Source organism: Oreochromis aureus, linkage group 18 (assembly GCF_013358895.1).
Source record: "Oreochromis aureus strain Israel breed Guangdong linkage group 18, ZZ_aureus, whole genome shotgun sequence".
Lineage (NCBI taxonomy): Eukaryota > Metazoa > Chordata > Actinopteri > Cichliformes > Cichlidae > Oreochromis > Oreochromis aureus.
Genome location: NC_052959.1, coordinates 16,025,840 through 16,076,518, shown reverse-complemented (window position 1 = coordinate 16,076,518; position 50,679 = coordinate 16,025,840). Strand labels below are relative to the sequence as shown.

Genomic DNA, 50,679 nt, shown 5'->3' with positions numbered 1-50,679 from the left:
GAGGCTGTGGGGTGTATATAGCCGGTTCCAAGTCCAGATAAATGGAGAGGGTTGCATCAGGATAGGTGCCCATCATAAAATCCTTGCCATATCAAACATGCAGATCAAGACTAAAATGGTAAATACCAAGAAGGCCACACATTTTGGTTAGGTTCTGACAACAAAACCATTTGTTTCGATTTAGGGAAAGGTCACACTTTGGGTTCTGGTCACAGGCAGGATAAAAGGTGGATGTAGCTACCATGATGCCACCCATTGGTTTCTTAAGTCCCATTTTGAGCAACAATGCCATTTTGGTTGCAAAAAAACCCCCAGATGTGATGAGGAAAGGGCGGGTCTGACTGTGAAACCATCTCTCTCCTGGAGTCATGACTTGTCATTTGCAAGTCGTTAGCTAATGACTTTGCAGTTTCATATCACTGTTAATCCTCCATTTTAAAACTAAGAATGACCACAATTTAAAATGAAACTTAAGCTTTTATTCAGTATTATCCAAAATGAGTGACTGAGCTCACAAAAGTCTTCATTTTTCCCGACCCGGGAGCTATGCCCATGTTTTATACTGTCTATATTTTTTATATATCCTTTCAAGAGCTTTAACCAAGTCTTCAGGAGCATGTCTGAATCAATAACAGGTACCTCTTGTTATCTCTCACAGCATAAACCAAGCCAAACCTAAAACTGAAAGTATTACAAGAGAAATTAAACTTTTCTGATTTAAAGCACCAAAGCCACACTTCTTATAGTAGCTAGATTAGCTCATAATGCAAATTAGCTAGTAGTCTGTGTTGCGTAATTCTAAACTTAAAGGAATATTTACCTAAAATTGCAATGTGGTGCAGTGGATTTGTAATGTTGTAGGCCAGTCATGCAGCCTTACAGGCCTACTGCTACTCAAATCAAACATCAGCATGCTAGCACATTATATTTGTGAGCAGATGTGGATGCACATTTAGCTTTGAGCAAATATTACTCTTGTCTTTACTATGACAACAACTGATTCTGTTAAGAAAAAACCACACACCATGTAGATTTTATCATTTGTCCAACTCAGTCAAAGTAAAAAAAAAAAAAAAAAAAAAAAAGCCCATTATGATAGAGAGGGGTAAGCAGCCTATCAGAGTAAACCCCACAGTCATTTTAGGAAAATATCTTGCCACTGTGAGTGCTGCTGCTTCTTTCTTCAGATGTTTACACATAAATAGAGTTCCAGCAGACGTGCTGAGCAGGTTCACGTTGCTTTGATTTTAAACAGCTATAATGCATATTTGAACACATGCATGATGTGTGGCACAGTCAGGAAGTGGTGATGAAACAACAAAGGCTGAAAAGCAGAAGTGCGTCTGGCACAGCGCAGACAGTCAGACACACTGAAACTTGACTGGCAAGAGGTAAGAACACAGCTAGATTTCACATTTTCCACTACATGTTAGCCGATCGTAAAAGAGCGCCAGGTTAGATGTTAAAGGTCCTGCAGTTACATGTTGATGATGAGTCAAACGTGAGTAACTTAAATTACAAGACATATTTCATTTGTTTATTTATTTACTTAATTATTTACTTCTAATGAATGCTTAAGTTAAAAGTCAGGTTTCATTGTACATAAAATCCTTTTTTTATCTTCATGCAAATTCTTTTTGATCTAAGTGCAAAGGGCCCTCAGCTTGCTCGCTGTAATGAGCGACTTCTGCAGCCAGCGACACGTCGTACACGGGGTCAAAACCTGCCTGGTTATTTAATATTAGGTTTATTTCAGTAGAGTGTCATCTCGATGCACAGACACTCATGTCAAAGATATATTTTGGGTTTTCCTGTAAAACCATGGCTTCGCTCAGAATAGCAACAGGTTTCAGATTTGTCCATCACAACCTGACACCAACGCAGTGCAGAGTAGAACGTGAGACGAACCACCTGCTCATTTGTTTTCAACTGATATTAAATCAGTAAACACTCAGAGGTAAATGGGAATATTGTTAGTGTCTAAACAAATAACCTCAAATAGAGAACCGCTTGACTGTGCTGTTGTAGATTGCAAAACTGATACAATAACAGAAACAAGTTATTTCCTTTGAAATCTTGGTCATTTATATTCACTTTTTTTTAAAGGTCAAAGTAAAACAAAAGTTACTCTGGTCTGTACTTTACTAAGATTACCATTGCTGCTACTGTCATTAGAATCAGGAGGCTAAAGGTTAATAATGTTCACAATGCTCTTATGTTTGCTATGCTGTTTATACCAGAAACAAAGAAAACAAGTTCACAGTTCCTGTACCCACACAGCTGAGAGGTTTCTAGTGGCTTGGTATAGTGGCGTATCATACAGCCGTTTCTGTGTGGGAACGAGTAACAAAAACAGGAAAGACAACTTAAACTGTTCTTTGAAATCCTGGCAGAGATGTTGAGATAAAATTGAATCCAACTGTTATATTGCAGTGACATCATGACCAACAACATGACAGACAGCTGCACTGAAGACTTCAAACATGTGGACGGAGTGATGAAAGTTTTGGAGCTGGTCTTCTATATTCCTATATTTGTCGTCGGTCTGATTCTCAATATTGCAGCGCTGGTGGTGTTCTGCGGCCTTCTGCGAAAAAAGACTGAATCTACTATCTACATGATAAACTTGGCTTTGATGGACTTGATTCTCCTGTTAATTCTTCCCTTCAAAATGCATGCCACTAATCACGAGTGGCCCGCCAGCTTCCATGAACTGTGTTCAATTTTGGAAGGGCTTTATTTTTATGGGATATATGGAAGCATATACATCATTATGTGTATAGCTGTAGACAGATGGGTGGCTATCTGTCACCCGTTCAAAGCCAAGCAGCTGCGTTCACCCAGAGTAACTATGGTAATTTGTGTGGTCGTGTGGATGCTGGTGTCTGGATCAGTCATTCCAGTCATCTGGAACTTCAGGAACACCAAGAACGGCACATTTCATTGTTTCCATCAGTTTTCAGCAGAAGGCTGGAAACCTCCGATCATCATCAGTGTGCAGGTGTTTGGGTTCGTTTTGCCTGCACTGGTGGTGGTTTTGTGTTCAGTTCAGATCATCTGGACACTTCAGCAGTCTGGCCAGCACAGCCCACAGAGCCGGGCCTGTGTGAAGATCATCTACAGCGGCCTGTGCGCATTCCTGGTGCCTTTCACTCCGAGCCACCTGGCCATCTTCCTGCAATTTCTGGTGAGAAACTCAAAGCTCATTTTATGCTGATTTTAAATGTAAACAAACTGAAACAACAGTCCAAAGCATATCACCTTAGGGTCCATTTAGTAGCTGTTCTTTATCACATTTATTTTCAGCAGACAAACACTGAAATATTTGATGTTCAAATTTATATATGTATGTTAGTCAGGATAATATGGCTGCAGTATAATTAATAGCAAAAATAAGTACTCTAAGTTTACAAGCAATAGAGTAAACAAGTACAATATATTCATTTAAGTGCCAGAAAAGCTTACGACAGGGCCCAATAACACACAAACACGAGCTTATTAATATTCAGTGAAAAACATTTAACTTTCTGCAGGTCATTTACAATCACTTTTAATTAATTCAGTGATACAGCTTCTTTATTTTGATTTGAGATTTATGTTGAATATTCAGAAAAATTCAGGGGGAGAGGACGCTGCAAATTTTATGACTCAGCAGCGCTTTTTATGTCAGTAGCACATATGGTACGACGAAACAAGGCTAGATGGTTGTAACCACTGGGGTTCTCGTTGAGGTGCGCTTTTGTATAATTTTACTTGCGGATAAAATTTTTCTTCAAAAGCTGAAGTTACTAGAATGAATTTTCAAACTGGAGAGTCTAGCAAGTGCAGTAGCATGCGTAAGCACTGCAGATGTGCACAGAGCCAATCTTCATAGGAAAATTCACAGATAGGACCTGCGCTTCACACTGCAATGCTACCTTTGCTAAAAACCAAAACTGTCATACATGTTTCTTTGATGGTAAACTAACGTTTCTTTGACACATATAATTGCAGGTGCATCAAGGAGCATTTCAGGACTGTGGCACCAAGGCCAATCTCAGCCTGTTCATACAGATTGCTATGTGCCTGTCAAACATCACCTGCTGTCTGGACGCCATGTGCTACTACTTTATTGCCCATGAAGTGAGGAACACCAGACACAGCTTCAGGATGTCAATAATGAGCCAAAGAAGACCCACCAACAGCACTTCTGAACGGGAGAGAGGCGAGTCAAGTTGAGACAAAAACTGTCCCTAGAGGATCACTGATGTTATGTTAATATAACAAAACTAAGGCTAAAGCCTTATTTTGTATCAGAGCAGTAAAGCTGGAGACAAGTCAATAGGGGACCCAGTAGCTGATAAGCATAGTGTCACGCACTAAAAGTAATTAACCTGCTCGTAAGGAAGCAGGTCAGAGTGTAATCTAAATTAACCACACAGCTGAATGCAAGGCTGTATGATCTGATCCAGCAGCAGGAAGCCAGTAGGCACCTCTCTAACCTCAAAGCGCTCTAATGCGTTAAATGAAGGCTGCAAAACAACCCATGAACTAAAAAGCCACAGTCTGACATGCTTTAAAAAATCATTAAAAGCATGAAAAGGTCACTCAAACCTGCAAACCAACAATGAGTGAAAAAGTGACAGGGACAGGCAGCATGACTCATTTTAAAGAACTAAAAACTGATACTGGCGGGCAGTTCAAGAACGTCTTTGTGATATTATCTAGGACTGAAATCAAACATGCACAAAAAAGGCTCTTATGACTCAGAATTCTCATCAAAGACCAAATCCACTATTTTATGGTAAAATGGTAAATGGCCTGTATTTGTATAGCGCTTTACTAGTCCCTAAGGACCCCAAAGCGCTTTACACATCCAGTCATCCACCCATTCACGCACACATTCACACACTGGTGATGGCAAGCTACGTTGTAGCCACAGCCAATCTAATTATTTTAGATTAACTGTTTCAGACTAAACGAATTTAACAGATGCATAATTATTTTTTTTTATTCAAAAAAGTTAACTAACTGTAATAATAAGCATATTTTAGTAGTGAATCTCTAATCTATGAAATGCAGATTTACATAAAAAGTCAACAAAACTAATTTAGGCCAATATATCTAATAAATTACGATTCAAATATGCATATTTCCTTGACAGGTACACAGATGATTCATGGTTTATCGATCACATCCACAGGCATAGCTTTAAACATATGAAACTAAAAACGAAACATTAGCAACAATTTCAGTGGTTCATTTCATTTTTTTTAAAACATTAAATAATACAATAGATCCTAAATGGTTGTAAAAAATTCTCACTGCAAAATAAGTAACAATATTATCTATATTTATTAAATAATAATTAAATGTAAATATTTCATCAGAAATACATCAACAGTCAAACATAGAAATAAACACGGCCTGAGGAAGAGTGGAGAGGATTTTTTTTGTGCGTTGTAAATAGATTTTACAATCATTTTCTGTCTTCTAAATCTTATAAATGATAATAAAAAATACAATATAAAAAAACAAATAATATTAAAAGTGACATTATAATGGAGGATTAAAGTATTTATGATTATTGCATTAAGTTGTCCGTTTACAGTTTTGCAGATGAAAACTGACTGCCTATGCTTTTTTTGCTTTGTTTATAAACTGATATCGTTAGCCGTAGCATTTCATATTTAGCTCTACTGAACTTTGTATTTTATTTTTTGAATTGCAACCTTAGGTGCCTAACATAATAGTTTTATTGAAATGTTTAAAAGCCGTAGGTATGTAGCCCCGGCCATGCGTGCATCACTGCTGAAAGAACTGTTTTCATATTACTGTTTGGGTTTATGTGCATGCTGTCACATGAAAAGTCAAATGGAAAGTTGCTTATGAAGCACACGGAGCTGTCACTGACCGTATATTGCCAATGTTGAGCGGTCATCTTGTGGTCATCTTGTGGCGACAGCGGATCATGTTTTATGACAGCGTGCCTCACTGGTGGCTTAACTGTACCATAATATTGTATTTAATGTATATATCTTTCATAAAAACGTGTGAAAAGCTCTCTTTGAAACCGTCATATGCTGGTTTCATTGCATTACCTGCATATTGAGACTTTAATTTTTTTATTTTATTTTAATTTAAGTTTCTGCATTTTGTACTCAGTTTTATTTTTACTTGTAAAATATTTTTGTGATCCCTGCATCTTGAGCCAACCCACGGAGTTTGTCGGTCTGGGCTTTTTTCCTTTTCTTCATAAGTTTAAAGTCAAAATAAAGACAATGTGAAGACAAAAACAAAAAGGATTTATGAGTGAATATTATGAATATTTATCCTAAATATTTAATTAATGAAATGCAGCCGGAAACTAAACTTTTACCTAAATATTGTATTTTTGTAACTATAGTAACTTCTGAATTTTTAAAAATGTACACTATTAAATGAGACATTGTAAAGTAGGCCGATGAAATCACAAGCGTCTCTTACTCGTCAGTTTTGAAGGGAAATAACCTGAACAGAATATGTTTAATTGATAACAAAGCTGCGGATGAAAACTTTCAGATATTATCACTGTATTTTTGTTCCATTTAGTTGAGAATGCCACAAAATACAGTGTAATGCTGTGTTCTTTCTCCTGCTCTTTTATCAGTGCTGTTCAGGCAATCTCCAATTGATCTAACCCACAGCCTACACAGTGATTATGAGCCACCGAAACTGTTGGTGAAGAATATTCAAAACATGACCAAGAAAGTTTGATCATTTATTCTTAAAGCAGCAAGATTTTACAAGAAAAATTGACTGTACAGCGAAATACAGTACCCAAGACAGTGAAATATGATAACAGATCACAGATCTCTCTCTCTCAACAGAATCAGATTTACTCCAACTTATACATCAGAAAGACAGCCCAAAATCTTTTCCTTTTTTAAGCTGGGACAAACAAACATCAGGGAACATTATAATGCCAAGATAGGAAAGACTGGGAAATGGCAAGAGCTGAAGACAACAGGCAAATCTGAGTGAAGAGGAGGAAGAGCAAGACAACGTGAGTTTTTAGCCTTTGATATAATCTACAGTAAGTGATCTAGACTATAAAGCGTTCTTTATAAATAATTCATATGTCCTTAAAACCAAGCTTGTAGCATCCCTGACTGCAGACTTTGGTTCCTTCTGTCCTTCTACAGCACTGCTACTAATTACAGTCTAAAGCCGTTTATATCCAAGGAGTAGGAAAGTGTGAGAAGAACAAAACTAAAAGGCAAACAAGAAAGAAATGATCATCCACAAAACAAGTTGATCTCAGATAAAAATCTATGCATGTAACAATATGAAATTAAGAAGAAAATCAATGTACAGTATATATTGCTTAGGAACAATCAAAGTTATATACACCACTCATTATGATATCAACCAGCAAAGTAATATCTTAACTACATGAGGTATGTTTCGCCATCTTCCGACATTCAAAACAACAACAAAAAAAGAGGTAACTAAAAAATACGAGGACAAGTATAAAAATGAAATGAAATCAAGTCCATTGATGTAAATGTCACAAACTTACATACACAGGTTGACACGTTCTGCACGACATGACAAGCTACAGATATATCTAAACAAATCTATAACATCATCCAGGAATCTGTTTAAATTAAAAAGACATTAACATAGTACACGGACGTTTCAAAAAAATAAAAGCATAAACAAAAACATTCCAACTGGAACTGAAACTAAAACTACGAGACAAACGCTTGCTCTTAAAGTGCAGTTTAACGCTTAAGGAATTCAAGAGGTATGGTTTAAATTGGCTTCAGTGTTGGATGGCTGTGATTTCCACCTCAGATTTAGAACCGGTCGCAGATCACAGTCTCGACCACAAAAGTGTTCTCAAAGTGGCGGATGCTGTGACAATTCTTGGTCTCACGCCTCTCAATACCTGGAAGAGAAAAACACGACACATTTAGAAAATCTGTTCAGAATCGAAAGCGGACATTTGTTCACGTGGTTTCTCAAGCTACTCTGCCTACAACGTCCATTTTGAATCAGCAGAAGCCATCCCCACAAATCACGTCCATATATGTACGCAGGGGGAAGTTTGTTGCATCATTTCTGAAGCTCTAAACCCAATCAAAGGCAGCAACGACACAGATATCACTCATCCGAATCACAAACACCTCCACAGAGTGTGTGGATGTGTCCACTGCACTACAAGTGACTCACATAGCAGGAAGTTCCCAGGCTGAGCCCACACAAACACAAACACACACACACACAATAATAATCAGGCTCACAAGCTGGTACAGCAGCATGTTACACTGCAGACGCACTGTCTCAAGTGTTCAAAGGAAGACCCTATATGGTCCTCGTTGTATTTGCTTTTCTGTCACCCTCTCTTTACTCCTACACACCAACTCTGGACACTGGATTCCCTGTGACTCAGTGGAGGAACATCTTCCTCCTCAGGTACAAAGTTTACAGCAAACCAGCACACGTCACTTGACTCAACATCTCACATGAGCTGGTGTGAAAAAGAGGGTGACGAAAAGCGGAAGCAATCCTGCACATGTCACTACATTATTTAACATTTCATATAGCCCAAACAGACTGGAAAAGGAAGTGAATGTGTCAACTCACGTTGGCGCTGGCTGCGGCGTCTGAGGCGGTAAGTTTCTCTGCCGTAACAGAGCCTGTGAATGAAAGGGCCCAGCTGCCTCATGTTCCTCACCCTCCCCGTCACCATCATCTCCTCCTGGATGATGTACGTCTGAGGAAGGTACGTCCCTCTCTGTGGCAAAGAGACAAAAATGAATCACTCGACTGATCGGTCTGTGGGAGGAATGCTGCCAACAGGAAAGTGGGAACACACTGTCCTTAACTCTCAGACAGCCATTTATCTCTTACAACCCTTTTACAACCACAAGTGGCATTAACAGCTAATCCACTGCGTGTCTCACCTTGACATTGACGAGCAGCTCCCACAGGTTGCGTGGCGGCATCACTAAGGTTGTGTTCAGCTCGGTGATGTAGCATTTGTCCAGTGTGATGTCGTGATAAGCTGTAAGGCCCTGGAACGGAGAAAGAGAAAAATCGTGTTATGCCTTAATCAAATGCTTACAAACAAGTGTAATGAGAGGAAAAAAAACACGCGAAGACAAACACCTACCCTCTGAAAGTCGTGGATGATATCGGCAGGATCGCTGCCACCAAAACGTGGCACGGGTACGCTGATCTGCTCGTAGTTGTCTTCAAGGTAGATGCCGACATTTTCCTCGAGTTCTTGTCGCCCCCTCAGAGGAGCATACACAGAGTCCTCGAAGATAACCCGACAATGGAACAAACTGTCTTCTGGGATCTGCTAATGGGATGCAACAGAGCTGTGTCAGCATGTGACGTTTACTTTCAGCTGTGTGATTTTTACCCACTGTGTTCAGGATGTTATTTAAGAAAAGAGGGGTAATTGCTGACTAACCTGAGGTATATAGTAGTGGCGATAGATAAAGACAGACGCCAAGACCAGTCCTATCAGGAAAACTGCCAGGCCCAAGGCAAGGCAGCACAGGCCGGTTGGAAAAGGTTTCTTTGGCTTGACTGGGTGAACCGGCTGCCCCTGTAAAAAGAAAAGCAGACTGTTTAGAGTTCAGGTCTTAGATCTTATCCTACATCTTAGTTCTTTTCATAGTAGTGTGTCAAAGATTTTAAGAGTAGTTTAAATGATGCACTGCAACTCTGATTTGCTGTGCAGTGTGAAATATTTGTATCTAATCCTATCACACAGCTTTACTTTCATACCCAAAAGCCAAATTTGTAACAGAGTTAATTTTGAAAAGAAGCGAGTGCCAAGTCGAGATCTGGTAGACGTACGACGGACATGAATAAAGCACGCCAGATGCCCACCCACAGTCTCTCAGTCAATCTGCTGCCTCTCCCTACTACTGTTGCTATGGTGAGCGGAAGCAAGCTCTGACGAAGATGCTGGCACGTGGCCGTCTGGGTCTATTCTTAGAGGCCTACTTCCACGCTCCATATTTGCAGATATTAAGTCTTAACTCCCTTGGTGGGAGTTAAAAATGAGGACAGTTGCGTAGAACAGGAGTCCCTCGGCAGAGGCGGGCGTATTAATAGATCTACACACATTGGCTCTGACGCCTAGCCTGCCATAGCAGCCAATGAAAATCCACACAGCCTTTCACATCCTTCTGTTGACGTAACGAGCATTGGTAAAATATGTTTGCAGAAGTGATAGGTGCGTCATCTGTGCAGTGTGCTAGGGGGGGGGGAAAGAGGCGAGAAGCTTTATGTGAACATCCATTATGTGCCAGATATCTAATTATGTTCAACTCTGGGGAAGAGGTCCAGAAAGGAGGCTAAGAAAAGCTGGTGACAGATCTGACTTCCCACTCAGCTAACGCAGGTACACACCGTTCTGCAAACCCCACTTTACACAAGCAAGAGGAAAAATCAGTCTATGAGAAACTACATCTATGTAGTTAAATCGAGTGTTTGAGAACTGAAGCCTGAAAGTGTCGCAAAGATGAAATTGAGATGGAACTAAACTCGATTTTTTAAAATAAACTCTGAATTTTCCAGGTTTTATCTCCTCCGATATATTCATCGAAAGCAGGGGCTATAAAACAGCTAGGTCAAACCGACACTGACTTTTTGTACTGATAGTTTCGGGAGGGTTAAGCTGCCTTTACACAATACCCACACACAACACACACTTTGCTGCTAGATTACTACCACTCATTCTCATCTGCTCTCAGGCACTATCTGCAGGACACACGTGGTATAACACCTTGTGACATTAGAGACTGGTGCAGTATCCACATCTGACAGCTCTATTGTTTCCTCACAGCGACAAAAGAATAAACAAACCCAAGGCTATCTGTACGCTGACAGCGAGAAGCCTGGGATTTTTATCTTATACATGCACACTTTATGAACAACTTGGTGAAATTAGATCCTCTTCCTGCTAATTGCACACATGTATACAGGACTGCCTCTTCTGCAGTGTGCCTCCTAGCTGTGGGCTAAACAAGGTGATGTAATACCAACATCCCATAGCTGGGATTGCATTGCAATGCTGGGGCTGTTCCCTTGTTGTAATATTAATGTACAATAAAACTTTTTTAGGCTCAGAAACACTACCACTGCCTTTATTAACCTTTAAGCTTGTACATAAGGGTGTAATTATATTTTTTAACAAAACAAATGCAAAATAGCACTTTAAGCAATTACTGGCTTTTCTTTATAATCATGTTAATCACATAAAATCAAATCCCATTAAATGCTATGATGCATGGACAAAGAAAGTAAAACTAATTAAATCAAACTTTATTTTTTGAAGCTACAGCCTATGCAGGAGTAAACATCTATTTATGCTATAACGAGACAAAAGACAAATGCGGCAGCATGAAACAAAGACAAAGTGTGCAAACTCACGTGAGCCTGAGGTATAATGATCTTGTCCTCATCGTTGTCTTTTTCGGGCTTCTGCGCCGACACTGGCTGGAAAGTGATCTTCACCATGTTTGTTTGCTCAGTGTGTGCTTGCTTTGTCTCCTGTCTGATTCAGTGCGCTGGTTTGGTCCACCGGACTGGGAAGATTATATAGCGCCGGACCAGGCTCGCCCCCGGGCCTCGGTGACCTCACAAGAGCGTCTTCTCTGACGAACAAGCAGTGTGTGGGTCTCAGGGAAAAGCCGCCTCGCCGCTGTCAAAATAAGAGCCGCTACCGGACTTCGACTTTTAGAAAAACGCTAAAAATAACAGACTGTGAGCTTAGTTGCTTCCTGGTGAATATATTTAAACATTTAAAGCGGCTTGAGTGTAAAAAATGCTAAATCTAAGTCGATTTGGGGGATATTTGGCTACTACGTGCCCTTATTTTGAAGACAAGCGCCCAATATGGAAGTGCTTTCCGTATTTTATTTAAAGCTGAATCTTCTATTCTCAATGTTCTCAACACTATCATCCGGAAATATTGTGATGTTTCAAACTGGCTGATCCAGCTACTACACTGCAATAAAGTTATCAATAGGTCAGCACTACTTAGTAGTAAGAGAGATAATGCTCCTCAGATGTCCATGGGCTCATCAATGCATAGAATATTTTACAAGGTGATTGTGTATGACTTGGTTAATATTTCATATGATGTAATTTAGCCTTTAGTATAGTATAAAACTGAATGTAGTTACAAAGTGTACTTTGTAAGACAGATTAAGTATCTATATTATGCATAAAACAAGCATTAATAGGATTCTAATATACATAGTAACATTAAATTATTCATTTCTTTCTAGTGAACATCACAAGAAATATGCTAATCAGTAATATATGCACATTTTTTTACAGCCATGCTGTACACACAGCTCTCATCTCCTTGCCTCAGTAATCATTACAGCATCTTTGAGTCACTACAGGCATAAGACTCGCAGCAATAAATTAGACAATATAGGAAATTTGAGCTGACAGTTAGTGATAGAAGCCTGTCCTGAAAGGGTTACAACCCACATCACAGCAAAGTGAAGTCCTAATGCAATAGGGATGATCTACTCTTTCCATAGTGTCATCACTGTTTTCAGGTCTTGATCACTTTTAAAGAGGTTCCAGGTGCTTTAGACATAAGAGTGGTCCATATTCTCCGGGGCCCATCTATTACTATAGATGGGGTGATGCCTCACAAGCTCCAAAAAACTCATGAATGTGTGGACTGACAAACATACGGTCTATAGCCCTAGGGGCTGTGGTTCAAGTGGCAGAGATCAGTGGATAATTCCCAGGATACTCCAGTCCACATGTCTAACACATACATACTTGGACATACTGAACCCTAAATTGATGCTGATCTGAGTGTGTGTAAATGTTAGAAAAAGCACTTACAGAAAAGCATAGTATGGATGTGTATTCGTGAGACTGGGTGAATGAGACTTGTAGTAGAAAGCACTTTGAGTGCTCAATTTGAGTAAAAAGGAGTCTTTGAGTGGCTTTGAGGCGATTGTTATGATTTAGCACTATATAATAAAAATGAATTTAATATAAGTAACATGTTTACCAAAATTGATTGAATGTGGTCAAAAGCTAAACCTCCGGTTATGTTTAGCTTTCCCAAAATAAAACTATTTTCTTTCACCCACTACAAACTAAATCCTACTTCAAAGGTGTTGACATTATCTTTGCAGCCTCTTTGTCCATATTTTGCACTCTTATGTCTGCATGCTGCTCCATGGTTAAGATATCGTTGTGACACAATTTAAAGTGACCACATGTGTTGGGGGGGTCGTTGCTCGTTCACCAATTCACATGCAAATGAACCCACATATAGACTGCACACAGTGCATTCCCCACCCCACCCCGTTTCCTCCTCTCTGTGCTCACTGCTGCTGGGATCGCCCCGGCCATCTGTCCCACTGACGGCCTCTAACGGCTCTTTGGATTACACAGCAACTAACCAACCTCCAGTCTGGTCGGCTCCTGGCAGCGCCTGGGTTAAACTGCAAAAACATGGCCCCCATCAGCAGCAGCACACACGGCCTTGACAGAGTGGATGACTGCGGTGGGGTCAGACCTGACAGAAAGGTAAGATCCCATGTGAGGATTCAGAGCCAGTATTCATACTTTTAGTCAGCTTTGAACTGGGGAAAAACCCCTCAATTTTCCTTACTGTTATAGATAAGAAAACCTCTGGTTGAGAAGAAAAGAAGGGCTCGCATCAATGAAAGTTTACAAGAACTCAAAGTCCTTATCGCCGACGAAGACGTAAGTTGCTGTTGTTTATGTAGCGCCGTTGCTCAACAGCAACTAAACCGATGAGTGTGTTGTGGCTAAGCTAGCTTGTGTTCCTGATGTTTGTTGCTGCAGTTCCAGTCAAAGATGGAGAATGCCGAAGTGCTGGAGATGGCAGTGAAACGAGTGGAAGGCGTTCTTCAAAGGCGTGCTCAAGGTAAACCGTACATATAAATCTTATTTACCTTTATTTACTTGAGTGTACGGTGTTAAACATAAGTTTAATTTAAAAAAGAGACATGTAAACAGCAATACAATTTACAAATAATTCTTCCGCCAAGTAATATAGTTCTTTATAATTAGTAAAACTACTGATTAATTCATTGCTGTTGGCGGATTAATATTTTAATCAACTGTACTGTAGCTGCCACAGGTGCGCTTCGACCGTGGCGCAGCCAATCAGAGCACAGAGTGTCTGTTAGTAATTGCACGTTAGAAACTAAGGTTTAACGGTCGTTTCCATCTGTCGTCTGTCCACAGAAGTGGATGCTGTGCACCGGGAGGTCTGTGAGCGTTTCGCTGCCGGATACATCCAGTGTATGCACGACGTCCACACATTTGTGTCCAACTGCCCGGGGATTGACCCAACAGTGGCAGCGGAGCTGTTGAAGCACCTTCTGGAAAGTATGCCACTTAACAACAACGAGTACCACCGAGTGATGCTCCCGGACATCGTAGCGGACAGCCCCGGCTATAACAGCACTTGGTCCCTGTCTGAGAGCATTCACACAGCCCTGGTGTCCCCAGCACCCTCCACCACCTCCAGCGACGACCTCTGCTCTGACCTGGATGAGACCGACTCAGAGCAAAGCCAGGTTTCTTCTGAGGAGGAGGCAGACGGTCAAGAAGCGTTGCCCTGCCTAACTTGCTCTAAAGCTCTTTGGAGACCATGGTAGACAATTTAAGGTGGAATAGGAGTTTATTTTTAGTCGAAACAATAGCTTGGGTTAGAGATAGGCCAACACTGCGGGCATCCGATAAACTCTTTGTAAAGATATTCTAATATATCTTTACAGAGCTTAGTGACCTTGTTTGGGCCTGCTGACTGATGTAAATATGTACTTGTTCAATATAACTGCTGTATAGAAAGTAGACCCCCACCAGAAATGCACTGATATGAGTGTGTGTAAATTATTTCCTAATTAGGATCTGTTGAATATTCTATTTATACATGTCAGATGACTGTTAGTAGGCTACCTCATCTAAGTTAAGCTGAAACTTTTTAATAAATATTTTAGGGGAAAAAAGACTTGTACTCCATTTGTGCAGCAGACTCTTCAGGAGAAAAAAAAAGCCTCATTTCACACACAAGAATCCCACTAACCACCCACCCACGGCTGTTTCCAAGATATTTGTTATTACTCTGCAATTGTGGGCCATTTGTGTGCACAGGCTCTCCAAGATCCCTTAGCACGTCGTAGGCATTTGTGAGGTGTGAAATGAGTAATCCACTCACTCCCTCCTTATATAGTCCTGGTTGAGAACTTGACAAATGGAATTTATAACTCTGCTCGACTTCAGCTTTTTCGTGTTTTTTAAATAACGTGGGCACATAACCTGCACAGTCATGACTCTGGAATAAGTTTGGCTTTGTATTGTGCTGTGATATCGAACAATCAGCAGTCATCTTTTTTTTCTTCTTTTTTTTAGTTTCAAGTTTTTGCAAGTTTAGGGTGGTGCACAAGCCTGTGGAAGTGAACATAATTTTAGGCCTGTGAAATCTAAGCATGTCATCTCGTAACAGTGGGTTAGGTTGCCATTGCTGCTGACTTTCGCAGCTCGCTTGATGTCAGACATCACTTCTGTGGTCTCAGTGAGAGCCACAGACAGTGTTCTGCATCTGCACCACCTAGCCTAGCTCCTACTGCTAGGCATGAATAAGAAAAGCCAGCAATCCTAAAACAAGTCTATTCATATGCCACGTGGAGTACGAGTCTGGTGAAATGAGAAAAGACTAATACACTGTGCATTGAATAGTGAAGCAATTCTCCTATTTAGCATATAGAGCAGTAATTATACATCGAGGTAATGCAATCAGGTAAGATTTCGATCTGCTTTTGTTGTTCTTTGTAATCCCCCTTGCTAGAAATAAGATCGACACACTGTTATAATAAATATCAAACGGTGTGACCAAACGATAATGTTAGAAGGCCTATATTTTAAACTTTCAGCATTGGTATTTTTATAGTTGTTTATTTATGTAAAAAGGTGATATTTCGTTTTAAACCCAGCTGCGACCACTTAAATTAATAACAGAAGCTTTCTCGAGTGCAAGAAAGCATAAGTAAATTATCATAATTCAAATTATAAACTACTAAATGAACACTCATACATTCTTTTTTTGGTCCTTTTATTTGCTAAACTTGATGTAGTCCGCTGTGTTGTGACCAGACCGTATTAAAATATCACCGAAGGTGTAGCTGTCCGCTGCGGGGGCTTTCTTTTTCTTTTTTTTTTAAGGCATGTTCGCACCTCGCGCTCAGTTTGAAGTAAGTATGAAGGTGTGAACAAGGGTCGCTTTGATCAGGAGGATCTGCGCAGAAGTCTGTTGTTTCGGTGGTCGGACAGACAGACATTTGCATTGCGAAGGTAAAAGTGACGACAGAGAGAAACATGAGTCTTTTTACTTTAAAATTTAAATATGTATGAGAGAGGCGGCAACAGGGGTGTTCCCAGGATTTTTAAATGGCGTGGCACAAGGGGGAACCCATAATAAGGCAAAGAGGGGAGGGCACAGGTAGTCAGATTATTTAATCAGAGTTAAAAATCAGTGTAGGAATATGCTGTACGAAACATGGGGCATGATTTCCATCTGTCTGGTTACAGATTTATCATGTTAAAAGTGAATTTATGCAACCTTAAACATATTTGTGTGTGTGTGTGTGTGTGTGTGTTGGGGGGGGTCTAAAAGTTGTAATCCTACTTAAGTAACTTAACGGTGGAGATATAGTATAACAAAAATATAGTTAACTAAATGTGTTCATTATGTGGAATGGCACTTAGCAGAATTATATTAAAGCCTTACTTTTTTTTTTGCAGATAAATCATATGAAGTACAAACAAAACATTTGTATCCAAAATAAACTGTACTTTAATCAAGTAAATATATCAGGTTATTTTGCTATCCATATATTCATCCAGTGATTTTGGGCACTAAGATTAACAGAATTGTAATTAAACTACATTTGGGCTCTGCAGACACTTAAGAAAAACTGTAACAAGCTAAGTTTAAGATATCGGAACATTCATTTTTTTTCAGTCTGCAGAAATCATCCCGTCTCTTCCTTATTCGTCATTGTTGAACTGGCAAAGAAGGTGCACGACACACTTTGCTTTAAGTTATGCAACATTTTATTTTGAGAAAAGTTAGCAAACATAATGGAATAATTTCCTTTTAAAAATAAGAAAAACAAAAATAAAAATGTGTATGTCAGTGTCTGTTTGAAGACCACCCCCCTAAAAACTTAGTAAATGTTCAAGTTCCCAAAGAGCCTCAAACAACAGCGTGGACTTCAAAGTGAAAGAACTCTTCAGCCACCTGACGTCCGAGCCGCTTTATAACAGTGAAATTACCCTGAAGTCAGCCTGAAGTGTTTGTTCTGAACAGTAACGAGCTTCAGTCTGTTCAGGATGTTCCTCTCCTTGTTTATGAGGGCAACATCAGACCACGTCGAGCGTCATGCAGCACACTTCAAAACTGGGGAAAACCACAATATTCTCTTTACAATAACCACCCACCTTAAGCATGCAGCTCGGTACTTTTCAGTTTGTGATGAAAGGCTTTCCTAGTGTTGATTATGCAATTCACATTTTCAAAATAGAGCTTATAATAAATATTAATTCTTTTGGTCCAGTTTGCTTTTTAAACTTTTTTTTTTTTTTTTTTTTTAAATAGTATAACTTAAAAACACATTGACTCATTTATAGAGAAACAGTTATTTTATGTAAAAATATAGCCTATGCATATGCCTAGAGTCAGAGAGTGTTGCAAACACCAACACAAGCTTTGAAATACATTAAAGGTTTCTTTAAAAAAAAAAAAAAAAAAAAGTGAGTGTCACAGCTGAAAAACAAAAATGTGGCATTTCACCAGAAACAGATGAAAGGAAATCTGCTGAATAGAAAAAAAAATAAAAATCTAGAGCTGCTTTCAGTAACGTGTCACCAAATGACAGAAGTGTACAAATTGAAATTAGATTTTTTTTAAAGTATGAAATTATGTGATAATCAGTGTAGCATATGTGCGTTACACCCCCCCAACTCAGTGCAAACTTAAATCAACTCCATCACTTGATTAGCAATGCGTGTACTACATTGGACATCTTTCCCCTCTATGTTTAACAGTTGAGATCCCCCAAGTGACTACAGGCATCAGCAGAATGAATATCAGACCCCCAGGAGTCTCATTTACATTCTTCTTTATCCAACCCACAAAGTGCACTTGTGCTCATTTGGTGTCTGATGTGTATGAATGACAGAAGTGCCGTTGCAACTCGGGAAACGCCACAAAATACTGAATTCATCAAACACCACAGAGCCACCGAGAGCAGCCCCCAGCTGACCGATGTTTGTTTGACCTCTGCGGTGGTGCCTGGCACGCGAGCACACTTTCTTTTTCCCTTTATTGGGCTCAGCATCCGGTAATCAAGTCTATATAAAAACCATTAAGAGCCACGCGTGGCAACATGCTACAAAAGGGATGACGCAACAAACAGGTGCAGTCTTAGAGACCAGCAATTCCTCAAGCAACAACATAGTGAACAATTAAAAAGTAGATTAAAATATAATGTAATGAATCTACTACACATGTTCACATTCTACAAAAATCTGGACTGTTTTATCCAGTTTTCTTGCTGGCACCTACACAGGAATAACTCACAGAACAGCAAGAGAGAAACAGTAAGAGCACATTTAAAACTGGTCCCTCTTCAAAGGCTGCAAGCCAGTGGCTAACAAAGTCACTCTGGACACTTTGAGAAGCTTATTGTGCCGCCGTCTGTGTTTGAGAGTCGGAGGCCGAAGGGGAGCCGTGGTAGGATATTCCAGCGGTCTCAGATTCACCGAGGTCTAGGTCCAGCTGATCCTGTGCCGCCGCAGCTGCCTCTAAGGCGTCATCACAGCAGGAGCACATCTGGAAAAAACATGTTCAGGTGTAAATGAGGTATTATGTTTACATTAACAGTGTGGATATCTGATCTGGAAGGCGTATTCAATTCTACCTTGATATCTATGGCTTTGGGTAAACCTCCCTTCTTGATCCAGGGGTGAACCTCGATCAGCTCCTTCTTCTGCTCTTCAGAGAAGCGTGGCTGGCTCTTCTGCAACAGCCTCAGTTTCTCTTTGTCTTCTCTCAGCACCTTTTCAATATCACTGCAGACACATTCAAAAGCACAGACACGGTCACGATTCAGCTCACACGTGTGACAAATGCTCAGATAGACAACACTGGAAGCTTTGATTTGCATGCTTATGTTGCCCTTTTGGATTTTATTACTTTTATGTTAAAACAAAGTTTCGCTGTCAGGCTCCTCACACCGAACACAGCAGATCTCTTTTGTTGTGAGGATTCCATCTACTGGTCAAACGTCTTACTACAACCATCAGGGTTGGAGCTTCTGTGTCATGATTACAGATTGCAGTTTCTCTTTTCCTCCACATTTACAAACACTGAACACAAAAAGTTTCCGTGCTCCCTCTTACGCACAGATGATGCAACACAACAGGAGGATGAACATTTGCTACCACAGTTAAAGGAGTGTGTGGTAGATGTAAAAAGATTCTGAGTATATCAAGTGATGCTGCCTGAAAAGGGTGCACTGAAAGTATCGCATCTTCTTTCTCTAGAAGATGTGGTAGTCAGTCAGCATCCCAGTAGAAACCTTGTAAACTAGCACTAATCTAAGAATAAGGATGCCAGAATTTATATTGAATATTTTCTGGGCAGTGGGCTACCAGAATCATTTCTGTAATTTAACACATTTATTTATTTGTGCTGACAGATTTCTTGCATTTACGACAGCATCATTTCTTCATCGTGCAGGAAAAAAAGCAGGAAAAAAAGCAGTCTTACTGTTGAAATTGCACTTCTTTTTATATTAAATGGGATTAAATGTGTAGTTAAACATCTGTTCAGCCAGTGGTTCACCTGAGATCAAAGCTAGCTAGTGATGAATGTAAAGCAATTTTACAGGGTGGGTTAAAACTGTGCATTTGCTTTCCAATGGTGGGGACTCGGTTAAATATGTTAAACAGTCTTTTAGCAAGCTGTTGCCTTCAGGCATCCCACACCAAGTTTCCTGCACACACACGCAGCCTTATCACTAGGGCATTACTGAGGAACCTTCCATTACAAACAGGTGGTTGAATAACTACCGCACCACAGTGTCTACAGGGCCATTTATCCTATTCCTCACTGACTGAGCCCCGCTCTCCCACTCACCGCGAGGGCAGCTGATAGGTCATCATGACCTTCTCATCTGTGTTGGCCATGAGCAGCCACAGCGGGTCCTGCAGTACATACTTTGTGATATGGTCGCTCTGCTCCATTCCGCCGTGTCTTCCATCTCTGCCGCTCAAATGACCTTTGACCTTCTGGCTGTGCTGCGATGAGTCCACACTGCCAAAGTATTTGCTACTGTTGGTGCTTTCTGAGAAGAGCCAAAGAGCAGAGTATTGTTAGAGGCCAAGTAAGTTGATGATCATATGACAAAATATGTAGTTTTAAAAGCTTTCCATTGGCCTACCTAATAACAATAACAGGTCATTTATCATCGAGGGGACAATGCTCATTTAACACAGGCTAAATGTTCATATTGCTGAGTTTTGGAAACCTTTCACTTCCTACCTCTGCCACGCTCACTGTGTACTGTGTGGTTCTCTTTAATGATGAGATTTATCAGTCCAGTTCTTGACACTTGGATAGCCAAAGTCATCACAGCATTTCCATCTCCTGCTCTTTGAACATCAGTGGTTCTTTTTCTCAAGTCTAAACTTATTTAAACCCTCGCTGAAGTGTTTATACTGTGTGTAAATTGGAAGAAAACCCTCAGTTTTTTCACTTTAACTTCTTACTTCGCAAAGCTAATAAAATAAAGCACATCATTCCACAGCTGTTGTTTACATTATGGATCAAAAAAAGGTCCGTTTTTCAGGTGGGCTAATAATACTGACTCTGGTCATTTTTGTCTTTCTTTTGAAATAATTCTGTTATTGTGTGCAAACAGAAAAAATGTATGCTTTCTAAAGAACGCTTCTATGTTTAGAAATGCTGAAAATCGCTTGCTGTGTTAAAAAAAAAGAACTTGGACAAAAACGTCAAATCTGTATAGCAATCACAAGTTAAAACACGTGGTTATAACTGTAGGACTACCTGAGACTCCGCTGGCTGACGTCCTGCTCTCAGACGTCCCGCTGTTCGAAGTGCCGCTGGCTGAAGTTCTGTAGCCCATGGACCCTGAGGTGGCTGAGCCGGTGCCCGAAAAGGAGTCCTCTTGGAGGATAATGTTCAGCATGTCACTGGATGAAGAGTTGGCATCGCTGTTGTTAGCGTCACATTGTGAGCTCGTCTGCAAAAACAAATATTGAAGAAATAGCACATCAGAGGAGCAGGATTCAGATCCTCACACCGAAGCATTCGTAACACTCGCAGGCGCCGTTTCTCTCGCCGTTTTGCATCCTGCCTCAGATTTTAAAGACTCACCTGGGAGCATGTTTCTGCTTAATCATGAAAATTGTCAGCCTCAGCAATCACTCCTTGGTCAACAAGGACCAAGGAGACCCAGTGTAGTTGATTTAAATTAGATACATGATCCTGATCCTTTTCCAGCTAATTTAAAGTGAGGGAAGTCAATAATTCACGAATGGCAACATGTATATTATAATTAGAAAAGCATTTGCAAAATACAGAAGATGGCTGCAAACCGCTTTTGCTTTCTTCGTTATATCATCTCGGTACAATACAAATGACAATACCCCCCTCCACCTGTTTAATTGTTAATCAGGTTCCCACAGCTGTGGAGGTCCTTCATGCAAAAATCAGTGTATGTGCAATGGAAAAAATACGAAGGTGAACCATTTAGAAGTAGCTGCAGATCTTCAGTAATATGAAGCACATAGTTCAAACATCCACAGTATAGTAGACCCATGGGCTACAGGCTTTAAAAACCCCACTGGAGATATCCAATCCAGTAAGTCAAACCACACTGTTGGCATGTGTGAAGAGAGACCTTGACCTCTGCATTGAATCACACTTGTTATTACTCTCTGGCTCTCTTCCACAGCATGTCCTTCATCCTGTCCTTCTTCTCTCACCCCAACCGGCTGCAGCAAATAGCCGCCCCTCCCTGAGCCTGGTTCTGTCGGAGGTTTCTTCCTGTTAAAAGGGAGTTTTTCCTTCCCACTGTCGCCAAAGTGCTTGCTCATAGGGAGTCATATGATTGTTGGGTTTTTCTCTGTATGTATTATTGTAGGATCTACCTTACAATATAAAGCGCCTTGAGGCAACTGTTGTTGTGATTTGGCGCTGTGTAAATAAAATTGAATTGGCTTATTTAAAAAGCTGAGAGATGAAGGATGGGATCTGCAGCAGGACGCCAGAGAAAGCTGATCTTACCGTGTGCCTCAACTTGTCAATGTGACACTCTATAATGCTTTTTTTTTAACTGAGGAAACTTGGGTTGAATTGTTTGGGGAGAACACACACGCTATGTGCACTGTACGGTAGAAAAAAGATCATGATATGAGTTTTTCTGGGCCTGGAAATAAACCCACTGCAGAATAACTACAAATAGAGAAAAATCTGTCCAGTATCCAGTCAGACCCCAGAGACACAGTTAAATGAACTCAAGAGAGCGCTTCACTTCAGACATCTTGTGAATCTGGCTGAGCTGAGGAAGAGAAGTCCAAAATTTGGCAGAAAAATATGCTCTTCAATCCACAGCTACCAAAAACATTTGAAGTTTCTTCTGCCAGAGCATTTCTGACCAGTTAAACATAACATTTTGGGTTATTTTCCTTCTAGCACAACAAATACTTAATGGCTGTGTTGATTGAAAAACAGAGAAAACTTAAATTGTTCGTGTTTTGGTGTTTGTAAAGCTCAGCTAAATAAAGATCAGTTCTCATTTTATAACCAATTATTAAAACTGGATTATTCCAAAGGTGCACATACAGAATACTATCCTGCAATTAACTTCCTCAAGAGGGCACTTGCCTCCAGGTTTTATTATGCTTCTTAGGCCGTTTTCATTGTCATGCTTCAGCTAAAAATCAGTGTCTACTGAACAAGTAATAATAATACTCATAAGTCATGAAAAGGAAAACAGTAACTGTAACAGTTGACATGGAATCGGGAAGAAATGGGATTTGAAAAGTGCGGAGGTTTTACGATGATTTGCCTACCTCGTTGCTGAAAGCACTCAGCCTAGAGCACACTTTATCCCAAGACAAACGCTCACAGAAACAGGCTGTACCCCCGAAATACAACGGTCCTGGAGGACCAAGGAGACTGAGAGATGGCTAAAGGGTGTAAGGAATAATAACATGATTAACACACCCTGGGCCACATTTAATCGGAGGAGTTTTTACAATAGCAAAACAGAAGTTATTTAGTGGAAATAATTTTGGATAAAATCACTGTCATAACGCCATTAAAGCCCACAAACTGAGATGCATATATAGTGAACTTTATGGGGGAACATGCCACAGCCTATAAAGGGAGCCCACGTCGTTAAAATTCATTAACACTGTGGGCTGCTGAATTCAGACAGATTAAGAAGGATCCAGGTGGAACAAAAACAGGACAAAGGGAAGTTGTATTTCCTTGTTTACCTGATTCAGCTCCCTCTCCTTAGGCTGGCTGGCACTTGCTGCTTGCTCCCTCTCAGCTGCAGTATTTCCTCGTCCTCCAGAGGGGAGCATCGCACCATCCTGCCTGTCCACATTCAGTTCCAGCTCCAGCAGGTTAAGGGGTGAGCTGCAGCGTGACTGGAATAAGCGAGGGGAGGCCTGGCCTTCAGCTCCTCCAGACTGTGGCGTTGAGGACCGAGACTGTCCTTCAACGGAGGGCTTAGGGGTTTCCGAGGATGGTGGGAAGCAGAATGATGGAGTTGAGGTGCCTGCTGCTTGAGGAGGAGTAAAATTGCTCTGAGTGTTGAACTGAGTCTGACCGCTGAAGGAAGGTGGGAATGGAAAGGCAGCCTGAGCAAAAGGCAATGTTTGGGTGGGGAAGACCCCAGTCTCTGCTTGGTACACTGGCTGCTGTGGTGGAGGACCAGGGCCCATTACAGGGTACAGGTAGTTAGGGAGTACTAGAGCCACAATGGGGGTTACCATGGGGGAGGTGTAGGGAGCAGAATGGATGGATGAGGGGCCGGGAGTGGCTTGAGCACCCTGACTGTCCCTAAAGTCTTGTGTAGTGGCATCTGTCCGTGGAGCTATGGACTCAGCTCTGGGGTAAACCTGGAGAGGGTAACCTGGCATCACGGTAGGGTAGGCCACGGGAAAAGCCGACTGCGATGCCTCAGAGGGAGACCAAGATGTCTGGTTAAGGCTGTAGTTTGGAAAAGGAGGCCGCTGCAGCTGTGGTCCGTGATGGGACGCTGTGCTGTCGGAGGACTCGACCTGTTTAGCACGCTTTGATTTTGTCTTCTTATTCCGCGTGCTTCTCCGTGTGGTCGGCTCTGCAAACACTCCACCCTGTTTGGGTCGAACAGCAGGTGCAACTAGACGATCAAGAAAATGAAAAAAATATTTTATTTAAAGTTTTCATGAAAATTTTCCAAATGGACAATTCACAGATTCGTCCTATGAATAATAGGATAAGGAGAGAGTAAAAAAAAAATAAAATTGTTGTAAATATCATAAAAGTTGGAAGCAGGTGATCTGAACCACATTAAAAACATCCTTGCTGCACTGAAACAAAAGTCATAGCTAGTGGAAATATAACAGAGTAAGGTTGAAACAGGGAGCCAGTCGGTAAACTGTAGAGAATATTCCAGATAATTTTTTTTGTCACCTATTTTTTGTCTTCAAAATAAAATTCCTCTAGCTTTGGGATTGATTTCAAAGTTAGTTTGTGTCTATTACTAGTCTTTTTTAAAGCCATGTCACCATTTCTGAAGATTTTTAATTAACGGAGTGAGTCATAAATTATAAATAGAGATCGAACAGGGTATAAATAGACATGGACGTAAATTGCAGCGAGCCAGAATTATCCTTCTTGTGTCAGTATGGGGTTGGTGTTTAGTTGTACCATCACTGCCGATCTGTTCTTTCTGGCGCTCCAGGTACTCGGAGCAGTTTGCTTCAAGGGGCGAGAGTTTGCGAAGCTCTCTGAAGCGACACAGAAAGGCCTGCTCCTCCTTCTGCGTATGTGCTGCCAAAACCTGCTTGGTCAACCCCAGCTTCTTGTAGCACTCTCTCTCCTGACTGGGAGGTGAAAACGCACACGGAGGAGCCGCAAGGTTCTGGCTGGATTCGGCCACTTCCACTGCGCCCGGTACGTCCTCTATGATCTCTGCATGAATGACAGCAAGAGAATAACTTTAATAAGCTGTAAAGCAACAGAAGGCGGGGTTTTTAATGCAACACAACATTTTATTATTAAAAGTGACAAAGAGAAAAGCAACATAGAGAAAACAATGCAGTAGCCTACACTGGAACATATAATGACACACTGACAAAAAGGCTCACACAAATCGGGAACCACGTTCAAAGCCAACAGTCTGTAAAGCAACTGCACAGTTAAGACATTGCAGTGAAGTACAACAGTTACAGCCAATGAATATAGAGAAATTGGGCTGAGGTATTAAGATGAAGCGAAGCACAATCAGTGAGAGATTTGCTGCATTTTTGCATAAATAGCTCAGATCCCTTTCAGTCGATTCACTCAGTACAGCACATAGTATGGGGTGCGATATCCTATACTACACGTGTTGTACCTCATTCCTCTCCTTCAGAGAACAGAAGCTATAGACATAACTGTTGGTTTTGTTATTCTGAACTAAAGATGGATTATTATGTTACATTTTTGAACTGCAGAGTAGCTTTGCATGGTTTCAGTTTAAAATAATCCTTTTAGCTCTTTGTCTTTATTTAATTCATACTGACTGGCTCTGTCTAAACTCTCTGTAACTGAGTATATTTATGGCAGTCTAGTGTGTTAAACTGTCATAGTGTGTGTGCATGTGTCTTTGCCCCCCCAATCATTACACTTAAAACCTTTGCAGTTATTTCAAATAGGACACAAACACTTCATACATACTGGAACTTGAACTGAAAATTTGCCATTGTTTTTTTTTTTCCTGTATTGAAGGTTTTGCTGATAAACTACAGCATCACAAACACACAGACACATAAATTAGCACGTACACATACAGGCTGCATTTACAGTGCTGTGAGAAGCCATTTTCCTCTGATTTCTTCTATTATTGAATATTTTTCACACTGAGACGTTTCAAATCTCCAAGAGGCAGAAAAGGATTTTTTGGATACATGAAGTAAAACGTAGTAAAATATCCACAGTAATAGGTTTTTTTTTAAAAAAATAGTCAATGGACTATTTGCTACCAATCTGTTGCATCCATTACAGTTGCTAATATCACTCCAAATCAGTGATTTTTTAGTACTCTGTAGTGCTCCTTAAACAGAAATAAGCTGAAGAGTGTGAGATTCACATCGAACAACATTTTTTTGTCCTAATAATCAGATACCTGTAGAGTTCCAGTATAATAAATATGCAACAATAGAGGGAATCTGGTTGGAGGTCAGTACTTTTTCACGTCACTGTACCTGACTCGGGTTGAGGTTTCTTGTCCCCAACATGCACTATGGTGCTACTGTAGCTACACTGGCTGGTTATGGACACCACACTTTCTGGTTTGTTTGGTACAGGTAGGGGCCGCGAAGTGCCCACTACCGCTGTGGCTGCGTCAGTGGACTTTTTTTCTTGATCATCCAAAGCAGAGAGACCAGACTGATCCTTCAACAAGGATGGTTCTGCCAAAGAGAACAGAGAACAGCAACTACTGACAAGGAAGTGGTATTGTAGAAGAGTCTGATAGAGAAGTTTAAAGGGAAGAGTTTGAAAGCCTTATAAGGCTGTAACTTTGCATGATAAAAAAGGTAAGAGGTTTGGGTTATCCTTATTTTAGATGATCTGAAGTAGCGCCACATACCATTAGACACCTGCATGCTGCTGGACCCCTTCTGTTTGTCCTCATCAGAGTTTGAGGACGTGGTGTTCGAGAGAGACTGGCATTTCCTTTTCATGGTGATGGGAACATTACAGCTCTCCAAGTACCTACAGGGATTTATCAATCACGAAATTAGTATTTATGCTGATAATACCAGATTGTAAAAGTCAAAGACAGATCAAGAACTTTAGGAACTCTGTAAAGGTTGAATTTTATAGTAACAATTCTTTCCAATTGCTCCCTGGTAAAAACATGAAAGTGGACAGTAATAGAGAAGTATGATAGAGAGAACTTGCTGAACTTTCTTTGTATCCATTACGTATTACAGGAATATTGTAGGCACCATATAAAGTCCCTCTACATGGGATGAGCAATGCTAATGGCTGGCATTTTCTTCTAATGAGTCATCTCTGTACCTGATAACACTGTCCAGGCAGCTGATCTGCTGGTAGGAGTATACAGTCTGATCATTGAAGGCCAGGTCCTCCTGGAAAGAGGCTCTGCTCTCCTCCATAGCTGATCCCGCCTCCCTGCAGTTAACAGGAGCAGCCGACTCTTTGGGTCGCACCATGGCTTGGCTCTTCTTCTGTATAGACTCTGCAGCAGACAAATTAGGCATTAGGGTCCAAGCTTAATAAGATATCACCACATTGTTTTAGAGACTGAACAATTTGCAAAAAATTAGCTCTGCAACTTAGCAAATATGCAGATAATTATTAACTGGACTTACTGGCATTGCTTTTCTTGTTGTCTGGCTTTGCCGTCTGCTGCTCTTCTCTCTTCTGAAGATGAATTCCCTTGCAGATTTCTTGAAAGGTTCGCTGGTAATAGACAAACAAGAGTCAATCATTTACAATCTGCTCAGATTTTTCACTCACAATAATAATACAAGAATATTAAGACTAAATTCATATTAATCTTGGCTAAATTTGTTTCATAATCCTGAGGCAAAAGTGAGGATTCACTGTAGTGAACTGTAACAGTGACCTAATTCCCTTCCTTAGTCACTCCTTCGCCATATAATCAAGTGAATAATTTACTTAGTGGTTAGCAGCAACTTGAGGTTCCAGACTGAATAGTTTCACTGCCAACTGTTGAGTAATCAGATGTCCATAAAGAGAAAGTGAGCATGACGTCTTCTTTTCTGGGTACAACTAACTACTCAGTGCGCTTTAGACTACAAACCACATTTACCTCGTCACACATACAGTGCTTGAGAGCTTCTTATCCCTCACATGCAGGGTCAGACTTGCCATTGAACCTAACATACATGTATTTGGACTGTGTTTGATCTGCGACATGCATGCACACGTGCTTTGTTTTCAAGGCTGCTGAACTCACACTCGGATGCTAAACTAAAATGTCAAACAGTAAATGCAGTGCATGCAGCATGTAAGATATAATGCATGTTTGTGGGTTTACTCACAGGTCTGGCTTTGGCCCTCATTTCCTCTTCCTCTTGATGCATCTTGGTGTACGACAGGCTCTCGTTAGAGGAGCCTAAGTCAAGAAAGTGGTCGTTGCTGTGCAGACTACCATATCCACTGGACCCACTGTTATGAACGGGCTGGTTACAAATAAAACAAGACAAAAGAAAAAGATTAAACAGGAACAAATGAACAGATTATTTCCAGGGACAGAGAGGACATTGCACCTGCAATAACAGTAACTGTTAATCTCCTTCCCTCGATCAATCCTTAGTCTGTGTAGGGTCTTGAAATGTTGCTCTTTCTTCCACCTTCCAACTGATTTTTTTCCTTTCAGCTTATAAAATTTATATTAGTTTTGTTTTTTTTCCTCACCTGTAGCAGGAGCCGATGGATCTGCTCAGTAATCTCCTGGACATCAGAGTCCATGGTCTTCACCTCTCTGACGCCTGAGACTGGGCCCATAAAAATGTCTTCATTCACGGGGCCCCTGGTAAACAAACACATCTTACGTGAAGCAGCTTTGTCATCCAATTAAGAACTTGTTTCTATAATGTGACATATGCCGTGGTCGAATATTAATCTAACATTGATCTAAATGTATGTATCAACTTGTTTAAGTAATAAATACTTACATGCGGACTTTGTGTCTCCCAATAACAAAGGAGACCTTGCGGCTCCAAGGATTGACAAAACTGGACCAGCTGGTGTCTAAGATGATGTACTCTCCATTTCTTGCACAGAACCTGATGGACGAGTGGTCAAACGGTTGTCCTGCGTACTGGAGGACTGCAGAGGAAAAACAAACAGATTGAGACAGGCGCTGATTTCCCCTGCTTACACGGGATGTTGATGTTTCTTCTGTTAATTGTCTGTGGACTCACTCTTTCTGTGAATAGCTAGCATGATCGGGCGGTCACTGGGATGCAGGTGGCAGAGGACTGGGGTGCCAATCAGTTCCTGGGGGAGGTACCCAAGAAGAGGTACTGCCCTGAAACAAAGTGCAGTGTTAGCAGCCAACAGCACCAAGTGTTTGCACCTTTTTCAGAGATCATTTAGTTTAAATTCAGCAGTAAAAGCATTCTTGGTTTACCTCTCATCCACATCCTGGAACACACAGCTTGGAGAGTGAGTGGTGGTGAAGATCCGCTTGTCTGTTGGAATTCTGGGTGCTATAAGTACAAAAAAAATCCCAATAATCTTCAAGAAAAAGGCAAGTTTTAAGTCTAATCTTAAAATTAGAGAGGGTGTCAGTCTTCTAAACCCAGGCTGGGAGCCAATTCCACAGGACAGGAGTCTGAAAGCTGAAGGCTCGGCCTCCCATTCTACTTTCAGGAACCACAAGTAAGCCTGCAGTTTGGTAGCAAAGTGCTCCATTAGGACAATATTGTACTAATAGGGCTTTTATGATATGACTCTGTCTGATATCTCAAGACCTTGAATAGGAGGAGAAGAAATTTAAATTCAGCTCTGGATTTAATAGGGAGCCGGTGAAGAGAAGCCAAATTAGGAGAAACATAATCTCGCCTTCTTGCACCTGTTTGTCAATATTCTTACCATCATAGCCAGAGTGGACCCTCTCAGCCAGAAGGAGGCAGCAGAACTGGTCTTCAGTGTGCACTGTGTCCTGGACCTTCATCAGGTAAGGCGTCATGCGGAATGGATAATACTGCAGGTCACCCTGACACTCCTTACCACCGCTGGATATTAGGCAGAAGAGGTAAAGTGAGCCAAACAAAGATGAGACTGGCCTACATGAGTCAAGTATGCACAAATACCCTCTAGTCTAATCACTTTTGGATTTTAGAATCTGAACACATGGGGGCGCTCTGTGGTCATTTTCCACCCATCTCTCTGTACAGTAAATAGGAGTGAATGTTTATGTGCACAACTTTAAATAGCTGTTCTGTTAAAGGTTTTAGACCTCTGATGTGACCCCATAAATCAGACTAATATTCAAATATACAGTTAAATAAAAGAATTCTTTAAAAGATAAAGAATTCTATAGAAGTCTGTGGAACATCCTAACAAATGCTAAGTGTGTTGTTAATATGTAAACGGGTCTGTCTTTCTATATGTATAATGCTGGCCTGGAAAAAGCATCTGTTTACAGGTTTTTACGCATATGATGTCACAAACTCATTGAAAAAGCATCTAGGCCTGGAATGAAAGTATGAATATGAACTAAGAGCAGGTACGAGCAGCAGATGGCCCGACACTGCATTTGACCCAGCACCCACCCACCTGATACGACAGAAAAAGGACTTCTCCTGCATGCAGTCAGGCGGGGACGACTCTGAAATGGGAAGAGAAACGTTTTAATTCAAAAGCAACACGATCCGGCCAAATGGCGGTGAGAGTCTGGTCTCCTGTAGGTGTACAACGGTTGATTAATTCCATCAATAATTTGGAAGCCCAGCCCTGCACTTACTTTAAATGAATTTAAACATACATGGTCTTTACATGGCACACCAGCCAAAATAATTCCAGGCCTAACTGGGACAAAGAGTAAATGATTTATGGAGTATTTTTAGTTTTATTGAGCACTTTGTGTTACAAGCACCATATTTACCACCACCTTCTGAGCTATTCCCCACACACAGGGCTCATCTGGGATTTAAATGCAGGACCTCTAAAAGGGTCTTTATGTGCAAACAAGATTTAAGGCACCACACTGACTGGTGAAGCTGGCCATTATCAGTTACACACAGTCTCTCTGGGAAAATTAAATGAAGGGTATTCATTATACGATTTCAAACTGTGTCTTGGACATTTGCACATTTTGTTCTTTTGTGGACTTTTAAAAGCTTCCCCATTTGGCAACCCATTATAATTTCCAGATTATGCTTTAACGACTGAGACAGCTCGATCTGTTCCATATAGCTGAGTGAAAAGGGGTAAACATCAGCGTTTTTAAATGGATAAGTTGAATCCGGAGAACATGAACTGAAGAAAGTACCTCTAAGCCTCTTCATTATAGACTCTCAGATGGTTTTCCATCTCTGTGAAGTCTTTATATAGCTCTGGTACTTGTAAGAAACACTGAAGACAATGGATGGTCTGACATCATCCTCTTATTACTTGGCTGTATTTAACTTAAACGCTCAAAAGCCAAGCCCTCTTGGATAAACCCCTATTTGTACTTATTTGGCTTTTCTTTTCCTATACTGCAACCGTTCTTGAAAATATGGTATTGGAAATCTGTCCTTATATTAAAGTAGAAATCCCTTCTGGTGGTCCATAAGCACAATTACTTCTAAGAGCTGTGTTGTCACCATACCTGCTCCAGTGCACATGCTCCAGGAGGGCAGGCGATAAGGCGTCGTGAAGCTGTAAAAGACGCTGACATCCTGCGGTGTAAGAAACTCCACAAACTTGGTGTTTCTGAACACATCTCTCTTACAGTTGAGGATGGAGGCAGCCTGGTCAGAAATGTAGACTATCCTTCCTGTGATAAGAGACACGGCAACTGCAAACATATCCTGTTGAAGACATGAAATTGTGGTTTGAGGAAAAAAATAATAATTACAAGACTTTTTCTTTGCATCTTTGTTATTGTTTAAGACCACAAAACAGTTTAAAAAGCTACTTCAACATCTTACATTGTTTTTGAGAGTGTACTCAGAGGTGATGCTATCTATCTCCTCCATTGTGTATGAAGACACATCCAGGCCTGAAGGCTGACTGTCATTGATCATCAGGAGCTGGTAATACTCCTCATTGGCTGAAAGAAGAAATACACACAGAACATTTTTGTCAGAATATGCTCAAAATATAAGCACAGAGTAGATGAAAACTAGCAAAACTAACAAAATGAACATAACACTACCAAGACAGAGCTGATGTAATAGTGTGCAATCCTGAATCTCATGTGCTATGCTGAAATGCGTCACAAGTAAACATCTGCCCACCCACTAACATCTGCAAGCATTTCAGCAGGAATGAGGTGAGCATTTACAGATCATTACCTGGAAACTGCCTACATAAACGTTCCCTCCTGCTCAAAGTTTTGCCTTTATTTCTTTTTGGGTTTGGCTTTGGGCAAATTCTGTAAATTGCACAGAAGACATTCTTGTGGCAGAAATAGGAGTCAAAAGCAAACGTTTACACACGAATGTTAAGTGTTTCAATAAAAAAGTAGCTACTAAGAAGGAGGAACAAACCACAGAAACAAGAGAAACTCAGAGTGATGCTTTCAGACAGTACACACCTTCCACCTGTTTCACACAGCGAAGTGCGTACTTCAGGGTGTTCAGCGTGGTCGACTTGTTATTGTGTCTCTTGTCAGCAGGCAGGTGAAGCTTCAGCTCTTTCAGAGTTTTAATCACCTCCTTCTGCGTTTTGGCTTTGGCAGACTCCTCGCTACTGCAAGTTGCACACATACATGCACAGCGGCGAGTCAGACAAGGAAAACAGTCCCTCAGAAAGCGATTAAATAACAAGCACAATAGCTGGTTGTGTTATTATGTAAGGTGTTCTTGTGAGAATGTCCTGTGAAGTGACAAGAAGCTTCTTCGGTTATACAGCAACAGGTGATGCATTTACCTGCAGCCGCTGGTTGAAGGGTTGTCCTGCTCAGAGCTCAGCAGGCTGAAGGCATTTGAACTGCTCGGTGGAGATGGACTATGGGAGTTCGAACTGTGAGGGAAAAGAGGACGGGGACAGTTTAGTTTAACACTGCAAATGAAAGTCTACATCATCTTTATTATTAGAGTGCTGATGTATATGCTTTGCGTGCAAGGTAATCGGTTAAAGTGATCTTTTTGTGTCAATAGATTAGATTGACAGTGCTGTGCAAATCCATATATCCAATGTACTCTAAAGGTGGGCCAGACCAACTTGTAATTAGATAATTAAACAACAGGAAACTAATTGTAAAAGATGTCACGCTGACTTTCTGTGCATATGTTTTACATTTTATATGCACTTCTAGAGTGATTACGTCACTTAAAAGAATACTGGTTATCTAATAATAAAAGAATAAGTACTCTATACTCAAGACTCGCAGCATGGGGTGCAAGTTACCTAACATAATGACATGTAACTCTTTTAATAAAGGAACAAGTATACTCAAACTCACAACAGGGTTTTATAATTGAGCTAAAGAGAGCTGCTCTTTTCTGCCTTTGTGAATGTGAATCAATGATCGGTGTCCCAGCAGCAGCTTCAAAATAGCCAGGTTACAAAAGAAGCTCTCTTCAAATGTAAGTATAGTTAAGGTTAGTTTTCCCTCTGTGGTGACGTTACATAAATCTGCAGTGGGAGCGCAGCAAAGGGGTTTGGGTCTTTACATTTCTATATACATTTTAGTCATTGTTCATGTGGTATCCAACTTTGAATTTAAAATATTTTACTCCTGTAGTATATTAAATCAAGTTGTCTCATTTGGTTAGGCCAGTTTGTTAAGTGTTTTTTCTGATTAGAGTTCTGTTTTGTTGACCTTTTTATGGGCCCATTTATTTCTTAAAGAGAGTCTGTTTGAATTATTATGTATTTTTTGTGTCTACTGGGGTATAGGTATAATAAAACAGTACTCTAGTACTATGAACCACAGCTCAAACTGATTTTTTACTCTATGTTTTCCTTGGTGATGAATTTTCTGTTAGCACTTGTGACTTTGTTATTCCTGCCTCCGTATGAGTTAATGTGTTTAGTAGTTATCCTTTGGGTTCATTCCCATTTTGCTCTGATAGTTATTTCTTGTGCCCACTTTTATTTTTACTTCCCTCCTTATCTCATTGTCTTGATTTCATTCAGCTGTGTCTTGTTGCCCTCCTGTTTCCACTTCCCTGATTACCTCGTTATGCATAAATAGTCATGCCTTCCTCTCAGTCTCTGGCACAACATCTGTTATGCTTCTCAGTGTGCTTCCCTGTGCACAATTTTGTGATTACTCTGGATTTCAGCACAAACCTAATAAAACATCTTGCTTTTTTCCTCGGTCCGTCTTCTGTATCTTGTGTTAGAGCCCTAATTCTGCACAACCTGATGTCAACTGATGCGTCTATACTGTACAAGTATGATCCAAGGTGTTAACCTACAAGCTTAACACTACACTAATACAATAAAATCAACAGCGCTCAAGGACACTGACTCACTATCACACAGCTTACTGTATATAACAGGCTTACCTGGCCAAGAATAGAAATCACCTTTACAAATAGCCTCTCCAAGCACAGGTGAGTCTCTAATTCTACTAAATATGGACTCCAGGACCCACAGCTGGTTTTAGATTGGACAGATTGAGCATGTATTAGTGTGTGAGACTTGGAAAGTGTTTTTGAAAGCAGGCTAGATTGCAAAGGAGCACTTACTAAGTCTGTGTGCCACTCTCTGAGCACCGCAGTACATAGTTCATTTTAGTTTCTACATCAAATATTAGAACCTGAGTTGTGTCGCAATTTTATTATTATTCTGAGTTAGCTTCAGATCGTGCTCCACGAAGGACTCAAAGGTATCAAATATTTTCAATGAAAAAAAAGCTGTCTCTTAATTGGACTAGGTAATATTTGAATTTCAGTCAGTGCTCAAATTTCCATACCAATTTAAAAAGTTAAGCTGATTTTGTGTAAAAGTACTCAAATACAAGTATCTCAAAAGTGTAGGTCAGTTATTTTCCAGTGACAACATTGGTGTAAATAATTTGCCTAATAAATTGTTAGGTTACCTAATAATTGTTGTTTGTTTTTTGGTTGGTTTTTTACTATGACATGCCAACTTGCACCATATATACATATGCAGCATCAATGTGTATTTAAAAAAAACCCAAAAACCTCTTTTTCTGTCTGACCTACATACATGTGTGTCAGCTGGTATTGGTCTGTCACACATCACAGTGCAGGCAGCAAGTAATCAGTCAATCCTACTATATTTGTATAGCACCTCCAACGCAGGTTAGTGCAGTTCAAAGTACTTCACAGAAGACTGACGTGGAAATTAAGACTGGACCAGGAATAATAAAACCTCAAAAATAGAATGCAATAATAAATTAATTTAAGAGTAAGCTACTGAAAACTTAATCTCCCCATCATTTTTCCATTTGACTATAACTCTATTAGTATATTATATGCATTAATATATACAAAGGCAGCATTGTTAATAGAGAATGAAAAAGGAAAATATATAATGTAAATATTTTGTATATAGAGTGCCAGTGTGCTCTTTGGATAACCTGACCAGCACTTTGAAAATGGAGTTTTTACAGTCACACTGATGAATGAGAAACTGATTATTTCATCACACTAGCATCTTCAAAAGCACCAGTATGTTTCTGTGCAATTTGCAGGCACCAGGACACCAAACTGTACCAAAAAGAAGATATCAAAAGCGATCAAGAAATAAGAAAAAAATATATATAATTTACTCATTGATACTTTTTTTGACTAATTTGATTGAAAGATAAGACCACCTGTTCTGTTGTAACACTACAAAGTCAGAACATAAACAAAGTAGCCAGTCCACTGCACTGTATTAGCCAATAAGCTTGTCTAAAGACTATTAACAGCTGTCTGAGAAACTGACTCACCTGAGCTACAACTCAGCAAGCTACTATGAATAACCTCCTTACCTGACTAAGAATAGAAAACATCTTTATAAACAGCCTCTACAAACACAAATAGGAGTCTAATCCTGTCAAATATAGCCTTCAGTACTCAGAAATACAACAGCTGGTTTTAGACTGTACAGACTGACCATGTATTAGCGTTGAGCAGCCTAATTCACATTGTGGTAGTAAGTCTGTAGGTCGTTTAAACTAGTTACAATAAGAGTGCGCTCAAAGAGGCTAGTCTGCAGCAGGGACACAAGGTGACAATCAGGGCAATGTCATCCTGTTTAATTAGGAACTGCACAATGACTCTGTGGTTTTATTATGTTTCACAGACCTGAATAAAGCCAGCGTAAGTGGGCCTAAAAGCAGGTTTTAAAATTACCAGTTCATTATATGAATGAATATAAGTGAAAAACACCCCTCAGTTTGGGCTTTCTGGCCCAAACTGAGCCAATCCTGTTTAAGGTTCAGAGTATTAATGGAAAACAAAGTCACATTTCTGCAGCAGGTGTTAAAACAGATTTATCTGCATTTTTCCCACTCTCTTCCAGAGTTTGTTTCAAATTTAGCATAATGGTCCAAAACCACAGAACTGTATTTTCTACCATGTACCTACTGGCAAAAGTTAATTCAGATGAAAAGTCTATTTTTAATCATTTCACCCTTTTATTTACTTTTAAGTAGTTGCTGAATAACTAACAGCCAAACTCTATTGTCAAAAATGACTAATTTAAATCTGGCCACTGTTAAATTAATTTGTTTTAACAGGTCAAAGTCACAAACATAATCAAGTTCAGTGATTACAGATTAGGCAGCTGCAAAGAATCAACTCACATGTTCTACTAGGTAAACTAACTGCTTGCCAACTTAGTCCTGTGGCTCGGAGGAGATCACAATAATGGCTTCAGTTACCGATCCGAAAGGGCAGCGAGGTAAAGTGATGAAAATATTACAAGTGTGGTGTCCACTTTAATGGATGATCATTTTTCTTTAGGTGGGTCTTTGCTGGGATGTAATGGTAAACACCATGTACTCTTAGCAACAGGCTGTAGTGGGTGGTGTTACCTCATACAGACTTATTTAAAACTACTACTTTCTGTACGGACTTTGTTCTCCCTACCTTTTATGAGGTTTTCTTCCAGGTGCTCTGACTTCCTCCCACAAATTTTAGGCTAATTTGTGATTGTAAATTGGCTGTAGGTGTGAAATTGAGCATGTGTGGTCGTCTGGCTCTCTGTGTTAGACCAGGGGAGTACCATGTCTCATCTCACTGTGATCTGGGACAGGCTCCAGTTGAGCACACAGTGAGTACAGAGGGAGAGACAGAGCAAACAGTATCCTGGCAAAAGCAGAGAGGAAGAAAGGGACAGAGAGAGAGAGAGCAGGTAGAAAGAGAGAGGAGAAAGAAAGCCAGAGGAAGCAGAGATCATAACTTGGAGTATGGATCATTAAATTCCACACTTAACCTAAACTTCAACATGTTTATCATTAATTTTGGGAGTGTTTCGGGGAGTGATTTAATCCCCACTGCCCATGGATGCAAAGAGACTGTTATCAGTTTTCCTACAAACACTGGGGCATAACCATGAATCCCCAAAGCAAAATTTTTGCTCCCTAAATATTGGCATTTGTGTGCTAGTTTAGCTCACTGGGTAGAGCGGATGACCTATATTCTGCAACGCTAATACAGAGATCTTGGTTCAAATCTGCAATGAGGCCATTTGCTGTTTTTTCTGGTGCTTTTTTCCAGCTTTTCTGTCTTTTGCAATATGTCAGCAAAAAAGACTAAAAGTTAAAATAAATATGTATAAATTGTCAAATATCAGTGGTGCACTGCACTGTATCAGCCACCAAGCTATGCAGCTGTATGAGATACTGACTCACCTGAACTATAACTCGGCAAGCTGCTATGAATAACCTCATCACTTGGCTAAGAATAGAAAACATATTATTTACAAAGAGTCTGTCCAAACACGATTAGGAGTCCAATTCTGTCAAACATTGCCTTCGGGAATGCAACAGCTGGTTTTAGACTGTACAGAGTGACCACGTATTAGTGTCGACACACTGATTCACAATGTGGCTCCAACTGAGTTGTTTCAATTAGTTAAAAAAAAGAGGCTCAAAGAGACTTTAATTTTTACACTGTGCACCAGAGACAGGAGGTGACGATCAGGGCGAGGTGGTCTTGTTTAAACTGCAGAGTAACAAATTTTTATGCGTGCTTGAGAGACATAAATAACCCAGGGAAGCCATAACGCAGGTAAGTTTACACTGCAGTGCGCTTAAAATCAGTGGCTCATTCCCTACGACGACTATAAAGCTATATGAACTATATGAATAGTGAGAAAAGACAACAAGAAATGTGAATTAAAATTTTGATATTTTTTTTTTAGGGAGTTGATTAAAATAGCAGAGTACAAGTGGTATCCAGTTCTGGCACTACATGCTAATTATTTATACAGAGGAGTATGCAGACGTGACGCACGTACTCCTACACAGAGAGTGATTGTAGGGATGCAGTTTTCTATTCAGAGCCTTTTGTCAGACAGTTATTCATTCACTGATAGCTGTGCAGATTCTTTATATAGTTAAACTATTTAGTCCAAAGAAATATATTTTAGGGCCATTTCTGACTGACTTCCTCTTTGGAGTATTGATGGAAAGTAAATATCTTTACAAACTGAGATTTTTAAGCTTTTTATGTCTAAAATCCTGCATACATACGTGGAAACACCTGTCCACACTAAGTGATAAATACTTATAAAATATATCTTTTATATGTTTTATATTGGTGCATTTTGATACATGTCCTACACATTTGATGCACTGTGATCCAGAGTTGTTAAAGACTAAAACGTGAACCAGTTTCTTACTTTGGACTTTCCCCTCCTTCAAATCTGCGTGCTGGCTTATCTCTGTATGTCTGGCAGATATAAATCTCGACAGAAAAGTTAAAAGCTGAAGAACTGGTGGCAGTTACCCACACTTGCTAAAATGTGGGGCTGTTAACTGAGTTACATCAGCCGACAAAGCTTTACTTTTTCTCAGAAGACTTTTTGACTTGTCGCAGGAGAAAAAGGACCGGTGACTTAACAGTCGCTCTTCTGGATTCGGCTGTACGAATAATTGATATTATTTTTCACACCTATGCTTTTAAAGGTCACCATGTCCACTCTTACTCTAACACATATAACACTACTACTTCAAGTACATTCTCCTCCTTGCTTCTCTCTCGAGTGGGATATTAAAGGGGAAAATTGAAGGATACTCACAACATGAAACTGTCTAACAGACCAGTGATGGACCTGTAAATTGGAGCTACAAGCTCAGAGAGAGTATAGTGTGTATTTATTCATTAACTGCTTTTACTTTTGTCCCCTTTTCATTAATTGTTAGCATGCTTCAGTGTATTAGAAACATGGTTTGACTTGATTTCTTACTCTCTAGACAAAATATGGGGTGAAATACCAGCCACTTAATTAGGTGCACATGATAAGCTGCTTGTTCATGCAAATATCTAATCAGCCAATCACATGGCACAAGCTCAAAGCTTTAGACATGCAGACATGGTCAAGATAACCTGCAAAGGTTCAAAGCAAACATCACAAAGGGGAAAAAAGGTGAATTAAGTGATTTTGAATGTGGCATGATTGTTAGTGCCAGATAGGCTGGTCTGAGTATTACAGAAACTGCTGATCAGCTGGGATTTTCCCACACAATCATCTCTAGGGTTTACAGATAATGGTTAAAAAAAAGAGAGAGAGAGAGAGAAAATAACCAGTGAGCAGCAGGTCTCTGAGTGGAAATTGTTGGTTGATGTCAGAGGACTGCTTCAGCTGATAGGAAGTCAACTACTCAAATAAGCACTCACTAAGGTATGAAGCAGAATGAATGCACAACACGCTGAACTTTGAAGCAGATTGGTTACAGCAGCAGGTGGCACTCCTGTCAGCTAAGAACAAGAAACCGAGACTCAAATTTGCACAAGGTCACCAAAATTGAACAGAAGGAAAATGATGCCCAGTCTGACAAGTCTCCATTTCTGCTGAGACATTCAGATGATTGGGCCATAATTTGGAATAAACTAGTGAAACATGAAAGCATGGATCCATCCTGCCTTGTATCAGCGAATCAGGCTGCTGATGGTATAACGTTGTGGGGAATATTTTCTTGGTACACTTTTGGCTGCTTAGCATCAACTGAGTATCACTGAAATACCAAAGCCAACCTGAATACACACAGCTCATCTCACACTGGTTTCTTGAACATAATAAGTTCACTGTACTCAAACGACGTCCACAGTCACCAGATCTTAGTCTGATAGAGCACCTTTGGTATGTTGGTATCCATATCATGGATGTGAGGCTGACAACTCTGGAGCAAATGTGTGATGCCGCCGTGTCACTATGGACCAAAATGTCCAAGCCCCTTTTGTCATTTAAATAAAAATCTTTTGCTATTTAAATGAGGAAGGTGAATGAGAAGGGGGAGGGGGTGTATTAAAGAGCAACAGATACTAAACACAGAGAAAGACGGCGTATTTTTAGATGCTGAGGAAGCGATCTAGAGAAAAAAAACTGGTACAAAAGGTTAAAAGTTCAAGTGAAGAGAGCGGCGTGAGTGAGAAGAGAGGGGGAAAAAAAGGTAATAGCATTTTTTGAGGGAGGGAGCTATTGCGTGCGAGGCGCATACAGACAGGAAGAGGAGCGGTTTTTAAACAAATAAAAAAAAAAACTCCATACTGAAAAGATCAAGTGAGGTAGGACAGGCAAGGCTGAAAGTGAGGCAGTATAACGTCAATGCCTTCCACTTGGACGGCTCCACCCAGTAAACAAAGACAAATATTTTGTTGCCATAGAAATGTCAAGGAGCCGGCGAGCATGACAAAACCCATCTGCTATAAAGAGACGGCCAGCATCCAGTTTTCCTACTGGAAGGAATGGTCATTTTTATGTTTTCCACTGCTGTAGTCATGTTTTGGGCAGGCTGCACTGCGTCTGAACATTTTTTAAATCATGATGAAGTCACGTCTGCATGTTTGTGGAGAGGCAGGGGATTTTTATTTTTTTGGTACTTTAGTCATTTAAAGTTTTCTTTGAGAAATGCCGTAACCAGTAACTCTTCAGATACTAAGGTTGTGATGTGACTGAACATTAAGTTAAACTATAAGGTGTGCCGCGGACAGTAAGCAAACATTAACTCTCACTCAGCGTGAGAAAAGTGAACATTAGAACATATCTGTAAACATAAATCCAGAAAAACACACAGCATGCTAATATGCTGCCCTTTAAATTCTCTACAACGTGAGGATCATCTTTAAACATAAAGCCGAAACCACCTCATAATTCATTCAAATAGCCTTTATAATTTACCAGGGCTACATGAAACACTAACCACACAGCATCACAGTACAAGTGTCTAAAAATGAGGCGGCGTTTAAACCTGTTTACTCCAGAACCAACAGAAGCGTGAAGCACATGGACGTATCTTGCCAAAACATGTTTTTTGTGTGTCCTACATAGAAATCAGATCATGTTTATCATGTTGGATTCCTACATAAAAAGTGCAAAAAACAGACACCAACTGCTCCTAGTCTGACTCACTTGTATGCCATGTAAGCTGGCAATGAGATCTAGTTTAGGGAGTCAGAACATGTTCGCGGTGACACTAAATAATGACAAATTAATCCTCATTTGGCAAAAGTCCCAGCGTAACATTTTATGACAAACAGGATGTGACTGGCAGGAAGAACACCCCTAAAAGCACTCCCATTTGAAAGCCATTATTCACATCAGTCCCCATTCACATGTATTTTATTTTTTTGCATGGGGACACTCACACCCAGGAAACCTACAACGCAGGTACATTTACATTTCAATTGGGCTTCTGGGGCCAAGAGCACGACAGCCATCACTGAAGCCTTGATTCACTCACTCATCTACATGCATTACCCAATGGGGGCAGATACATCAGCTGCTGATAACTGCATTTATTATGACCGGGACATGTTGATGGTGGAGGAAATGATCAATTTTTATGGTGATTGTTGTCACTCAATAGCAAAGGGTAAACGTAACTACGAGTGCAAAAGGAAAGAGCATAAATAACCCAGCACAATTTTTCCCATCAGGAAAGCTGGTGTTATCGTCGGATTGGCACTTTTGGAATTTTCTTTTTTATCCAGCGGGGTCTTGAAAAAACATTTATCAGTTACTGCGGTAATTTGTAATGACAGACACAGACTGCTGTGATCATTCTTTTTGTTGAACTGCCTGCAGATTCCTGAGATAGCAACCTTGGGTCTTGATCCCATTTATTATCTCCTACTGCTGGCTTGTCAGACCGGCCAAAGACTTGTCAGAGACTCAGTACTTTGGTTGATTGTCTGTATTTGCTACTATGCAAAGACGAAGAGCAACCCTCATAATGGTTTTATCACTCCCACAACCACCACTGACCTCTTATTGCTCTCAGAGGATTCAAGCAGTGCCGAGTCCTTGCTGTTGCTGGTGGAGCTTCCCATCGACTCGTGGCCGTTGCTGTCGTTTCCATGACTTTCATTGCCGTGGCTTTCATTGCCGTGTGATTCGGTCCCACTCCCGCTCGATCCGCTACTCTTCATCTCCACATCCTCCTCGGGTAGTGACCGAGAGCGAGGGTTCTTGCGATGGTTGTCTGGAGGGTCCTGACCGCTGCTGTCGCTGCCCTCAGAAGGGAGGCCTAGGTCAGGCCTACCTTGGCTGAAGGCACCCATGCGGTGCAGCTGTGCCATGGAGCTGCACCCCAGGTCCCCCCTTGGGATAGAGCTGCATGAGGTGGACGCTCTGCACCCCGAGGCTCCATCCTGATCCTCCAAACCTGGGAAGCAGTAGGGCTTGGAGTCTGAATCTTCTGACATCAGGAGATCTACACAGGCCTTGTTCCAGGTTAGTTTACTAGATGATTAAAAAGACCAATCACCCCATTTTTACAAGGGTGATAGCCGAGGGAATTAAAGAAGAAGTGGACTGATCTGCGGAGAGAAAGAGAGTACACATGTTAGTAATGAAGTAAAACTTGTCCATTACACATTTTATGATTGCATTATATGTAAATAAATGGGTAATATATGATGGAATGAAGTGATAGCGGAAAAAAAAACCCTGAGTCAACTAAGTTTCGATGAGCTATTATATTATTGTTAATACCAACAGAAATTGAAGTCAATAGATGCCTGGGTGAAGTAAGGTCAGTCAAAACACATGCTTGCGAGATTGGTCAAGGTTACTCCAAACCATATGCAATTTGCATTTAATTAGTCAAAACATAAAGAACCCACCAGGATTTCATTTGCACACAACAACAACATATTTTTAAAAAGTCTTTGAGACACAAATCAATGCTGCGCCCATCCTTCAAAAAGCTGTCTCGTCTTTGTCTGGTGTGAAATCAGAGCACATTGTGCTCTTTGACCCCTGACCTGTGAAGAGCCCTGCAGATTCTTCTCTGATGTACTGTAAAAATGGCTCTCTGGTACAGACAGCGTGGCCTTTAAGAACAGCAGGTCTGTCCCATGTGAGCCCTCCAACCCTTTCAAAGGATCTTTCACTCTGGGACACATGAAACACCAGACAAGCTGAATGCCATCATAGACTGCTGGCCAACAGTGACGGGGCTTTGGCCTGTTTTCTGTGGGGTTTTTTGACAAACTGTACAAAACCAGTGCTGTGTTAGATAATGATGCAGTAAAAACGCCAGATTCCCAAATACTGGTGGTTGGAATTACTTCTGGTTACAGTAAGTGACGCAGAGCTCGGTGAGAACATCAACAGCGTCGTGTTTGGAGTAAACAAGAAAAGGCCATGGCGATGGCTATGATCAGAAGAAGTGGCTAAAAGTTTTTTCCCTCAACAGGCTGTTTCTGGAAATTGATTTTTCAGCAGTGAAACTTTCTAAAGGGAAGCACTTTGAATCACAGCTAAAAACTGGAAATTTACAAGAGAATTTGCACAGTCAAATCAATGAGGTGAGAACCTGTGTGAGAGTCACGTGTACGGCATGTGCAAGACCACATGGTAAAAAAGGCAGATTAAAAAGGCAGTATGTGCTGCTTCACTCTATAATGATACAGAATTAAACTAATTATGCACAGTGATGCAGTTTAACCCATGGTTTGTATGATTGCTTTGGTGTGCAAGTACTTTTCACTAAACTAAGTTCAAATATTGCTTTTTTTTCTTTTAGTCAAAGAAAGATGAATGTTCCCAAAACATATATTCAAACTTGAGATTTACAGTCACTCAAATAAAATCTTATCAGTCACTCAGTTCTGTTTCTGGGCCGCATGTTGAGGTTAAAGCCACACTGTGCCCGTGTTTAACCTCTAGTCTTGGATGCCTTCCAGGAATAATCTCCCTCGTCACTAGAATGCCTTTCCCTCAGCCGTGCAATGGAAAATGTCTATATTCTCCTCTGCCTGAAGACACACAGCAGCTCTATGCCCTCCTTAAGTCACTAAGCCCGGAAGCAGAAGTGTATTTAGCCTCACAGAGTTAGCTTTTCAACGTCAAGCTCATACAAGCGCAACGACTTCTACGTAGGCAGGTGTTTGGATGTCACTAATGTTTGTTGTCTATTGATCTGGTAATGACCTGTTTGAAAGGTGTGTGTGTACAGTATTCGAAAAAAAAAAAAGTTGCTGGCTTGACAAAAATGTATTTTTCATGTTGTTTCTGAAGCGTTTTTAAAACAGTAGATTTGTCCTACTTTCTACTCACGTTGCATCTGATCGATAAGTTCGACCTTCATCTGTTTGTCTTTTACTTAAAATAGAACACAGGTCAAATTAGACAGAATGACTGACAAGAATTGAGCAAGCGCAGAGGGATTTGATACTTTTCTTAAAGCACGATACAACTACAAACACAAGGACCACACAGGCAGCACGACTCAGTTTCTCAAATTCACAAAAAAATATTATTAAATATTACAAAAAAAGAAAAGAAAAGAAAACTGAAAAATTTGGCTCATTGAGCAGTTTAGAGTTCAAGGCGAAGGTTGCAACACTGACCTCTTGACTTTGCATTAAAAAGTTAATCACTTACTAAACTTTTATTGCATGTGTGCACGTGATCGTCTGCAAATCAGGCTGGCCCATCGATTGCGCAACATCACAAAGTCATCCTTACTTTGTCAAGGGTACTGAGGTATTTGCATTAATAATGAGCAGATCTGTTGGCCTTTTCAAATGGCAGAAAGCAGTTGGCAGTCAGCAGCCTGCATATCCCTGACATGCTGTGAAGTAGGCATATTCTCTCTGTGAACTGGGTCAACGTACAGCCAAATAACAGGGACAATTAAGGGACAAGTGAGCAACTTGTGTTGTAGTTTTTAGACTGCTTGGCAAGCTAAACTGGAGCAGTGAGTTTGGCAATGACTCGTCATCGCTGCAAAGCGAGATGAGCTTGGTAGCTTTTTTTTCAGCCTTTCCTTTCACACAAAAAGTCCATCATGATACACAGCGGACATTATAAATGAGAGATTTTGTTAAACCCAACATAGTGTACATACTGAACATTCCTCACTGACCACTGACCGGTTCGTTTTAGTTAAATGGATGGGGTTTTTTGGCAGGCACTGCTGCAGAAGCAAAAAATGCAAAAGCAAGTCTGGTCCAAAGTTGAAGAGCTGACTGGCAAAGTTTCTAACATTCACAAAGTCCAGGAGTTCGCACTGGTTGCCAACTACCTACCAGACATTGACCTCTATCGCTCATTGTCATGCCAGTTGGCTCAATACCAGCAGACAGTCGGTTGAGAAAGATACTAAGAGAGACGGTTACCAAACACGAGCAGGATCAGATACTTAGAAAGGCTAAGAGAGAGAAAGTTCATCCATCCTCAAAAATATTCTCCTTGGACTAGATGGACTGCTTTAACTGTCTGTTCTTCACTTCGTTAGGCATTCAACTGCTTCTTAATGCAAATATCTAATCAGCCAATAACATAAGAGAAACTTGATGCATACCAGCGTGTCGACATAGTGTTATATGTGGCTTAAGTTCAAACCGAGCATCAGAATTGGGGAGCAAAGGTGATTTAAGTGACTTTGAGCATAACACATTGTTGGTGCCAGACTGACTGCTCAAGGATTTACAGATAGTGGTCCAAAAACAGACAGTTTCCAGCGAGCTGCATTTATCTGGGTGAAAATACCTTGTTGATGCCAAAGCTCAGAGGGGAATGGTCAGACTGCTTTGAGCTGGTAGGAAGGCAACAGTAGCTCAAATAACAACTTGTTACAACCAAAGTATACACAAGAGCAGTCATGAAGCAGATGGGCTACAGCAGCAGAAGAGCACACTGGGCACCACTCCTGTCATCTAAGCGCAGAAAACTGAGGTGGTGGTGTAAAGAATGTGAAAGCATTTTTGTTTTTGTTTGCTTTTTGGATCTAGGCCCCCCAAAATACACTCTATCAAATTCTTATTTGGATGGAAGGCTAAGAATGTGAACAGAGACCTGTCACATGTCTGAAAGTAGGCTACATAGTACATGATGGTCCAGCAATGACAATCCAAGCTACTCTGGCAACACTGAGAAGTTTATGTAATTTATTGTTCAGAACCACTACACTATTTTGTTTACGGAAGCTGAGGACTTACTCAAAATAGATCCCCTCTCTAATTTTTATTTGCTTGAAAGACAATTAACAAGACAGAGTCAATAAACCCATGCAATAAAAGTCATTAACGGTGGTTCATTTTCAGCATTTACTCTTGGCCCACCACCTGTTAACCGGTTCTCAAAAAAGCCCATGAATGTCCGATTCTTCTCTGTAGTCAGGGTTACCCGAGGCCACTTCAGCATCTTTGATTGTTCCTTTTTTCCTGTCATTAACTGGGTCTTTTCCATCCAGTTGAGCTGCCGAGGAAGCAGAGGAGAGAATGAAATGGATTTCCTGTTGCCCAGTAAGAAACTAATCATCATTTTTAACTGGGTAAGCTCACAGGGACCTTGACTCATACTCGTCCCTCACGTGACATTTGTGCAGGGTTATCTTTTGGTTATCTTTCACCAGCTTTGCATAATCAATACACACAGGCAGTGACACTATTAAGCGTGAGTTACGATGCAGTTCTTGTCAAAGGAAGCGGTCAGGAAGCCTTTATATCCTCCACTGAGGTAAGCAGAAGAGGTAACGGGTGACAAACAAGGTAAGATCAGAAACATAACGCAATTACAGCCTCTGTATTAGCAAATCTTCGTCAACACTTTCAATCCATTTAATGCAATCAGATGGTCGTTCTTCCGGGAACACGATGCTCACTTGGCCTTTCTGAATCTTCAAGGACAAAATGTCCCATTTAGAGATGGCTTAAAACATTAAACTAAGGTTGTAATTAAGGTGGCAAATTAAGATTTGATTACATGTGTTCAGCCCCCTGAATCTATTCATCTCTCTAGTCGTCACCGCAGTTTTCCTAGACAGCTGGAAAAAAAAGACTGTCTGAAGCACATTTCCAGATAACCTTGGTCCTTCTTAAAGTTATTTTCTGTTTGGTTGCTCGTCTCATTCAGAGTTACCAGAAATATTCAAACCTCATGCTGCTGACTTAAAAAAACCCAACAGACTCATTGTTTAATCAGTCAAAACTCTTCCATCCTGAGATCCTAACAATAAGACATATAAAAAGATCCACTACATTAGGTATAAATGTCACCGTACTGGTAATACACTGTGAGTACCAGCTGACTTCCAGATTTTTTAACTGCTAACTATACAGGAACCTGAGTTTATATCATAATAACTAATATTAAACCATATTACCCATTCCTTAGTGCATATCACATGCTAGACTTGAAGTTGAATATGAAAAAGTCCATAAGATCAAAAAAGCTCAAGCTCTACAAACAGCTCCATATCAAGCTGTAATTTTATTTCATAACATTCAATGATACTCTGTGCCGCCTGCTCACTACGTTCCCCTTCATGTGATTTTTATGTAATTCATCTTTTCTAGGGGAAATAACCAGCACCAGATTACACAACTGTGCCAAATGAAAGACGTTCTAAGGATGCATTCATAATTAATCTTTACACACCACAACTGCATAATTAATATGTTTATTACACTTTAATTGGACTCAAAACAATTCGTATAACCGCGCAGAAGTAGCTGCAGATTTTTGTGCATCGTGTAGGAGTCCATTACATTTCCATTATTATCACACAGGCAGCGTTTCTCAAAGTGTTTCTGGCACTCTACCCCCCTCATGATGTCTGAGAACCTCAGATTTATGGGGTTGCCCTTGAAACAATGCTGCAATAATGACTTTAGAAGTTTAATATAAAAAATAAACACCACTTCAAGATATTTGTCCAATGATTTGTTTTTGTAGGCAAAGTTCTTACACCATCATTTGTGTTACCACAAAATTTAACTGCATGTTTAAATTAGCAGATGGAGGCAGAAAAGCCTCATTTCTAAACTACCTATAAGTACTAAAACATCAGAGGCTAAAGGATTTAGTCTCAAGGAGTCTGAAGTCTTATGGATTTAATGTGGGGGTTTCCACCAGTGTGTGCATGGTGTGTCTTGCACACTTTATTATGATGGTGTTTTTACTTTAACGTCTCAGTTCTTACATGCATGCAAAAAAGTGCAAAACAATAACTTGTATGCACCATGACTCCACTCACGTGCAGACATGACTGCAGTCGCTCTTTGGGATTATTTCATAATTCCCTGACCTACATCTGTCAGTAATGACAGCTCAAAAACTTGCGGTAAATAAGACTCGCAGTGCGCGCGCACACACCTGCAGAGACCACCTAAGACTTTCTTTGCTGTAGAGTCCACGCAGAAAATTCCACAAACTATTTTCAGCACGATTGCATCAAACTGCTGCACGTGTGCTTTGCACCTTTCCCCTAGACTGACCTACAGCACAGTGCTTTAAGATTCAGCTGTTTTCAACTATTTATCATAAAAATAAACTCTGATTGACATATGGTTAAAAAAAGAGAAAGAAATCTGCAAATTCATCTCCTGCTCCACTGCGATTGTGGGCAGGGAGTGCCCAACCAAGGCAACCGTTCTTATTGCAACAGTAAGGCAAAAATGCATAAATGAGATCTCCACTGAGCCCTATTTGCGTCACTCATCTTTCTCCTCCCTCCTCAGTCACAAAGGGCAAGGTGAATACACCCAAATTAAGCCTTCCACACACACACTTCTTCCATTAAATAAGATCCACATTTTGCATGCCGCATTTTGACTTGTCTTTATCCTCTTTTAGGAAAATTAAAAACCAGCATTTACTTTGTTTTCTCTCCAGTCTCCCGTGTAAGGACTTCTGCTGCTGCTGCTGCTGAAGATGAATGAATGCTTTCATATAAGGATTGTCTCACTGTAGCAAAGACCAGCAGCCTGACTCAGCCTATTCAGAAAAAGCGTGGCGCACAGCCCAGAGGTTTTCTAATAGGAACTGCGTGTGAACTTCTGCCATGTGCTGCTGCTGCAGTAGCCTCTTTATGTAAGTCGTCAGGAGTTTTCATGTGTCAGTGACACTACAAACAGTGCGCCATATGCGACTCTGCCATCGCTGCCCTATGCATCTCCGCAGCTGTGAAATACCTGCCAGATTAAACCCTTATGTTAAAGGTCCTCTGAACCCAGACCACCGCCGGTATTTCACCTTAAAGTGCGGCGAGTTTCGTTCCGCCCCCGCTGTTACATGGGCACAGCCGGTGTCCCGTTGGAGTCTCCTGACCCTCACGGCAACACACAGTTATGCAACTTTGACCTCCCGCGATCCCACAGCAGAACCTTTTTACACATTCAGAGCACAGCTGGATAAAAGTGGAGTCTGCTTCACCTCTACACGTTCAAGACAACCCGGAGAAGCGCTGCAGCGTCTTACGCACAAAAGAAAGAAAGAAAGGAGAAACTCCCACCAACCTGACAGAAGGCTGATCGTCTTTAGCTCCGGGTGTCTCCGGGAAATAAAGGCTAGCCTCTGGTGCAGTTTAGCGGTTGGATCCGTACTGCGATGATTAGCGGGTCCCGACAGCCCTGCGTTCGTCTCTCAGCGATGCCCTCTACCCCGTTCTGATTTCCACTCACACCGGGACTCTGCCCTGGATCTCCAGCGCTGGCAGTGACCTCATTTCGATAGCGATCCTCCAGCTCCTTCGCTCATTGGCCCACGAACCTGTCGGTCTCTACGTCACGGCGCTCGCATCGAATCAGCGCCAGCCGCCCCCACACGGGCGGGGGCTCCAACCGCCGCTCCGCACTGTGATTGGTCCCCCCTTATGCCACTCCTTTTATATAAGTGTGTCACCGCTTTCACGTGGAAACCCACGGCTACTGCCGGCGTGAGAGAAGCGAGAGCAAATCACTACGACGCAGCTGCCGGTGAATGAAGCAGTGGCGATGGTTGGCTCACAGCGGCTCAGAGCGGCCGACTGTTATCTAAACGGTTATACAAGTGTGTGTATGACCAATGTCTAAGCAGAAAAGTTCCTTGACTCTCCTAAAATAATGTGATATAACCCAAGGTCTCATTGATCGCGGCTGTTATCTAATTACAGTCACCCTTATATAAAAATAAGTGGGAACTTGTTGCTGATGCTGCTTCTAAGATATGTCGTAACACAGAAGTGTGCAAAATCATCTGATGATGACGTATCAAAATATAAAGGCAGGTTTTGTTCATTTTTTTTGTATTTGTTTGTTTTTGTTTTTCCTGTTTGCAGACTA

At 40.8% G+C, this 50,679-nt stretch overlaps 4 protein-coding genes across 10 annotated transcripts; 2 read left to right on the top strand and 2 right to left on the bottom strand.

Annotated features, from left to right (window-relative positions):
- The first annotated feature begins 1,204 nt into the window (after nucleotides 1-1,204).
- LOC120434180 (G-protein coupled receptor 55) lies at nucleotides 1,205-6,041 on the top strand. 2 transcript variants are annotated; one of them, XM_039601775.1, is made up of 3 exons: nucleotides 1,205-1,391; nucleotides 2,434-3,187; nucleotides 3,994-6,041. In XM_039601775.1, the coding sequence occupies exons 2-3, from the start codon at nucleotides 2,441-2,443 to the stop codon at nucleotides 4,216-4,218; spliced, it is 972 nt and encodes a 323-aa protein (XP_039457709.1). In that variant the 5' UTR covers nucleotides 1,205-1,391; nucleotides 2,434-2,440; the 3' UTR covers nucleotides 4,219-6,041. The 2 variants fall into 2 exon arrangements, with proteins under 2 accessions (XP_039457709.1, XP_039457708.1); XM_039601774.1 differs by having other exon boundaries at nucleotides 1,371-1,501.
- Nucleotides 6,042-6,726: 685 nt separating this feature from the next.
- On the bottom strand, nucleotides 6,727-11,554 carry itm2cb (integral membrane protein 2Cb). Of its 2 annotated transcripts, none has more exons than XM_031735583.2 (6): nucleotides 11,419-11,554; nucleotides 9,446-9,583; nucleotides 9,140-9,331; nucleotides 8,931-9,041; nucleotides 8,611-8,761; nucleotides 6,727-7,912 (listed from the first exon to the last, which is right to left on the bottom strand). In XM_031735583.2, the coding sequence occupies exons 1-6, from the start codon at nucleotides 11,503-11,505 to the stop codon at nucleotides 7,821-7,823; spliced, it is 771 nt and encodes a 256-aa protein (XP_031591443.2). In that variant the 5' UTR covers nucleotides 11,506-11,554; the 3' UTR covers nucleotides 6,727-7,820. The 2 variants fall into 2 exon arrangements, with proteins under 2 accessions (XP_031591443.2, XP_031591444.2); XM_031735584.2 differs by having other exon boundaries at nucleotides 9,140-9,328.
- A 1,868-nt stretch (nucleotides 11,555-13,422) lies between these two features.
- Nucleotides 13,423-15,212, top strand: LOC116316945 (transcription cofactor HES-6-like). The gene is made up of 4 exons (XM_031735586.2): nucleotides 13,423-13,554; nucleotides 13,648-13,734; nucleotides 13,837-13,918; nucleotides 14,242-15,212. The coding sequence occupies exons 1-4, from the start codon at nucleotides 13,480-13,482 to the stop codon at nucleotides 14,655-14,657; spliced, it is 660 nt and encodes a 219-aa protein (XP_031591446.2). The 5' UTR covers nucleotides 13,423-13,479; the 3' UTR covers nucleotides 14,658-15,212.
- Nucleotides 15,213-17,629: 2,417 nt separating this feature from the next.
- Nucleotides 17,630-50,359, bottom strand: per2 (period circadian clock 2). 5 transcript variants are annotated; one of them, XM_031735601.2, is made up of 24 exons: nucleotides 49,876-50,220; nucleotides 42,392-42,945; nucleotides 32,927-33,019; nucleotides 32,592-32,746; nucleotides 31,984-32,105; nucleotides 31,662-31,863; nucleotides 30,626-30,677; nucleotides 29,939-30,081; nucleotides 29,475-29,553; nucleotides 29,266-29,372; nucleotides 29,017-29,170; nucleotides 28,757-28,871; nucleotides 28,381-28,521; nucleotides 27,685-27,775; nucleotides 27,371-27,551; nucleotides 26,937-27,061; nucleotides 26,551-26,757; nucleotides 25,013-25,276; nucleotides 23,590-24,482; nucleotides 23,161-23,277; nucleotides 21,131-21,326; nucleotides 20,201-20,408; nucleotides 18,981-19,131; nucleotides 17,630-18,892 (listed from the first exon to the last, which is right to left on the bottom strand). In XM_031735601.2, exons 2-24 carry the CDS (start codon nucleotides 42,829-42,831, stop codon nucleotides 18,743-18,745), a joined length of 4,386 nt encoding a protein of 1,461 aa, XP_031591461.2. In that variant the 5' UTR covers nucleotides 42,832-42,945; nucleotides 49,876-50,220; the 3' UTR covers nucleotides 17,630-18,742. The 5 variants fall into 5 exon arrangements, with proteins under 5 accessions (XP_031591461.2, XP_039458528.1, XP_039458530.1 ...); XM_039602594.1 differs by having other exon boundaries at nucleotides 20,282-20,408; nucleotides 49,876-50,215; XM_039602596.1 differs by lacking the exon at nucleotides 26,551-26,757 and having other exon boundaries at nucleotides 49,876-50,359.
- Between the last annotated feature and the right edge of the window lie 320 nt (nucleotides 50,360-50,679).

Excerpts from the sequence above, each read along its gene's own strand:
- per2 (XM_031735601.2), bottom strand. The coding sequence starts at position 42,831 with ATGTCAGAAGATTCAGACTCCAAGCCCTACTGCTTCCCAGGTTTGGAG. Across the intron at positions 32,747-32,926 it reads CCTTCAACCAGCGGCTGCAG|TAGCGAGGAGTCTGCCAAAG; the intron begins GTAAATGCATCA and ends TGCAACTTGCAG. Across the intron at positions 24,483-25,012 it reads AGAACAGATCGGCAGTGATG|TTGCACCTGCTGTTCGACCC; the intron begins GTACAACTAAAC and ends TTGATCGTCTAG.
- LOC120434180 (XM_039601774.1), top strand. The coding sequence starts at position 1,482 with ATGTTGATGATGAGTCAAAC. Across the intron at positions 1,502-2,433 it reads ATGTTGATGATGAGTCAAAC|TGACATCATGACCAACAACA; the intron begins GTGAGTAACTTA and ends GTTATATTGCAG. Across the intron at positions 3,188-3,993 it reads CCATCTTCCTGCAATTTCTG|GTGCATCAAGGAGCATTTCA; the intron begins GTGAGAAACTCA and ends ATATAATTGCAG.
- itm2cb (XM_031735583.2), bottom strand. The coding sequence starts at position 11,505 with ATGGTGAAGATCACTTTCCAGCCAGTGTCGGCGCAGAAGCCCGAAAAA. Across the intron at positions 9,042-9,139 it reads TCATCCACGACTTTCAGAGG|GGCCTTACAGCTTATCACGA; the intron begins GTAGGTGTTTGT and ends TCTCCGTTCCAG. Across the intron at positions 7,913-8,610 it reads ACGCCGCAGCCAGCGCCAAC|GTATTGAGAGGCGTGAGACC; the intron begins GTGAGTTGACAC and ends TTTCTCTTCCAG.
- LOC116316945 (XM_031735586.2), top strand. The coding sequence starts at position 13,480 with ATGGCCCCCATCAGCAGCAGCACACACGGCCTTGACAGAGTGGATGAC. Across the intron at positions 13,555-13,647 it reads GGGTCAGACCTGACAGAAAG|ATAAGAAAACCTCTGGTTGA; the intron begins GTAAGATCCCAT and ends TTACTGTTATAG. Across the intron at positions 13,919-14,241 it reads TCTTCAAAGGCGTGCTCAAG|AAGTGGATGCTGTGCACCGG; the intron begins GTAAACCGTACA and ends GTCTGTCCACAG.